This window comes from Bubalus kerabau, chromosome 6 (assembly GCF_029407905.1).
Source record: "Bubalus kerabau isolate K-KA32 ecotype Philippines breed swamp buffalo chromosome 6, PCC_UOA_SB_1v2, whole genome shotgun sequence".
Lineage (NCBI taxonomy): Eukaryota > Metazoa > Chordata > Mammalia > Artiodactyla > Bovidae > Bubalus > Bubalus kerabau.
The window spans coordinates 18,872,633-18,944,721 of NC_073629.1; the positions used below are offsets into that span (position 1 = coordinate 18,872,633).

Consider the following 72,089-nt stretch of genomic DNA (forward strand, 5'->3'; position numbering starts at 1 on the left):
GTTCCAAACTGCCACTTCCCTAGATCAGCCAGTCCAGGTCCCACCATGGGCCCTGAGGCCTCTAGGGTAAGAGGTACTCCTGCATTTGTCCATTAAGGACCCTCAATTTCCCCAAGACCTGTAAGCTCATCGACACCCAGGCCTGATATTGTATAAACAGAAGAGGAAAGAGATGATGTTTTATTAAGGCCAGGTGCTTCACATGGGATAACTCATCAAATTTAGTCCCTACAATAAGTGTCTCAAATAAGTAAACAAACTTGCTCAAGCTCCCATAGCTAGAAGTAGTAGATGTAGAACCCAGGTTTATATTTGAACCTGAGTTTATATTTCAATTTTTTTCCTACCACAACAAATTGTTCCTACCACAGCAAATGTTTCAAGTGTTAAAATCCAAAATGCTTTATAACCAGTCCTTTAAGCCACTCAACAGACACATTCATAAAGCCCACTATCTTGTACATAGGATGGGACAGCCCCACTCTACAAGGAAGAAAACACTCTAAAAGTACAACTATTTGAAGGCATTTTAGAGAGACATTTCCAGGTACAGGTTGAACTCAGCCCTGGTTCTGATTCTGCCACTGCCCTGCAGTGTGATTCCACTGTGCCCTCCATCTCTGGACCTTTCCTTCTTCCACTCTGAAATAAAGAGCTAGATGAGGTCCTTTCTGGATATGATATCCTGTGACTATAAGGGCTTGTTCTAGAAAGGAAATATATCCACATCCTAGTGGTCCATGGAGTAATTCCCACTGGACTATAATTTCCATTTGTTGGAAACTGTGGACATGTTCTCTGTATGTCACCTTCCTCTAGCACTGGACATGGAGAACTCTGACCAGATGAGTGAATGAATGAATGGGGATGCTTTGCATGGACAGTGCAGTTTCTATCACCTCCTCCCTCTGTGCAGTGAGAGCCCATCCTGCTGTTAACCAGTCTTTCCATCTCATGTCATCTGTGAGCTCTGATTGGCAAACATCCTGCTCTGTGGGGTCAGACTCTACTAATGGGCTTGACATGTTCAGGTAGCACTGACATCTCTGGCGAGAGATACTGCTTCCAGGTGCCACAGGTGGGTGGGTTGTGCCCCACATATTCTATAGGCTGGGAAGGCAAGGCAGAGTTGTCAGATGACTGATGTAAGTGCCAGGATGAGTCAGAGGGCTCTCCCTACAAGGCCCTGTTTATCTCTTTAGATACAAACTCGTAGAATCAGAGACTGTGGACTCATGCAATAATAGTCCAGTAAACTCACAGTGTAATAGGTAGAGAGAACTCTGAATTCACAGAATAACAGAATCACAGATTCAGAATCCTGGCATCTCTGAGGTGCAGAGGACTAACACAAGTCATGGGGCTGGTCTTCGCCATAAACTGGGTCAGTACCTGCGTCATCGTCATCTGGCTTAGCTGTTCTTCTTAGGAAGATCTTCTGGTCTTTAGCATTCTCTGCAGTCCCAGTGGTTAGCTCATTTCAGGATTTACCACCTGGAGAATCAGCTAATGTATGCTAGGTTATCTCTAGAGTTCTTTACAGCATTAGCTGTATGTGCTGTAAGGTGTTTGAAGTTGTGCCCCTGAGTGTGTGAACAAAACCAAGATTTCAACCCCAACCAGGAAATCAGAGGGGGAAGTACCCAAGTTGGTATGTTGTTCTCTGAGGACAGGGCCTGGATCGCCCCTCTTCCTGCGAGCTTTCTTTGATCAGAGTCTGTGGATGCTCTGAAGGTAAAAATCTGAGTCCTTCCTTTTCTGTGGCAAGAGGAAGTGAGAAGCCACCTCCCAGTATGTGGAGGGCACAGGAACCTTGATGTCCAGTGAAAAATGTCACTTCTGTGTCTGAGAAGACAGTATGCGGGTCCCCTCCATTAGATCCTGTGTCTGCATGAGTCTCTGTTCCAGACTCAGCTCTAAGATCCTCTCCATCATTATTCCAGTGACAACTGGGGGTTCCCCCTAGATGACTGGGGGATTATATTGTAGAATCATGGAATGGAGGGCTAGTGAGGACATTTAGAGGCATGGACTTAACCCCCTATATTGTAAGTGAGGCCTGCACAGAAGGAAAGAAACTTACTCAAGGCCACACAGCCAAGGTATGAGAAGATCCTAGACAGGAATTTCTGAATCCCACCTAGGGCACATTCCAGTATGTGGCCACTGAGCAGGCCTGTTAAGGAAGCATCGTCACCTGGCCTCTTTCTTGCCTCCCTCCCTGCCCTCAAAGCCACCAAGGCTATCACAAGAGAAATCAATACAAGTCCCCTAAGAAGCATCCTCTACAGAACCAAAAGTGTTTTCACATACATGGTGGAGGGTCACCCAGGATTCCCACTGTGTAAGCCTATGGGTTGTTGAAAGATGAAAACCCCAGACCACATGTCTCAGAGCCCCATGGGCCGTATCTTGGCCAAGGACACAGGGCAAGACAGCACCAGAGCCATTTGTTGCAAGGCCAGGAAACATTGGTGCCCAGTTTTTTCTCTTTCTCATGGAATGGCCCCCTGGGGATTGTTTCCTTGAACTTCTGCCAGTCCTTCTCTAATCCACTTATTCTTATATGAGACACACCAAGTAACTAGTCCCTCAGATTTACTACCACTTTGTAGAGCTGTTTTGTTGCACTTGGTCTTAAATATACCTTTATGTAATTTTAAATAAAAACTGCCTCACATTGGTATTTCAGGATGCAAAGAAATGCAGAGAAGCTCCATGTTCCCTCAGTATATCCCTGCAGTTAGACTCCAGGGGATTGTGTTCCCTCTTGAACCCCTCCCTCTCAACCATTTCATTGGTGCTTCCAGTGCAAATAACATGTTTATCCCAACACTTCCAAGACCTCCATACAAAAGGCCAACTGCAATCCTGTGAATGTATGCCTTTTCTTGTCAGAGAGTCCCCAGTTCTTGTCACAGCTCTGCCAATCCTTAGTTGAGTGATCTTAGGTAACTTGCTGAACTTTCTGAATCTCATTCTCTTCAATCTTCAAAATGGAGACATTAATGATAAGATCATGTAGTTCCTTCCAACGTCCTTATAATCGCTTTCTTTATCTTTTTTTTTTTTTTTGCACTTTTGGAAATTTTTATTTTTAAAAAATCAATTTATTTAATTGCAGGCTAATTACTTTACAATATTGTAGTGGTTTTTTGCCATACATTGACATGAATCAGCCATGGGTGTACATGTGTTCCCCATCCTAAATCCCCCTCTCACCTCCCTCCTCATCCCATCCCTCAGGGTCATCCCAGTGTACCAGCCCTGAGTACTCTGTCTCATGCATCAAACCTGGACTGGTGATCTACTTCACATATGGTAGTATATATGTTTCAATGCTATTCTCTCAAATCATCCCACCCTTGCCTTCTCCAACAGAGAAGATGTTCTTTACATCTGTGTTTCTTTTACTGTCTCACATATAGGGTCATCATTACCATCTTTCTAAATTCCATATATATATATATATATATATATATATATACACACACACTGTATTTGTGTTTTTCTTTCTGACTTACTTCACTCTGTATAATAGGCTCCAGTTTCATCCACCTCATTAGAACTGATTCAAATGCATTCTTTTTAATAGCTGAGTAATATTACATTGGTTATATGTACCACAGCTTTCTTATCCATTAGTCTGCTGATGGACATCTAGGTTACTTCCATGTCCTGGCTATTGTAAACAGTGCTGTGATGAACATTGGGGTACACGTGTCTCTTTCAATTCTGGTTTCCTCAGTGTGTATGCCCAGCAGTGGGATTGCTAGGTCATAAGGCAGTTCTATTTCCAGTTTTTTAAGGAATCTCCACACTGTTCTCTATATTGGCTGTACTAGTTTTCATTCCAACCAACAGTATAAGAGGGTTCCCTTTTCTCTGTGCCCTCTCCAGCATTTATTGTTTATAGACTTTTTTATAGCAGCCATTCTGACCAGCATGAAATCGTACCTCATTGTGGTTTTGATTTGCATTTCTCTGATAATGAGAAATGCTGGGCTGGAGGAAGCACAAGCTGGAATCAAGATTGCCAGGAGAAATATCAACAACCTCAGATTTGCAGATGACACCACCCTTATGGCAGAAAGTGAAGAAGAACTAAAGAGCCTCTTGATGAAAGTGAAAGAGGAGAGTGAAAAGGTTGGCTTAAAGCTCAACAGTCTGAAAACTAAGATCATGGCATCTGGTCCCATCACTTCATGGCAAATAGATGGGAAAACAGTGGAAACAGTGGCTGAGTTTATTTTTCTGGGCTCAAAATCACTACAGATGGTGATTGCAGCCATGAAATTAAAAGATGCTTACTCTTTGGAAGAAAAGCTATGAGCAACCTAGACAGCATATTAAAAAGCAGAGACATTACTTTGTCAACAAAGGTCTGTCTAGTCAAGACTATGGTTTTTCCAGTATTCATGTATGGATGTGAGAGTTGGACTATAACGAAAGCTGAGACCCAAAGAATTGATGCTTTGAACTGTGGTGTTGGAGAAGACTCTTGAGAGTCCCTTGGACTGCAAGGAGACCCAACCAGTCCATCCTGAAGGAGATCAGTCCTGGGTGTTCATTGGAAGGACTGATGTTGAAGCTGAAACTCCAGTATTTTGGCCACCTGATGCAAAGAGCTGACTCATTTGAAAAGACCCTGATGCTGGGAAAGATTGAGGGCAGGAGGAGAAGGGGACAAAGAGGATGAAATGACTGGATGGCATCACTGACTCAATGGACATGGGTTTGGGTGGACTCCAGGAGTTGGTGATGGACAGGGAGGCCTGGCGTGCTGCAGTTCATGGGGTCACAAAAAGTCAGACACGACTGAGCGACTGAACTGAATTGAACTGATAATGCGTGATGTTGAGCATATTTTCATGTGTTTGTTAGCCATCTGTATGTCTTTTTTGGAGAAATGTCTGTTTAGTTCTTTGGCCCATTTTTTAATTTTTTTTTTTTTTTTTTTGGAATTGAGGTGCAGGAGCTGCTTATATATTTTTTAGATTAATTCTTTGTCATTTGCTTCATTTGCTATTATTTTCTCCCATTCTGAGGTCTGTCTTTTCACCTTGCTTATAGTTTCCTTCATTGTGCAAAATCTTTTAAGTTTAATTAGGTCCCATTTGTTTATTTTGCTTTTATTTCCATTACTCTGGGAGGTGGGTCATAGAGGATCCTGCTGTGATTTATGTTGGAGAGTGTTTTGCCTATGTTCTCCTCTAGGAGTTTTCTAGTTTCTGGTCTTACATTTAGATTTTTAATCCATTTTGAGTTTATTTTTGTGTATGGTGTTAGACAGTGTTCTAGTTTCATTCTTTTACAAGTTGTTGACCAGTTTTCCCAGCACCATTTGTTAAAAGAGATTGTCTTTTCTCCATTGTATGTTCTTGCCTCTTTTGTCAAAGATAAAGTGTCCATAGGTGTGTGGATTTATCTCTGGGCTTTCTATTTTGTTCCATTGATCTATATTTCTGTCTTTGTGCCAGTACCATACTCTCTCGATGACTGTGGCTTTGTAGTATAGTCTGAAGTCAGGCAGGTTGATTCCTCCAGTTCCATTCTTCTTTCTCAAGATTGCTTTAGCTATTCGAGGTTTTTTTATTTCCATACTAATTGTGAAATTATTTGTTCTAGTTCCCTGAAAAATACCATTGGTAGCTTGACAGGGATTGCATTGATCTATAGATTGCTTTGGGTAGTATACTCATTTTCACTATATTGATTCTTCTGATCCAAGAACATGGTATATTTCTCCATCTATTTGTGCCATCTGTGATTTCTTTCATCAGTGTTTTCTAATTTTCTATGTATAGGTCTTTTGTTTCCTTAGGTAGATATATTCCTAAGTATTTTATTATTTTTGTTGCAATGGTGAATGGAATTGTTTCCTTAATTTCTCTTTCTGTTTTCTCACTGCTAGTGTAAAGGAATGCAAGGGATTTCTGTGTGTTAATTTTATATCCTGCCACTTTACTATATTCATTGATTAGCTCTAGTAATTTTCTGGTGATGTCTTTAGGGTTTTCTATGTAGAAGATCATGTCATCTGCAAACAGTAAGAGTTTACTTCTTCTTTTCCAATCTGGATTCCTTTTATTTCTTTTCTTCTCTGATTGCTGTGGCTAAAACTTTCAAAACTATGTTGAATAGTAGTAGTGAGAGTGGGCGCCCTTGTCTTGTTCCTGACTTTAGGGGAAATGCTTTCAATATTTCACCATTGAGGATAATGTTTGCTGTGGGTTTATCATATATGGCTTTTATTATGTTGAGGTATGTCCCTTCTATGCCTGCTTTCTTGAGGGTTTTTATCATAAATGGAAGTTGAATTTTGTCAAGGGCTTTTTCTGCATCTATTGAGATAATCATATGTTTTTTGTCTTTCAATTTGTTAATGTGGTGTATCACAATGATTGACTTGTGAATATTGAAGAATCCTTGCATCCCTGGGATAAAGCCCACTTGGTCATGATGTATGATCTTTTTAATATGTTGTTGGACTCTGTTTGCCAGAATTTTGTTACGGATTTTTGCATCTATGTTCATCAGTGATATTGGCCTGTACTTTACTTTTTTTGTGTGGCACCTTTGTCTGGTTTTGATATTAGGGTGATGGTGGCCTCATAGAATGAGTTTGGAAGTTTACCTTCCTCTGCTATTTTCTGCAAGAGTTTGAGTAGGATAGGTGTTAGCTCTTCTCTAAATTTTTGGTAGAATTCAGCTATGAAGCCATCTGGTCCCAGGCTTTTGTTTGTTGGAAGATTTCTGATTACAGTTTCAATTTCCATGCTTGTGAAGGGTATGTTAAGATTTTCTATTTTCTCCTGGTTCAGTTTGGTATAATCGCTTTTAAAGGGGTTCACAGACTTGGCCTCATGACTCCATCCCTTACTTCCCTGATCCCTCATATCTGGTCCCACTCACTCCCCCTCTCTCTCCCTCTGCGACATGGGTCTCTTTGCAGCTCATCTGACTCTCCAGGCACCCTGCTTTGGGGAACTTTGCTCTTACTTTTTTCTCTGCCCAAAATGTTCTAACATTTTGGAAGTGATTAATGTGTTTACTTCACATTCTTTAGCTCTTTATTCAAATATGATTTCAGTGAAGCCTTCACTGCTGATTCTGTTTAAAATGAAAACCCAGACCCACTGGCACTTCCTGACTCTCTTCCAAGCTTAATTTTTCTCTTCAGAATTTAGAGCCATCTAATGCATTATGCATTTTACATATATAGTGTTTCCATTTTCTCCCATCAAAATGTGAATGTATCACAAAAGAAATTTCATCTCCTTTGTTCACTGTTGTATCCATAATGTTTTACTCAGGTGCTTGACACATTTAAAACATATCTGCCGAATGAGCAAATAGTATATTTTTTTCTTATTTATCTTGTTTTTCATCTGTCTTCCCATATTAGAATAAGCTCAAGGAGGGAGAAATTTTTATCTGTTTTGTTCACATCTACATTAGAGTGACTGAGCACACATGCATATTGCATGCATTCATGTGTGCTCAGTCATGTCACTCTCTACCCATCCCCATGGACTGTAGCCCACCAGGCTCCTCTGTCCATGTAATTTTCCAGGCTAGAATACTGAAGTGCATTGACATTTCCTACTCCAAGGGATCTTCTCAACCAAAGGCTCAAACTTGCATCTCTTGTGTTTCCTGCATTGGCAAGCAGATTCTTTAACACTGAGTCACTTAGGAATCCCCACACATATTATTAAGTCTTAAAACTGCTCTTGTAACATAGGTACCTAATAAATATCTTTTCAATGTGCAAGCAAATATTACTGTGAAACAAAGCACATGCCTAACGTGAGCAAATACTAACTGAATGTTGATAAGTTTTGCTAGTACAGCTGTCTTTTATCCCTCATCAGGTATACACTGTAACCTCAGTTGCATTCAGCCCTGAGCAAAAACACTGAAGGCAGATGGGTAGGGTAAAAAATAAGGATTGTCTTTTAATGCAGATAAATTGTATCCCAGAAAAGCTTTAACCTCATCAAAGAGAACCTGGCCACATCAGCCGCTGTCTGACACACATTCTCAGTCCCAATACATCATTTCAAGAAGTGCAGGATCAGAATTTCAAATAGCATTCTGAGATCCACCACAACAGTGCTTTTTTGGATGAGTGAATTAAGATGTATGGTTTTGTTTCCTGTGCCCTACAGAGCAAGCACAGCTCTTCAGCATGTCCTAGGACTGCAGACAGGAGTTTGGGCTGTGCTGCCCTGTCCCTGACGCTTCCGTATCTTTGGCTAACACCGAAGCAGCCCTTCTACTTCTTCGGTCTCTCTAACGTTTTCTTTTTTTTTTTTTTCAGTTTAAGTATTTATTTATTTATTTTCAATTTTATTGAGAAGCAATTGACATACATCACTGCATACATTTAAGGCCCATAGCATGACAGTTTGATTTACATATATTGTAAAATGATTAGCACAATAGGTTCAGCTAACATCCATCTTCTCATATAGAAGCAATAAAAAGAAGAGAAAGAAGGAAAGATAAAGGGAAGAAGTTTCCTCGTGATGAAAACTTGTGGGGTTTGCTCTTTTAACAATTTTCTATGTATTGAAAAGCAGTGTTAGCTATAGTCATCATATTGCACTTTGCAGCCTTAGTACTTGTGTGTCTTATTCCAAGACTTTTATAACAAAGTCCCTGCATTAAACCCTTCTCTGTTTCAAATAGCCAGAATGGTCTCTGGTATATAAGTATAGAAGCTTTATGAAGCTTATATAGTATAAATTATAGAATACAGTCTTCTTCAGGGAGAAAGTGAGTGGCATTTGACAAATGAAAAGAAAGAAATATGTAATTTCAAGTGGTGGTAAGTGTAAGAACAATAACAACAAACTCGATTTATTTATAAACAGGTTTCTCGGAAGACCTGAGTGTGCAAGCTACGCCTACCTCAGCTCTACAGTGTTTCCTCTCAGTGAATTCTTTCAGTGCCTCCTCCCCCTTGCATGACCACAAGCCAAGATGGATCTGCAACACCTAATCTGCCATATCCAAGACTTCTGCTTCAGAGGGAGCCCCAATCCAGCAGAGCTCTGTAAAAAGGGGCTCCCCAGCTCTAGGACAGAGTGGGTCTCTGTGAATAGGTTTCTTATAAAAATAAAAGTCTGGGTTTCAATAGCGCTTTATTTAACCAGACTTTGGTACATGCATATCACAACTAGTGAGAATAGCCACAAAGATCAGTAAGTTTTCTCCATCAGTTCCCAGAAAAAGTTGTAACTATTCTGTTACCTTAATGAGAGAGAGATTGCCTTAAAGATGTATGTATGAAGCAATAGGTGCAGTTTTATTCAAGTAAATAGGATCTTCTGTGCAAACTACTTCAGTGACATGGCTATTTTTTTATCATTAATATTTTTCCAGTCTTATGGAGATATAATTGACACGTAACATTTATAAGTTCAAATTGTAAAGCCTGTTGATTTGATATAATTATGTATTGAAATGTGATTCCATCTTAGTGTTAGCTGACATCTCTATTATACCACATAATTACCATTTTTTTTAGTGCTGAAAACATTTTATTTTTTTATTTTTTATTTTTTTAATGCTTAGAACATTTTAGATTTATGCTCCAGCAGCTTTCAAGTATATAGTACAGTATTGTCTACAGCCACCAAGTTGTGAGTTCAGTTCAGTTCAGTCGCTCAGTTGTGTCCGACCCTGTGATCTCATGAACCGCAGCACGCCAGGCCTCCCTGTCCATCACCAATTGCCAGGGTCTACCCAAACCCATGTCCTTTGAGTTGGTGATGCCATCTAACCATTTCATCCTTTGTTGTCCCCTTCTCCTCCTGCCTTCAATCTTTCCCAGCATCAGGGTCTTTTCAAATGAGTCAGCTTTTTGCATGAGGTGGCCAAAGTATTGGAGTTTCAGCTTTAACATCAGTCCTTCCAATGAACACCCAGGACTGATCTCCTTTAGGATGGACTTTTTGGATCTCCTTGCAGTCCAAGGGACTCTCAAGAGTCTTCTCCAACACCACAGTTCAAAAGCATCAATTCTTCTGAATTAGATCCCAGAACTTATTCCTCTTCAGATTGAAAGTTTATATTATGAACAATATCTCCCCATTTCTCCTACCCCCTGCTAATATTTTTTTTTAAGTCAGACTCATCTTGGAATTCTAGGCAACCCTTCTTTATGGGCGTTACATGAAATGGCAACATTTTAAACTCTCTTGAAGATATGCATACATTAAACATGAATTCATGAATTAATTTGTTGTTTTTTCTTCAGTATATCTGACTTTCTATCTAGGGATAAAAGATTGGCATTTAGGTAAAAGAGAAGAAAAGTGGAATAAAAACTACAAATAGGGAAAGGAATGCTTAAAGTTGAAAAGCAAGGCTTTAGAGTTTTTCCAACAATCTGAGAAATACAGATACCTGCATGAGGCCAATAGAATACAAAATCCAAGGCATAACATGGATGGCTTTTGAGAGGCAAATTTTCCCTGTTTATTTAACTGATGAGGGCCCAGAAAGGAAAGATATGAGAGAAGAGGGTAAAACCAGGCAGCAGTAGGTCCTTTGTCCTTTCATTCTTCCAGTGCCCTTCCTCAGTGTTTCTTGTGGTCTGGTCAAGGTCAGCAGCAGCCCCCAGGGCCATCACAGCATCCGCAGCCCCCTGAGGACTCACATTCATAGCAGTAGGGGCTCTGGTGCCCGGGCTGGTGGAAGAGACAGGTTCTGTGTGGCTCAGGCAGCAGCCCCCATACGTGGGGCCACAGCAGGAAGAGACTGGAGATGGATAGGGAGTTGGACACTGGAGTGGGCACTTTGGGGGATGCTTAGGGGTGGGACAATTTAGGGGCACTTGGGAGGGGGTTGGCATGGCTGCTGGTTCCTCTGACAGGACATCTTGGTGGGATTTCAGTAAACCTAAATGACAAAATAGAAACAGATCCAGAAACTTAATATCCAGAGCCATTCAGTTCAGTTCAGTCACTCAGTCGTGTCTGACTCTTTGTGACTCCATGGACTGCAGCATGCCAGGCTTCCCTGTCCATCACCAACTCCCAGAGCTTAGTCAAACTCATGTTCATTGAGTCAGTTATGCAATCCAACCATCTCATCCTCTGTCATCCCCTTCTCCTCCCCCCTTCAATCTTTCCCAGCATCAGGGTCTTTTCAAATGAGTCAGTTCTTTGCATCAGGTGGCCAAAGTATTGGAGTTTCAGCTTAGGATGGACTGGTTTGATCTCCTTGCAGACCAAGGGACTGTCAAGAATCTTCTCCAATACCACAGTTCAAAAGCATCAAGAGCCATTACATTTTTGCTTATTTTAAAATCCATCCCCAAAGTTGGGGAGGGATATCTAGATTATGTGCAGAGATCTCTTTGAGACAATGAGTATGTCTTTTCCACCTTTGTACCTCTAGAGTCATTTGTAGTTTTTAAGTGGTTAATAAAAGACTGCTGAGCTAAGAAATCAAGCAATGTTTGAAATACTAGAATGGGTATCTCATAGCAATTCAAAGACATGTTAAATCCTTTGCAATTCTAAATACCTGAATCTACCTGGAAATATTTTCCAGGAATTTGTAGAAGAGCTGTCATATCCTGATATACATGTATATGAAAAGTAAAAGTCGCTCAGTCGCATCCGACTCTTTGTGAACCCATGGACTATACAGTCCATGGAATTCTCCAGGCCAGAATACTAGAGTGGGTAGCCTTTCCCTTCTCCAGGGTATCTTCCCAACCCAGGGATCAAACCCAGGTCTCCTGCATTGCAGGCAGATTCTTTACCAGCTGAGCCACTGTGTGTGTGTGTGTGTGTGTGTATGTGTATATAGTACATATATAATACATATGTGTGTGTGTGTGTGTGTGTGTGTGAGCTCAGCTGCTCAGCCATGTCTGACTCTTTGTGACTCCATGGACTGTAGCCTGCCAGGCTCCTCTGTCCATGGAATTTTCCAGGCAAAAATACTGGAGTGGGTTGCCATTTCCTCCTCCAGGGGATCTTCCTAATCCAGGGATCAAACCTGCATCTCTTGTGTCTCCTGCACTGGCAGACAGATTCTTTACCACAGAGCCACCTGAAAAGCCTTGGTATATGTACATATACATACATCTGTATAATAAATTTGGGATCTGCACAGTCAGGGAAAGTTTCCCTTAGAGCAATGGGCTCAGCACCAGCAGAGCAGTCGCTGCAGAACTGTAAGCTGTCCTAGGTCACTTATCACCCCATTGTTTGACCCCAGGGACAACTCTTCCCAGGTGGTTCCTTCTTGGTTTAGAGAAAACTTTAGTCATGACCCTCTGTCCTGTCCATTACTTTGTCTCCCTCCTCCACAGTCCACTGTGCCCCATCCCCAAATCACTCGTCAGTCTCACCTCCATCCTGATCAGCACCTCTCTCTCCCACCCCACCTACAGCTTCTAGAGAAGACTCATCATGGTCTCAGGCAGCCACAGACACGTCCCTGAGGAGGCCAACAGATGAGGTGCTGACTGCAGGGACACAGTTTATATGGGCTCCAGGACTAGGCTCAGGTGAGCCAGGCTTCCGAAAGGAGCAGAATGTGGCCACTGCACAAGTGAAGCACAAGCGGATTCTTCCTGGTATTCCCCGGCCGCCTTGTTCTTTCCACACTGAGCTGGGGGCTCCCTCTCCCAGCCTGGAGTCAGGGCTTTGGGAGCAGTTCTATGAGGCATTCTACAAAGCACACTCTTTCTAAGTTTTGGGGAACCCATGGTCTTTAGATATTCTAGTGCTACAGCTCCTGAAATTCTTTTTGAGGGGGAAAAAGAATTGCCCTTCTTTCCAATCTCTGTCTTGAATTTGATCTTGTCCATCCCTGAGAAAGAGTCTTTTGGCCACATTGGGTTTAGACCTACCTCTTCTTTGGGCTCCAGCCACTTTTAGAAAGGTCTACTAGGTGCCATGAGGTTCTTCTTCCCAAAGTGCAGTCATGTTTGGCCTGGTACCCCCAAATCCAGTGGTGAGCTGGACAGCCAATGTGTGCATCTCTTCTTAACTCTGAATTCAATGTCATCAATTTGGTAGCTTGAAATCTTCACATTGGGAATATTTACACCATTGATTTGTTGTTGTTCAGTCACTAAGTCATGTCCTACTCTTTATGACCCTATGAAATGTAGCATGTCAGGCTCTCCTGTCCTTTACCAACTCCCAGAGTTTGCTCAAACTCATGTCCATTGCACACAAATCCCTTGGACTACAAGGAGATCCAACTAGACCATCCTAAAGGAAATCAGTTCTGAATATTTATTGGAAGGACTGAGGCTGAAGCTAAAACTCCAATACTTTGGCCACCTGATGCAAAGAACTGACTCATTTGAAAAGACCCTGATGCTGGGAAAGATTGAAGGCAGGAGGAGAAAGGTATGACAGAGGATGAGATGGTTAGATGGCATCACCAACTCAATGGACATGAGTTTAAGTAAACTCCGGGAGCTGGAGATGGACAGGGAGGCCTGGCGTGCTGCAGTCCATGGGGTTGCAAAGAGTCAGACACTACTGAGGGACTGGACTGAACTGAACTGATGTCCATCAAGTCTGCGACCCCTTCTCCTCTTGCCTTCAATCTTTCCCAGCATCAGGGTCTTTTCCAATGAGTCAGCTCTTCCTAACAAGTGGCCAAAGTATTGGCGTTTCAGCTTCAGCATCAGTCCTTCCAATGAGTATTCAGGGTTGATTTCCTTTGGGATGGACTGGTTTGATCTCCCTTGCAGTCCAAGGGACTCTCAAGAGTCTTCTCCAGCACCACAATTTGAAAGCATTACACCATTGAAACTGACAATTCATGTCTCAGAAACCCCATTGTTAGACTTTACCAGTGTACCACTTTTTCAGATTTCAGTCCACTCCTTATGGGATAAATATTGCCCTTACTTTTAATTAAGTCAAATCCACGAGTCTATGCATGGGTATAACACCTCAATCAGTGCACCAACATCTTTTACAGAGCTGCTACTTTAAGAAGCCCTCAGAATGAATCTCAAAGGCTACCATCTTTGTCCTTGTACTTGGGTTAGACTATGGAGTTGGGGATATAAAATAGTTTTATGTATGGAGTATTGACTTTGGTTGTTACTGTGCTTTAACTCTGCCCTGTCTCCTGGAATGCACAATGAGAAGCTTTGTAAGCTGGTCTATACTTCTACTAACTTGCAACATTTCTTAGAAAGTTTCTCTCCTTTCCTCTCTCCTTTTTCTCACACACCATTTATCTTTCTCTTCCTCTTTCTCCTTCAATATGTTTTTCTCTTTCTGTGTGCACACACACACACACATTCACATACGGAGACATGGGCACATATAGACTGTGGGAACCAATAAGAAAACAAGTGAGTTTTCTTAACGTACAAGAAAATTAGTGTACATAAGGAATTCTTTCCATAATTAAAAAATAAAACAAAAAATACACTGACAAAAACAAAGCAAGAAACTCCACAGAAACAAAACCTGCCCTTCTGTCCCAGATCATAGACACCTAGGATATGAAAATTTATTGTTGGAAGTTGCCACTCACAGAAAGTTCCCTGTGGTATCTAACTCTTTTCATATGATATATTTATTTATGTGCTAAAGCTGAAACTCCAGTACTTTGGCCACCTCATGCAAAGAGTTGACTCATTGGAAAAGACTTGGATGCTGGGAGGGATTGGGGGCAGGAGGAGAAGGGGACGACAGAGGGTGAGATGGCTGGATGGCATCACTGACTCGATGGACGTGAGTCTGAGTGAACTCTGGGAGTTGGTGATGGACAGGGAGGCCTGGCATGCTGCAATTCATGGGGTCGCAAAGAGTCGGACACGACTGAACGACTGATCTGATCTGATCTGATCACAAGGCACTTCTGGCAATATCTGCTCTGGAAAATAGATCCCTAATGATGACAAAGTTGCTACTTGTGTGAATGATATTCTAACAAGGACAAGGAAGATGACTAAATTTCAAACTTGCGTTCCCTCCCTTCAAAGACCATGAACTAACTGACTTTGTGGTAACTTTGACTGCCAGCTCAGAATGCATGAGTTGAAATAGGGGTGGAAAAGAGTTTTCTGACAAGTGTCTTTCTAGAAATGTCCTCCTCCTGTCACTCCACTAATACAATGTCCCAATCTCGAGGCATTCAAAACTCACAGGAGAGTCTCACAGAAACAGGGATAAAGTCATAGGTTACAGGGAACAGGTATCATAACAAACTCACCCACATCTTAACCTTTAATCTGTGACCAACTCTGCCCTGTTACTGTGAAAAATACTGATGAACCAACCTAAGCCCCTGCACTCAGAGTTCACAACTGAATTGGAGAGAGAAACACAAACACCTAAGTTAGATAGTAACCCTGATACTCAACACAACACAAAGAGTAGACTGGGCATGGCAGCAGCCAAATTCAGGAGTCAGAATATTGGTGTGGAACCCTAGTCTCAAGTTAGAAACTTTCAAAATCTGATATGATCAATAAGAAGACGGTAAAACAAATTAATAAGTAAAACATTAAGTATTTAAAGATAAATGGGTATTATTAAAAAAGAAAATTGGAAAAACAGAGAATTCAAAGGAACAATAAATATTTGAGCAAAATGCTACTTTTACATCTTTCCTGACACCCAGACTAACAGGTCCCCAATTTTTTCACCCATAACATGAGTTACTGTTACTGCTTTCTTAATCATCTGCCTTTCTTAGTAAACTACTGTAATAATGATATTTTTTGCAATATTTATAATGGAAAACATATTTTTCCTTTATTTATCATGTTTTGACATCTTAGGGACCACTGATGGGGAGAGACTGTCCCTCCCAGAGCTAGCTAATTCCACCTTTCATATTCAAACCAACCAGTCCCAAGTCTATGCCCCATCTCCTTTCTAACTCTCATACACAAAGATGTATTTCTCTTGCTCTGAACCATCCCAGGGCCAGGCACCAGGCAACTGGAGACAGTCCCTGTTTCCCAAAGCCTGCTGGAATTATTCAAACTCGACAGTCTTAAACTGTTGCTCCTATCCTCTTTCCTTTCCCATGGAAAACACAGTAAGGGTTACGGTCTCTGTTTTCCTTTCCCTCCTGCTGTTGCCTCCAAAACCCAGGGCACCCCCATGTGGCCCTGCATGACAAGGTGTGCTGACTTCTCTTAGGAAATAAAAGTAATAAGTTTCCCAAGTGCAAGAGCCCCTGCATGTTGCCACCTTTATAAATTAAGACTCAGGCAAAGATCAACTAAAAGCTCCATGCTCACAACCAGGGTCTGTCTCATGTCAGGTTCTTGGTAAACAAATTGTTATTATTTGTGGTTTTTCGTCATAACTTCAATTGTTCCCTGAAAATTGTAATTCTATGCTGTGCTTGGTCGTTCAGTTGTGTCTGACCCTTTGTGACCCCATGGACTGTAACCTGCCAGGCTCCTCTGTCCAGGGATTCTCCAGGCAAGAGTACTGGAGTGGGTTGCCAAGCTCTCCTCCAGGGGATCTTCCCAACCCAGGGATCAAATCCATCAACCCGAATTGTAGGCAGATTCTTTATAATCTGAGCCCACCAGGGAAGCCTGAAAATTGCAACATTCATGTTCAAATGATAGATTATTCTTTTCATTTTTGCTGCAACATTTGTCTCCTGTGTGTTTTTTAAAGAATGAACTTCAGTGTACTTTTTCACACTATTTAATGCCTTATGGTTTCTGTGTTTATGGCTTTTTGTTACACAGTTCTGCAAAGTTGGATTTTCTTGGACCAACTTGTAGCAGGAAGTTTCTGTGGAAGCCCTGGAGGTGGGGATGGACCTGGTTTAGCCTTCCACGTTTCTTTGCTCAAGGGCTCCCCCTTCTGTTGTTACAATGAAAGACTAAACGACTAAGCACCGGTAGCCATCTCGCCTGGACCCTCAGGATCTGATTTAGTTCAGGGAAGGTCTACAGCCAGCCCTGAGACCCCCAAACACTGCTCAGCTCCATGTTGCCACTGGCCTCTGCTACCAGGGGATCTACCTCTGCATTCCACTCCCTTTGCTAGGTTGTTGCTTCCAGAGATCTGCCACTGGAAGATCGCATGGCAGAGACCTTCTGCCATGAGCAATTTAGTGATCCACAGACACCCACAACTTCATCTTAGTCCTATTCATGGCTGTTCCCACTCAGGGTGGAGCTCTGTCCTGGGAGTGAGTATTGGCAGATTATCCTGAGGCTTGCCATTGCTAAGCTGCTCTGACCTTGCTGTTCCCCATGGCTCCACCCACAGCTGCCCGTGCAGGCCACACCCTCACATCATTCAGAAGCTGTAGGTTTTCTCTGTATCCCAGATTCACGAACATGTAGGGCTATATATAGATATATGTCTCTGTGTGTATGTATCTACTCATATGCATCCTTTGCTCCTTTTTGCTTTGTATGACTTCCTGGAGGAAAACTGGTTAAGATGTGAAACTAAGCTTCTATCATGTTTTACAGGAATCAAAACTTCCTGTTGTATAAAATCAGTGAACAGAGCAAGATAAAGTATTGCTTTCATCTTAAAATCAAAGATATATAAAAGTGCAAATAGAGGAAGAATGCTAATGCCTAGAGTCAACAGTGGCCGTGCATTGCTAATTATTTGTATTTTCCAGTCCACATATGTTCCGGGTTTCCACAAAAAGCACATTTCCCTTTTTATAATAAAACAAAATTAACATTTATATTTAGACACACACGCACACACACGAGGTTTCTCTGATGAGGGAAGAGGATGATTTGGAGGGGAAATGCCTGCAGGAGAGAGGCCTGTCTGTTGGTCATTTCCCTCATCCAGGTGACAGAAGTGAGAGGACTCCTGGGCTGATGGTCACATGATTTCTCTGTCCTTACAGTTCTTTCTAATCTTCCTGACTCTAAATCCCAATCCTCTAGATAAAAGTTTCTGTTTTGCGTAGCTTTTCACTGACCCTGGCTTTATCAGTGTTAGGTAGTTAGAATAAGAAAAAGGAGTCCAGAATGGCGGTGGCTAAAAGACAAGGGAAAAGCCCACAAAAATAGAACAAGGAACGTCCAAGGACCGGAGTGAGGACCTCAGGTAGAACAAACGGCACTCCTGGCTGACCCAATCTACATAGGGCAGGCCTAGGGGGAGGAGAAAAACATATAAAAGAGGAGCCAAAGGGCCGGGGTGGGGTGTCTCTTTCCCGCGTGCGCACACTCGTTCTTTCTCTCGTTCTCTCTCTCTCTTCTCTTTACGTCTTTTAGGTTGGCATGCCCTCATGCCTCAAGGATGTATTTTCCTTTATTTTCTAAATAAAACTGATCTGTCCAAAAACTATAACATGGACTGTCCGAGAGCTGTGACACGCCGAGGGCTTCAACATCTCTCGCTTCAAATCTTTGTTGTGACGAGACAGAACCGAGGAGATTACACTCCCCTGACATCAGGAATGTACTATCCTCTGCCTTCAGCCTGGTTCTCCCTATTCCCCTGGTGCCTCTGTGCCTCTCTGGCTCCTTCCCCAGGCATCATGGGGGAGGGGGGCGGGGGTATTTCCTCTCTTCCCTCACCTCATCCTCACAGCTCCTGAGACTTCCTCCCACCTGCCTAGGCCAGCGCTTTAGTCTTGATCTCTGACCATGAGTTTTCTTCTCCATTACAAGATCCTGCTTCCTTTCTCTTTTCATATTTTTGGAACAATTATCTGTTGAATATTTTACAGCAATGACGGATTTCAATTAGTCCACATATGTATGTCTAAACCTTAAAAACAACCATGGAAGACATTAATATAGATTAAATCAAGCTAATTTTCAACTAGCAAGTCATATAAAACACAAATATGTTTTATGGACAACTCACCTTAAACTAATTTAATGAGCAAAAATTTGGCTTTTGGAAAACTGGCATTGGGTGACTTTATTTCCCTAAAAAAAATAATGTGAAGGCCCAGAGTGAGCTTGAGGGACTCAGCATATATTGAGTTCTCATTACCAAAGCTTTAATTTAGGTCTCTTAAATTCTCTCCAGAGCAGATAGTTTCCGTTCAAGGTGAACGAGAAAGGCCATAAAATATGCCAAAGGCTCCCTGACTCTTTAGGACGTGGTCTTTCTCACTTCCCCATCCCTCATTACCCAGAGAGCTGGTTAGAGATGGGATGAAGGAGGAGAAATTACCTACTCATTCTTCATGGTCCAACTGAGAAGTGAAGGAGCTCCACTGTGAGTGACAGGACAGGCCCAGAACATCTCTGTTCCTCTAGGCAGAGGCAGAGGGTGAGGAGGAACACAGCAGTGTGACTCTGTATCCACGGGGAGCCCAAGATGGAGCGTGATACCCAGAAGCAGCGTGCTGTGGTCCCACTGACAGTCACTCTGCCTGGAACAGGGGACTCCCCTCTGCCAGCAGCACATCACTACTGAGCTTCTGTCAACCCTCCATGGAGTCCAAACTTTTTCCAGATATATCTAGCTTATGCTGCTATCTCTCTATTAATGTTTTTCAATTAGTTCTCATGGAAATATTGAATAAAGTCTGAAAGCTAAAAGAATGTGAGAAACCATTTCTTCTGCTTTTGGAACTGGATATAAAAAGGTATGGTCTATCCCTTGTTGAGCTTTTGTGTTTAAGCCCTGACATGTGCACGCCAGGAATTCAGGGGAGAGAGGACGTGTGCTGTGCGTTCTCTCCAGACTTGTAAGGTGCTTGGTGTACAGACACAGAGGGAAAACTCTCAGGGTCTGGCAACCCTTCATCAGGAAGCAGGATGCAGACAGAAGTTACAGACCCCTTTACAGATATTGATTTTCCCTCACCCAAAAAAGTTGATAAGCACATACCAGACATTCCAAAGTGTTTGTAAATGGAAACAACTTTGCAGGGTACTATGTTACTATGGAATTTCTTTCTGGAATGGCTGGATTTAATTCTGGTAACAATTGGAACAAACCTAATTTGCAACAGCATTCTTTCCTTTATATGGCAAGCTTCTCCCTCTAGGCCCCCCAGCCTCTCTCCTCTGGTGCCTCTCCAGCTCCCACCTCTTTCTGCTTGCAGCCTCCTGCATGAGGCTCCTGCTCTCACATCACCTTCACCCTGGCTCACTCCTAACTTTAGACTCATCTTAGAGGAGTTGACACGAATGACAAGATTGTCCTGGGCTTGCCTTCAGGGGATGCAGGGATTCCAGGATGAGCCACTACGGCTCTGACAGGAGCAGATGGTCCTTGCACAACCTATGCATGCCAGGTCACTATTGGCATTCCCCGGCTCCTCGCTGTCTCCTCCAAGGAGGCCTTAAGAATGACTGGAATTCCTCTAGGACCAGCATTGTAGGTTGAGCTACAGAGCATTTGGAAGAGGAGATTCTTAGATCTTGGGATCAGGAGTTTTTGCTCAGGTCACTGTTATGCTAAGAAATCAAAGGCTCTGGGGAAATGTCTTTCTGCCCAGAGGCCCAGCCACATCTCTGCTTTGGGCCCCCACAATTCCCAGGCTATCCTCTCAGCTTCTTCCCTGTCTCTGCTCTGCTCAGCCCTGCAGCTGGGGCTCCAAGACCCTGAGTCCATCTTCTGCAGCCCCTGGGAAGCTGCAGGGCCAGGCAGCTCTGTACCTGAGGGCAGGGAGCAGTGATGGGTGGAGGAAGGAAAGGAGAAAACTTTGTAGTTTTTCTTATTCCAATACCAGACTCTTGGCTGTTTTTGATAATAGAGATGTTCTAAAATAAAGGAAGAAGAGGGACTGACTGTTGGGGGGCAGCTAGCAGTTTCAATCACAGTATGACTCTGTAGGAAACAGTAGTTGGACCTCTGGATATCTAGATGCAGCATGTCCTGGGTATGTGATATTACAATTGACAGGAGCACCCCTGTGACCTTCACCACAAAAAGTGAGGAAACTCATACCTATGGTGCCACCTCCCTGGATCCAGATGTGAGGAGGTGCCAATGACCCAGGTGAGGTAGAAACATCTATTTGGCAATCACCTTGGGAGTTCCCAACAGCTTCTCTTGTGGCTCAGCTGGCAAAGAATCTGCCTGCAATGCGGGAGACCTGGGTTTGATTCCTGGGTTGAGAAGATCCCCTGGAGAAGGGAAAGGCTACTCACTCCAGTATTCTGGCCTGGAGAATTCCATGGACTGTATAGTTCATGGGGTCGCAGAGTCAGAAATGACTGAGCAACTTTCACTTGGGAGTTCCCAAAGGTATGGCTTTGGTTGGAGTGTGCAGTATATTTGAGGGACGCTCTGGGGACTTCCTGAGGGGAAACTACTGATTTGGCTTTATCTATAATTGAGAAAAACTGAAAATGTCTAAAAATGGAGCTATAAGAAAGCTCAGTGACGGAGCTCACCAAGCTGGTGGCTGCCTTTTGCCACATATCTTCTGTTCTTTGTGCCTGAGACCCAAACATGGTGACTGAAGACCAGCAGCCTGTGTTCTGACAGTGTTGTAGATGGAAGCCAGAACTGGAGAAGGGGCAAGGGGAAAGGGGCCTAGGTCCTTGAGGACATCATGGAGCTACCAAGTCACCCTGAGCTAATCCCTCCAGATGTTCAAGATGTGAAACAATAAATTCAGTCCTCTATTTCACTTAAGCACTGTTATTTCAGCCAAACTGAACTCGAGTCACACAATTTCTAACACAGACACATACACAAACAAAAGCAGGGTATGATACAAATACATGCCAGAGCTTGTTACCGAGTCCAAGCTAGCTCTGCTTATAGCACGACAGGTCAATAAATTGGAGACAAGATGTTGAGGCAAGGAATATGACTTTATTCGGCAAGCCAGCTGACTGTGTCTCAAAATAACCGTCTTATGGGGTCTGGATGCCAGTATCCAGAATGGTGGGGGGAGGTGAGGAAGTAAAGTAAAAAGACCATTCATCCTGCAAATTTCTCCTGGAATGGCCAACCAAGAGTGGAGATGTATTCATTTCTTCTTTCTGTAGACATCCACAAGGTCCTGAACAAAGGCACTTTGGTTTAACATTCAGGCAGAGGCAGGATTCCCCGAGGCAAGCTGTTCTGTATCTACAATGTATACAGAAGAGGCAGAAAAATAAAGGAGCTTCTCATCACAAAAGGAGCCCAAGAAGTTCCAGGTAACCCTGGAAAAGAAAAGGCAGCTGCTGTCACTTAAAGAAAGAAGTTTCTGTACGTGAACCTGAGTATCCAACTCCTTTTAGACCTCCCCTGACCTCAGACTAATTGAGATTCCTTGTGAAGAGTATATTATACCCCATCCTTATTGAAACTAAATAATATTGCTTCATTTACTGATCTAAAAACTTCAATTCAGTCCACAATGAATCCTCATGTGAGGTCTCCAGGGCATTATAAATAAAGCATTAAAGAGATTTTTGTGGTGATTACAGGAAGAGCATATTTAGAAAGCAAGTTATGCCAATTAGATGTTAATAAGTTTGTTGATGCTGCAGCTACTGATGCTGCTACTGATGGTAATGTTGGGGAGAGTAGTGACCAAACGTGAATCAGTTCAGTTCAGTTCAGTTCAGTTGCTCAGTCGTGTCCAATTCTTTGCAACCCCATGAATCGCAGCACACCAGGCCTCCCTGTCCATCACCAACTCCCGGAGTTCACCCAGACTCACGTCCATCGAGTCAGCGATGCCATCCAGCCATCTCATCCTCTGTCGTCCCCTTCTTCTCCTGTCCCCAATCCCTCCCAGCATCAGAGTCTTTTCCAATGAGTCAACTCTTCGCATAAGGTGGCCAAAGTACTGGAGTTTCAGCTTCAGCATCAGTCCTTCCAAAGAAATCCCAGGGCTGATCTCCTTCAGAATGGACTGGTTGGATCTCTTTGCAGTCCAAGGGACTCTCAAGAGTCTTCTCCAACACCACAGTTCAAAAGCATCAATTCTTTGGCACTCAGCCTTCTTCACAGTCCAACTCTCACATCCATACATGACCACTGGAAAAATCATAGCCTTGACCTTTGTTGGCAAAGTAATGTCTCTGCTTTTGAATATGCTATCTAGGTTTGTCATAACTTTTCCTTCCAAGGAGTAAGCACCTTTTAATTTCATGGCTGAAGTCACCATCTGCAGTGATTTTGGAGCCCCAAAAAATAAAGTCTGACACTGTTTCCACTGTTTCCCCATCTATTTCCCATGAAGTGATGGGACCAGATGCCATGATCTTCGTTTTCTGAATGTTGAGCTTTAAGCCAACTTTTTCACTCTCCTCTTTCACTTTCATCAAGAGGCTTTTCAGTTCCTCTTCACTTTCTGCCATAAGGGTGGTGTCATCTGCATATCTGAGGTTATTGATATTTCTCCTGGCAATCTTGATTCCAGCTTGTGTTTCTTCCAGTCCAGTGTTTCTCATGATGTACTCTGCATATAAGTTAAATAAGCAGGGTGATAATATACAGCCTTGACATACTCCTTTTCCTATTTGGAACCAGTCTGTTGTTCCATGTCCAGTTCTAACTGTTGCTTCCTGATCTGCATACAGATTTCTCAAGAGTCAGGTCAGGTGGTCTGGTATTCCCATCTCTTTCAGAATTTCCCACAGTTTTTTGTGATCCACACAGTCAAAGGCTTTGGCATAGTCAATAAAGCAGAAATAGATGTTTTTCTGGAACTCTCTTGCTTTTTCCATGATCCAGCAGATGTTGGCAATTTGATCTCTGGTTCCTCTGCCTGTTCTAAAACCAGCTTGAACATCAGGAAGTTCATGGTTCACGTATTGCTGAAGCCTGGCTTGGAGAATTTTGAGCATTACTTTACCAGCATGTGAGATGAGTGCAATTGTGCGGTAGTTTGAGCATTCTTTGGCATTGCCTTTCTTTGGGATTGGAATGAAAACTGACCTTTTCCAGTCCTGTGGCCACTGCTGAGTTTTCCAAATTTGCTGGCATATTGAGTGCAGTGGTTTCACAGCATCATCTTTCAGGATTTGAAATAGTTCAACTGGAATTCCATCACCTTCACTAGTTTTGTTCGTAGTGATGCTAGACTTAATGGACTCTTAGCCTGCTCTTGCTTCCATGGGTATTACCATCACCTGGTGGTAAAGGGCATATTCACAGAATGTCAGAGCCTTGGCAGTTGTACCCTCTCCTCCTTTCCTCATACACCTTAAATAAGATGTCAGTGTTTGTCTATCTATCCTCTTAATGTTGGACATTTAGACAGTAACTGATTTTTCCTTTACAGTTGATTTCCAACTGTAAATGAGCTGCTGAACTGCTTTAAAGAGTGTGCTTGTGTGCGCATGTAAGTGTGCACTTACATGCGCACACACTTAACAAATTTTTAAATTGTTAAGACAGACAGTATGCCATTTTTTGTTGTAATAGTAATGGAAATTTTACCACAATGACTATATGACAATTGACACTCCACCATAGTCTATGTAGTCTATATAGTAATATCTCTTTATCAAACTCAGTATTTAATATTATAAAACTATTGCTTTTCATATTTGCCAAAATGATATTAAACTATTTATTTAAATTATAGTTCTCCAAATAACTATAAGGTTTGGCATCTCTTTTTATGCTTATTTACTGTGTGAATTTTTTCTGTTGTGAAGGGCCTGCCCATTCACCTATTCAGCTCCTTCTTTTTTTAAGGATAAATAATATTCCATCACATGTGTATACCACATTTCCTTTATCCTTTTATTTGTCAATGGACATTTAGATATTATTAGTTTCCATATCTTGTCTATTGGGAACAATGCTGCAGTGAACAGGAGGTATGGGTATCTCTTCAAGAACCTGATTTCAATTTTTTTTGGATATACACCCAGATTGTTGGATCATAAGGTAGTTCCTATCGCCATCAAAACCCTAATGGCATTTTTACAGAATTAGAAAAACAGCTATTAGGATGGCTACCACAAACATTTTTTTTTAAGATAAACTTTGGAGAGGGTATAATAAAACTTCAACTTGTATATTCTTGGTGGGAATATAAAATGGTGTACTCACTATGGAAAAACGGTTCCTCAACAGTCAAAAATAGAACCACTATGAGCATTCTTATACAAGTTTTCATGTGGATACATGTTTTCATGTCCCTTGGAGACAAATCCAGGAGTGGAATTGCAGGACAATATGGCAACTCCATGTTTCATATTTGGAGGAACTATCAAATTGTTTCCCAAACTGGTTGCCTCATTTTATATCCATGCCAGCAATGGGTTCCAATTTCTTCACAACTTTGTAAACTCTTGCTATTTTCTGTCTTTTTTTATTATAGTCATCCAAGTAGGTGTGAAGTAGAGTCCCACCCTGGTTTTGATTTGCATTACTCCACAGCTAATTTATGCTGAGTGTCTTCATGTGCCATTGTGAATTTATGTATCTTCTGGGAGACATGCCTATTCAGAGCCTTTGTCCATTTTTAATTGGGTTAAATGTCCTTTCCCTTGTTGAGTTGTTGACTTCTTTATATACTCTGCATGTGTGCATGCTGAGTTGTTTCAGTCGTGTCCAACTCTTTGTGACCCTATGGACTATAGCCCACCAGGCTCCTCTGTCCATGGGATTCTCCAGCAAGAATACTGGAGTGGGTTGCCATGCCCTCCTCCAGGGGATCTTCCTGACCCAGAGATCGAACAAGCATCTCTTAACATCTCCTGTTTTAGCAGGTAGGTTCTTTACCACTAGCACCACCTGGGAAGACTTTATTGTCTATGTACAATCTCTTAAATCAGATTTATGATTTACAAATACTTCTTCCTGCCGGGAGCCGGCATGAGGAGCTCCGCCTGTGGCAAAGGTCATGAGGAAGGAGGCTCGGCATACGCAAAGGCGGGATCGAGCCTCAGGAGTCCCCCTGGAAATTCTCGAGCATCTACCCCCAAAACCAGAGTCTGCCTACTTTCTGCTTTGTGCTCTCACCTACACCTCTGACTTTACGGGAGGCTGTCCCCCACTACCTCTCTCTGAAAAAAAGAGTTAACTTACAGCTCCAGTTAATAATTCCTGGGTGTGACAGTGTTTCAACCTACAAACTCCTTTGGAAGTCCTTTAGCCTGCCTGAATAGGTTTTTCTGGCCACATGTGACTGTTCAGAGCCTCCCAACTGTGAGAGGCATGAAATGTTCTAAACTGTCTAAATACAGATTTCTTTGAGCAGTTAAAAGATTGATTAGAAATTGTATTGGTGAAGGGTTTTTCACTTGTTGGGCCAATGTTTGCTGCTAAGTCTCCATATCCCTTACCTGCTGTGTCCCTGGCAGTGTATTGATTGATATAATTGGTGTAAGTAGTAGCTTTAATGTTTGTAACCTTGGACCCTTGAGTTAATTCTTTTTCTTGTTACAGCCCACCACACCTTTTCCCTGTAGGAATGCAACTTTATCTAATGCTTTTGGAGGGTGGCGCTTGACTAATCACCTTTAGAGAAAAATAAGTTTTCTGAAGAAAGGGTCTTAAAATGTTAACAGGCCTCCGGGCCAGAAGATGATGCAAATCACCTAAACTTTTGCATATGATAAGTTTGCAGGAAGAAAGCCTGGCTTACTGCATGACTCTACCCCTTCCCCCATTATCCTCTATGCATAACTTAAGGTGTAAAAACTACTTTGAAAAATAAAGTGCGGGCCTTGTTCACCGAAGCTTGGTCTCCCCATGTCGTTCTTTCTCTCACCTTCTGGCTGAATTTTTCAGCCTCTTTTCTCCACTAAATTTTCTCACTGAGCTATCCTTATTTAACCACTCTTTATATCCTTAATTAATGTTTAATTAAGCAGTTGTTTCCTGATCTTCGCCGACGCCGTCCCCACTTCGAATTCCCTGGATCCACCGGGGCTGGACCCCGGCATCTTCCCATTCTGCAGATTATATTTTCCCTTTCCTGACAGTGTCCTTTGAAGTATAAAAGTATTACATTTTGATGATTCAACTTGCCTGAAGCTCAGCTATGAGCCAGGTGGCAGAAATGAAAGTGGGCCTAGCCCAGATCCTAGTTTTATACCCTGTGACCCTCAGGCCATTCTATCTCTCTTAGCCAAGGACTGAGCCAGAGGGACTGGGCAGGCTCAGACTTCAGTACCCCTCAGCCTAGATTATTCAAATATTTATGTAAGATTTGCCTGAAGGAGAGGCTGAGACATAAATGAAGACCAGGATGAGGCAGACTCACCCTCCCCAGAAGGAGGTGAGGGACAACGAGTTATCATTTAGGCTTGTCCCTCCAGGGTTCCAAATCTCACACCAAGCATTTTATTTTACTTTTTTTAATTGCTAGAAAGTTATTTTACATTTTGTGTTGGTTTCTGCTGTACAACAAAATGAATCAGTCAATGGGGGTGGGGGAAGGCAGGCTCAGGCCCTTCCCTCCTGAGCCTACCTCCCCTCCCCGCATTCCATTCCTCTAGGCCATCTGTAGTGAGATGGGTGAACCTAGAGCCTCTTATATAGAGTGAAGTATAAGACCAGAAAGAGTAAAACAAGTATCATATATTAATGCATAAATGTGGAATCTAGAAAAATGGTACTGATGATCCTAGTAGAGAATGAACCTGTGGACAGAGCGGGGAAGGCGAAGGTGGGATAAACTGAGAAAGTGGCCTTGAAATATATACACTATCATGTGCAAAATAGATAGTGGGAAGTTGCTAAATAACACAGGGAGCCCACCCTGTCATTCTGTGACACCAAGCATTTTAAATCAAAGGGAAGGAGTTCTGTTAAATGTACCTGTCTCCATCTACTCAAATTTCAAATAATTTTCAAATGTGGTTGTCATGGTATGCAGAAAAATTAAAATAATTTACACATAGCATGATGGATTAAACTGACCAGTCTGCTGGTGGCCTAAAATGCTCAGCCCAGGGATCCCCAGGTTCTTCTGGTGACTTCTTGAGCTAAGAGGACCCAGGGCTCACAGTCCATGATTGCCCAGGGCAATCCCACTGAGAAGCTCTATTAAGCAATCAGTCTTCTATGATTACCTTTCCGGAAAATTCTGGGGCTTCCCTGGTGGCTGAGAGGTTAAAGTGTCTGCCTCAGTGCGGGAGACCTGGGTTCGATCCCTGGGTTGGGAAGATCCCCTGGAGAAGGAAATGGCAACCCACTCCAGTATTCTTGCCTGGAGAATCCCATGGATGGAGGAGCCTGGTGGGCTACAGTCCACGGGGTCGCAAAGAGTCAGACATAACTGAGCGACTTCACTTTCAAGCCTTTCTCAGACTCCATTCGTACCAAGGCATCCTATGTCTGTGTGTTGCAAGGACTCTGAGCTGTAAGGGATTTCAAGAGAATGGGATGGACAATGTCAAGGGCATCTTGTAAGTAGGCAACAGAGATTTCTTGTCATGAGAAGGGAAGTAGGAAGGGGTTAGGATCCAGTAAAAACCTTGGGTGATCAGAACAAACAGGACATGTCACAGGTCTTCAGAATCCCAAGAAGAGAAGAGGAAGAGGGAAAAGCTTCACTCTTGAGGTTCTTCTATGGATTTCTCTGTAATACCAAAGGTCTGGGTCAGCAACAGCCCCAGAGCCTCTGTAGCACCAGGAGCCCTGCAAGGACTGGCTGCAGCTGTCAGAGCTCTGGGGTCTGCAGTGGTGGGACCTGCGGTGCCTGTGGTGGCTCAGGCAGCAGCCCCCACACCCAGAGCTGCAGCAGCCCCCGGAGCTGACACCGCAGCAGGTGGAGACTGGGGGGCTCTTCTGGGGTCACTTTGGAGGGCACTTAGAGGTGCAGCACTTGGGGGGTGAACTTGGGAGGTGGCTGGCACTGCTGCTGGTTCTGCTGGCATCTTGGCAAGAGATCGATCAACCTGCAAGAGAATAATTAGAGGTTTTGACAGGTTAAATCAAGAGTCATGCTCTTTATCTCCTTTAATGAATTTAATGAGTTCATGATAAATACATTCTGAGACACGTGGAAAAGCATCCAGAAGGAAACAATATAAATTTTCCCCCGAGTTAAAAGTACATAGATTTAAATAAAATGTAGTGAACATTTTATTCTCCTTGGAAGCAGGGATTGCTCCATCTTCAAAGACCTGCATGCAGAATTCAAGTCTCTCAAGTGCCATCATCCTAATATAAATAGGCCCTTAATCTCAGTGAAGTCAATACACACCTTTTACCCCAGGACAGCTTCCAGAGTGGTAGAATGCTAATGACTTCTTAGTGCTGTGTTGTTAGTCGGTTGGTCGTGTCCAACTCTTTGTGATGCCATGGATGGTAGCCCTCCAGGCTCCTCTGTCCTTGGGATTCTCCAGGCAAGAATACTGAAGTGGGTAGCTGTTCCCTTCTGCAGGGGATCTTCCTGACCCAGGAATCAGACCCAGGTCTCCCACAGTGCAGGCAGATTCTTTAATGCCTGAGCCACCAGGGAAGCCCAAACACTTCTTAAGTCACAGTCTTTCCCGCTTCTTCTGAATGTTATTCCTGCTCAAGGTAGCAGGAATCAAAGACAGCTCCTTCTTTCCACAGCCTCCTTCCTTCCTCCCCACCTTCTGCTCTGTTCTTAATCTCCCAGCAGTCAATTCCTCCCCAGTCCTGCTCAGAGTCCCTCTGGCTCCATTTCCCACTCACCCTGGTCACAGGCAGGAGTCCCTGGGGAGTCAGAGTGGATGAGATGCTAGAGCCAGGATGTCTTTGCTTCCCGGATTGGCCCATGAGGGGCAGGAGGTGGTTCTTACACAAACAGGCACGTGCTGGGTCATTCCTGACATTCCCTTGCTTCCTTGTCCCTGCCTCCCAAGAGACCATGGGAGCTTCCAGAATCTCCTCTAGGGCCAGGGGCTAAGGGGCTTTACCAGCCACAGCCTCCCTCAGGCTGAGTACTGAGGAACTGACTGTGGATCCCTAAAGATCCAGGCCCTGGATGAAGACTCATGAGGTGACTTCTAAGGAAAACAGAGAAGTGTTTTAGCCCATCTTTCTCCAATTCCCAAGTAAGATTTTTGAGCCTGCTTCCATGGCCTGGCTGGTTTCTTGAGGACTGACTCAGGAACCATGTCCTTCCTTTCTAATACACTTGACACATTCTTCCCTCCCTGATCAGACCCTCATTCCTGATGCCCGTGTCCCTGGGTAACATGATCATTAGAGGACCAATGTGGTTCTTCAAGTTCCTTTGGTGGCAATGACGATTGTGACTAAATCCCTTCCCTCATACTATTTAACATAGCAGTTCTATTATACATAAATCCTCTCTCAAATTGAAGCCATGATATCAGGGATCACAGCATAGCTCTGCTGTTTATGAACTATGTGTGCGTGTGTGCTCAATCTTGTCCAACTCTTTGCCACCCCATGACTGTAGCCCGCCAGGCTCTTCTGTCCATGGAATTCTCCAGGCAAGAATACTGGAGTAGGTTGTCATTCCCTTCCCCAGGGGATCTTCCCAACCCAGTGATTGAACCCAGGTCTACATTGCAGGCAGATTCTTTACCATCTGAACCACCAGGGAAGCCCCATATAAAAACTTAACCATAGTTATTTGGTAGGTGAAATGCATACGGCCCCATCAATCTCATCATATCAACAAATTAACCAAAATCTTTATCAATTTTCAGTAAAATATATAAAATTAGTTGTGACCTCACGTATTCCACTGACAACCACATGACAGATGCCCTTTGTCTTCCATTTACTGTGATTTCTGTTAGCCCAGCAGATGCAGGTCATATTTTGACATTGTCCCACTCCTCCACCAAGTCCTACCTCAGCTTCACTTCCTTCTTAGCACGCCATGCTACAGATGCCATGAGGTTCTCTCAAGAGTTCAGTGTCACACGCCATGGTCCAAGCTTCATTTTTCCACTCCTTACCCATCCCATTTCCAAGATCCAGTAAGCTCAGCTGAATCCACATACATAAAACAGAAGGCAAAGACTTCATTCCATCATCAGGGAATCTACAGAGCAGTGTATGTACATGTGCCCCATCACTTAGCACATAGGATCTACTGAGTTGTTCAGTTGTCCATCTGTCTCTCTGAGCTAGTCAAAAGCGGTTCTATGTGTCTCTGCATTACCACTGCCCACAAAGGATAAATCCTGAGTGCAGGGTATGTGAGCTGAATGAGTAAATAAAAGTAGAATGGCAGCCAACAGGCCTGAGCTATGGGTAATTGGATTATCACTGAAATTTCCTGCTTCCTCTTTGTCCTTCCTCAAAATCTGTGCCTCAGAAAATGCCGACAGCCTGGTCCTGGGAGGATGTGGTCCTGTCACCTTGGGCTGAGCTTGAAGACACACACCTGGGCTGTGCAACAGAAAGCTCAGCCTAAAAGGGCTTGGGTCCTGGGATCCAAGGTCCACAGTCACCTCAACAAGAGCCTCTCCTGCTTGCACAGACTCAGGTGAGTGTCCAGCTGAGCTGAAGGGGCTGAGCAGATGAACCTGTGCTTCAGCCAGGAGAGGGCAGCAGGAAGACAGGATGGAGGTGGCAGAAATGGGCCCATGGTGAGCAGCAAGGGCGGGATTGTGAGGGAGTAGAGTCCACAAGCCATGTCAGGGGATCTGTGATGCAGCAGACCTCAGCATCTCTCCTTCCTAATTTTCCCAGACCTGCACCCCTTTCCTCCTCACACCCTCAGTGATCTCCTTGCTCCTCACTTGGTGTCTGGAATGTGCTTAGCCGCTCAGTCATGTCTGATTCTTTGTGACCCCATGGACTGGAGCCCACCAGGCTCCTCTGTCCATGGGGATTCTCCAGGTAAGAATACTGGAGTGGGTTGCCATGCCTTCCTCCAGGGAATCTTCCTGACCCTGGGATCAAACCCAGGGCTCCTCCCTTGCAGGCATATTCTTTACCATCTGAAGCACAAGGGAAGCCCAAGAATATTGGAGTGGGTAACATATCCCTTAGCCAGGGGATCTTCCCGACCCAGGAATTGAACCGGGATCTCCTGAACTGCAGGCGGATTGGGTATCTAGAGAGAGGAGAGATTTATGGGACAGTTGTGTGTCGTGTGCGCTGCCTGCCTGCAGGGGACGCCATTCACACTACATCTGTAGGGTGTTTGCAGTGTCTCTGGAGACTCATCTGGAAGTCTGTCAGCTTTCTTTCCTTCCAGGAGAGATAGGCGCATTTAACTCCAGATCAGTTCCCACCTCTCTTCTGATCCTGATTCCAGGAGCAATTGGTCTGAGGGGAAAAGGACCTACAAATAAACGAAACAGTCACCTGAAGCCTCTGCTTTGACGCATACTTGTTTCATTTCTGTTTCGCTCAGGTTTGCCGACCTCCCGCCGAGATGTCCTGCCAGCAGAACCAGCAGCAGTGCCAGCCGCTTCCCAAGTGCCCCTCCCCCAAGTGCCCCCAAAGAGCCCAGCACAGGGTCTGCCTCCAGCCTCCTCAGGCTGTGCTCCCAGCTCTGAGGGCGGCTGCTGCCTGGGCCCCCACAGGCACCGCAGGCCCCACCGCTGCCGGCGCCAGAGCCCGGAGTCCTGTGATGGTGCCGGTGCTCTGCAGTCAGGATGCTCTTCCTGTGGCCAGGGATCTGGAGGCTGCTGCTGACCTGGATCATGAGATTAAGTAAAAACATTTGGTTCTAACGTGACTGGAATCTACCCCTCCTGGTGCATTCGGTTCCTGTGCCCTTCTCTCCTGCAAAGATCTCCCTTGGAGATTTCCAAGTGTTTTCCCAGAAGGCTTCAGGAGCTCAGAGTTCCACCTCTCCTTCTTGATGTCCCTGTGAAAAAATAAAGCTTTTCTTTCACATTGCAACCTTTGTCTAACATGTCCATGTCTTGGCCCCACCCCAGGATGCCCAAAGTTGGGTGCAGAACCCTGTCTCAGAACACAAACATAGCAGCTCATACTCTGCTCAACTCACAGGTACCTTTGGGGGATCGTGTACTAGGGTGAAGGTAGGGTTAGAGGAGGGTATCAATGGGGACAAGGTAGTGAAAGTCTTGAGTTTTCCTGTAGGAAAGAGAGGAGATAGTACGGATGTTGAAATCCTCAGGGTCAACTCATGGAATTCCTGTAAGAACGTTTTTCTGGGCTCCCTAGCTGAATGGCAGGGCTGAGAGGGCAGAGAATCAGAAAAAGGCCAAAGAAGGACAAGATTAAAGAGGATGGAAGAGGAGACTATTAAGCTAGCCATCAATGAAGGATGAGAGAGGAGAGGTTGTAGGGTGTAGATGTGAAGAATTTGAAATTGGGGGATGGGAAGGAGTGGATTGGAGAAGCTCACCAATTGAAGGGGTTCTGAGAGTGTGAGCTGGGAGGAGATGAAGAATGAAGGGCCTGGGTGGATGGGGAAGGAGTAGCACTCAAGAGTAAAGTAAACCGCAAAGAGTCAAGGGGCTGCAAAGATGCCCAGTGAAAGCAGAATCTTGCTCTGCACAGGAGGTCTCTTTCCCTGACAGTTCCTGACTTTTCACCTGACTCACTCTCCGGAAAGCTCCATTTGGGTGGAGGAAGACCTCCTTCCTCCCCCTGCTCTGGTCCTATGGTCACTTTCACATGCAGTGCCGGACTGTTCTCTGGGAAACAAGGAGAAAGGAAAATCCCTGGGGTGCCTGGAAAGGGGAGGATGGGAGTAGAGTGGTGCAAACGCAACCTACAGTCAGACGGTGCTCAGCTGGAGAATCTTTATAATTCCACGAGGTCACAGACAGGGGGCGAGTTGGGAGTAGCACAAAGCTCTGGAAAGCCATGGAAATGAGCTGCATGGTCCAGCTGGGGCCCCTGAGTGGCACCCTGGGAGCCCAGCCATGGGCATGCCAGGGAGGGAACGAGAAGCACCAGACTGGGCAGCTCCTTGGCCCCTGGGCTGCCCCAACCCTGATGCTCTGTGGTCCTTGTGACCCAGAACAAGAAAGGTCACAGAGCTGTGACAGCAACAGGGGTCTCCAGAATGCTCTGGTGTAGTGTCAGTGGGACGTGTGGTCCTTGTGAGGGCTCAGGTAGCCTCTCCCCCACCTGAGCTGGAACCATAGCAGAATGAGACTGGAGACAAACAGTCTAAAGGATACGTGAGGGTTAGACATAGGGAGGGAGATGACATTGTTGGTTTTTCTTGGCAGGACATCTCTGCCCAATGACACTGCAGGAAATAAGTAAACCAGGTATAACATTGACGTGTGTGTGTATACACACACACACACACACACACACACACACACACACACATATCCTGTCCTTTTGCCCTTTCAATGACATTTTGCAGATCCTGACTCTGACTCTCAGCCCACAGTGTAAGGAACCAGAAGGCAGCAAGGAAACAGAAAGGCCTTTGGGCAGAGATGATCTGGATCAAGACTGTTGATCAACCCCGAGATTTTCTCTTTTCCTCCTTTGATTTATAGTCAAGGGGAAAAAGGGGGGACTTGACATGGAGAGTGGCGACAGTGAAGGGTTATCATCTGAGTGGCAGATCCTCAAACTCTCCAGCCCCAGGGCTTCAACATTCCCTCGGTAGATTCCCAGACATGTTTCTGATAGAAGGGAGCTGAGTAGTCCCTAAGCTGCTCAAATGTCTGCCCTTGACCCTCAGGACTTTTGAAGGCTGGGTGTTTATAATTCTTCATTCATTCAAACAATGTGCATTGAGTACACATTTCAGAAATGTGTTGAACACAGAGAACTCAGCACTGTATCAGACACAGTTTCCAGGCTTGAGAAGCTTATAGTGTAACAGACGCAGTGTAGACTGACATGAAATGAAATTATCATTAACTGGAATCGTACATGCTATACGTGTGTGGGAAGTCCTTGGAACTTAGGTCATAGACTTTGGACCTCAGTTCCCATTCGACAAGAGTGAGGCATCTAGCCATCGTCACTTGTAGACAGTGAGTGAGGTCTTCAGACTTCAAAATGGCTGTTGATATAGGGCAGGAGCTAAGATGTTGCTCTGTGGCAACCCAGTTAAGGTGTTCAAGAGGAACTCATGGGATTCAAGAGCCAGGAGTCCCTGGGCTGGAGATTTCCAGAAGGAAGGAGAAAATAGCTGCATTTTTCCATTGTATTTTATTTTAACTTTGTAGAATGAAGTAATGACTTAATATGACATATGTAAAAAATGGATGTCTTTGATAAGACATTACAGTTGCAATAATGATTCTGAACTTTCTAGATACACAAAGGTTGTGGGAACAGTCTTTCTCTTCAAAACTTGAATATTTTGTAATCATGGCCAGTATTTGAGCCTTTTCAAAACGTATACTAAGGCTTCAAGAATAGGTAATGTGAGCTGGAAAGAAGTGAGGTTAGTGGTCAGTATACCCACTGAGATAATTTTAAAACATAGCTAAAAATTCCTTGACTTTCTTCTCATTGAGAAATAAAGTCTGTGTTCCCACCCCTTAAATCTAGACAGGCTTATGACCGCTCTAACCCATAGACTATGGTAGAAGTGATGCTATGTAACTTCTGAGCCTGGACCATGAAAGGCCATGCAGATTTCTCCTGGTCCTCTTGGGATGCTGTCTGTGGGAGGTACCATGTGAAGAGTCTCAGGAACACTCTGAGATCATCATCATGCTAGAGAGGCCAGGAATAAAGCAAGCAGCTGAAGCCAGCATCAACTCCGGTTATCTGAGTGAATGAGTCTTTATTGCTATTGGATTTGAAAACTAGCATTCAATAGCCAAAAAGTAACGGAAATGAGTCCCATTCTACATCAAATCTCTTGAAAAAAATGTACAGGCATCCAGTTTGTAACCCTCTGAGATGCTTCTCATGTCCTCTTTTTTTCTCAGTTTTCTCAAAGCCCAGAGGCTCTCATTTGCTGGATGCCCCATGCATTCTTTCCAGGAAAGCCCTCACTTTGGGTTTCTTGAGAGTTCACTGCCTGTCCAGTTTACCTCTCTCTCCCAAGTTCATTATTTTCAGATGAACTTGCTCTTTCTCCACCAGGTCTTTCTTTCTGCCTCCAAGTTCTCCATCCTCTTTGGTCTCCTTTTCCTCAATGTCTGATCCATCACAATAGTCTCAACAGAGAAACGGATTCCGAGGACAGCTCGTCCCTCCTCTCCCATGTTATACATGGCCTTTTTCTGAGAGTGTTCTCAGCAACCAGACAGCTCCTCTTCTCCCACCTGCCACCCCCAAAACTCCCACTGGGCCACCCCCACAAACTCATGTGAGAAAAAGCAGACCTATTAATCAGCTAGGCCCCTGCCAGGATCATTCCCTGGTGCAAGCAAGCCGTACCTTCAGGAACCGAGGGAGGGGCCCACCGGGCAGCCTTGGGTGGAGCACTCAATGGACAGGTGAGAGGCATGTGGTGTGAGAAGAAGTTTTATTTCTGTATGTGGTCAAAGAGCGGTGAGAACACTGTGAGGCACAGAGCAGGGGAGCCCACAGGCTCTTGGGAAATACACCTTAGAGCCTTCTAGGCAGAGCGCACCAGCCAGCTGTGAACATTTCAGCTCGTCAGCCTGGGAAGCAAAGACCAGGGTGTCCAAGAAAGGATGCATCAAGCTGGGGCTTTTCCTTAGCTTTTGGCTTCTTGTTTCCTCTGAAATCATGTGTCTCAGCATCAGGAGGCCAGGTCAGCAGCAGCCCCCGGATCCCTGGCCACAGCCAGAGCGCCCGGACTGCAGACCACATTCACCATCGCAGGAGTCGGAGCTCTGGCGCCGGCAGCAGTGGGACCTGGGGCGCCTGTGGGGGCCTAGGCAGCAGTTGCCCTCGGACCTGGGAGCACAGCCTGAGGAGGTTGGAGGCAGACACCGTGCTGGGCTCTTTGGGGGGCACTTGGGGGAGGGGCACTTGGGAGGGCGCTGGCACTGCTGCTGGTTCTGCTGGCAGGACATCTCGGCGGAGGTCAGTGAGCCTGGACACATTCAAGGAGAAAAGATCAGTGCACAAGCTCCAGGCCAGTGTCTCCCCTGTGAGTGGTCTTACTAGGGCCTATGCTCCTAATCCCAGCTGCCTCCTGGGCTGTGATGTTCAGGAGAAAAGCGGAAATGGATCTCAAGTTCAACTGACCTGGCAAGACAGTTCCCTCACTCTCTACTCTTTCCCAGAACCATGCTGTCATCCTCTAAGTCGGCCCTGTAGAAACACAGAGGGAAATACACCCCACTGGGAAGTGACCCATGGAGGATATCTCTGGGTACATGTATATTTCAGGATGAAGTGTCAGGGTGGTGCTGAGAGCCATGTGTCCCAGACCCCAATGCCTCCCACACAGGTGCTTGCTCACTGTCCCCTGCCCTGTTCCCAGTTGCCCCCCAAAGTCTGATTCTTGCTGCCTCCATAGACACCTCTGCTTTCCTCTTCCCCACCAATCCGAGTTTGTCTCCCCCACACTCCTAGCTGAGGCTCTGTCCCCTTCCAGTCACTCACCGCTGCACTGGAGGCAGGAGAAGGATGCTCCTGAGCAGGCTGTGGATGCGCAGTTCAGAGCAGAAGCCCTTTTATCCTGTGCTGGGTGTGTGATGCACGGCCCGAGCATCCTGCTGCTTTCACAACAAGGGGGAGGGCAATGACAACACACACTTCCTACTTGATTGCCTTGTGTCTTCCTGGGCATGAATCTAAAATTCTACTAAGGTGGAACCAGGATGTCCCTGTGACTGCTGAGCCACTTGCTACTCAGATCTGCTCTGGACCTATTGCTATGTCTTTAGTCATTCATTCACTTCCGTTCCTAGACCAAGCTCTGTCCATTTTACTTCATTTGACAAGAATAATATAGAGAGATGTATGACAGGTTTCTTCTCTGATTATCTCACAGGTTAAATAGATCATGACACAGAGAACTAAATATATATTTTAAAATAATTTTTAAAAGTCTCTATTGAGTTTGTTACAATATTGCTTCTGTTTCATGTGTTTTTTTTGTTTTGTTTTGTTTTGTTTTTTTTTTTTTTGGCCACAAGGCATATGAAATCTTAGCTCCCTGACCAGGGATTAAACCCTCACCTCCTATATTGGAAAGTGAAGTCTTAACCTCTGGGTGGCCAGGAAAGTCCCTAGACAAGTAAGTATATTGATCTATTGAGAGATGTGCTATCACAGAAGTGTTTACAAAGACCTCAAGCCTAAGATTTTAGCTTGTGATGGTCCGTCCCCCTGGTCCCCACATTGCACTGTGAGTCCCAAAGGGTAGTGGAGACTTCCGTGTTCTCTGAAGTCTGGTGACAGCTGGTCAAGTTCATTGTCCTGAGGGAGATGGGAGATGTGTAGGGTAAGGGATGGAGGTGGGAGCCGGTTCTTGTCTAAGACAGACAGGTTCCTAAGAGGACCTCGCTGTCCCATGTGGCTTCATGGGCAGCAGTAAAGGAGTCTCACTAAGAAGGGGCCTACAGCTCTAGACGTGATGAGATTCACAATTGATATTATTAAGAAGAAGGAGGAGAAGGGGAGATGGGGTGAAGTCCACTCTTCACTGAGGCTCTGTTGTGTCCATATCTGCCAATGTGCACTATTGATTCTAACACTGTAGAAGCTAACAGAAGGAAGTGGTTCAGATGTTGGAAGAGCTAAGGCAAGGAAAATTGTGCAAATGATAATAATGAACCATTTTACAAAAATGGTTGGTAATTTTAAGATTGACCATGGTGGAATACTGGAGTGGGTAGCCATTCTCTTCTCCAGGCGATCTTCCTGACCCAGGGATCGAACCTGGGTCTCCTACATTGCAGGCAGATTCTTTCCCATCTGAGTGCTATTTTCCCATTGAATTTACTGGTGACATTACATATCTATTCCTCATCAAACTGTCTTCAATATGAAAAATATATTACAGTACACTTACCAAAAATAAATTTATCATTGACACTTCAGCATTCACATACTTAAATTTAATTAAATAGAATTACATAAAACTTTATTACAGCAAATGTATCACATTGCATTCCAATTTCTTATAAGCTTAAAGGACTAGCTACCTGTTTTTAGACACAAAATTAATAGTAAAGGCTATGGTGTCCTTTTTCTCGTCAATGTACAATTTACTTGTTTTGAATCAGTGATTCCAAAAGTTCTTTCAGGATACATGTGAGAACATAAATGGTCCTGGACAGGGGGGTTGATGTGTATTTTCACCCCAATATCCCAGTTAGAGTGAACACTAAATATATATTCCAGGAAGATCCCCTGGAGAAAAGAATGCCTACCCACTGCAGTATTCTTGCCTGGAGAATTCCATGGACAGAGGAACCTGGCAGGCTACTGTTCATGGGGTCACAAAGAGTCAGACACAACTGAGCAACTAACACTTTCACTTTAGCCACTATAAGGTCATTGATATCAAATGAGGCTCATATAAAACCTCCTAAGGCAAAATATGTCTCTTAGGTGTTCCCTGTAGCTCAAAGGGTTAAGAGTTCTCCTGCAGTGCAGGAGACCACGGTTTGATTCCTGGGTCAGGAAGATCCTCTGGAGAAGGGAATGGCAATCCACTCCAGTATTCTTGCCTGGAAAATCCCATAGACAGAAGAGACTGGCGGAGTCCATGGGGTTGCAAACAGTCAGACACGACTGAGCAACTACTACTACTAAGGCAAAATGTGTAGGTGGAAGGGAGGAGAACTGACTTAATCTTAGGGTTCAAATCTAGCTGCAGAAGAGAGCTAATTATTTTTCCATGTAGTATGCTTTTCTAGAAATAAGCACAGAGGCCGTGTTTTATCCCAGCGATGTGTGATTCTGCATTGCTGTGGGGCTACACTTTGGTGTAACACTTGTCGCCAGTCAGTGTGACTCAGATCATTTCAGAGCCTGCTAATAGAGCTGCTTTCTGGTCCTGGTGCATCACCAGCTGACGGGTAGCTGGCTTCCTCCAGCCCCACCCCTGAGTCCGTCTTAGTCCCTGTCTCCTGATGTGCCCATTCTCTTCCTCCTTGTGATGGAGCACCTTAATTTCACACCTCCCTCCTGGAACCTTGCCAGGTGGCTCAGTGGTAAAGAATTCGCCTGCCACTGCAGGAGGCATAGGAGACACAGGTTCGATCCCTGGGTGGTGAAGACCCCCTGGAGGAGGGATGGCAACCCACTCCAATATTCTTGCCTGGGAAATCTCATGGACAGAGGAGCCTGGTGGGCTACAGGTTGCAAAGAGTCACACAGGTCTGAGTGTACACATTCTCCTGGAACCTCCCCCACCTCACAGCCAGTGCTTTCTTTCTCAGAACCGAGTCCACAATGAGCCTGAGAAGACCAAGGAAGACATTTGAATTCACAGCTCAAAGCATGTATCGACTCCAAAGATGCTTTACTGTGAAGATGTCAGATTCCTCTGACATCCTGAGGAATCTGAGATAAAACATGGAGAAGAAACTGACCTGGTTGGCCTAAAATGAGGATCTTATGACCTAGTAATGTGTATGTGAGGTCTGGAGCAGGAAGTGCTTTATTTGAGGTCCAGCTCCAAGGCAAGCCTTCTGAGCCAAGCATATTAGTAACAAATAAACAAGCGAGGAGTAGTCCTTCTCATCGGCAATTTATGACTGATGTTGTGAAAAGGGGAAGATGAGAAAAGTAAGGCCCAAAGTGATATCCCGGGAAGATATTTCTCCTTGGAGTTTATGTCCTTTAGTTTTCTTATTATCAGATATTGGGTGTAGACTGAAACAATAATCCTTGGTTTTTAATGTATGCTGGTCATTGGTCCACATATGCCCCCTCTTAATTTATCTACCTATCAATCATTTAAATAAAAACACATGAAAATCTACCACTTAAGTGAAATAATAACTTTATAGGACCTACTGAGTTCTCTGTCATCCCATGTCCCAGCCAACTGACATAACCAAAATCCTGAATTTTATGCTTAATGTTCTTTCTTTCTTCCCTTTTAATATATTTTTGTCACATTTGTATATATTCCTAAAAAGTACTGTTTTAAATTTTTTCTATTATTAAGTCAGATTCCTTGAGGTATATTTTGTTGTTGTTTAGTCACTAAGTCGTATCTGACTCTTTGCAACCCCATAGGCTATAGACCACCAGCCACCTCCATCCACGCTTTCCAGGCAAGAATACTGAAGTGGGTCGCCATTTTCTTCCCCCAGGGATCCTCCCAACCAAGGGTTTGAACCTGCATCTCTGCATTGGCAGTAGGATTCTTCACCACTGAGTCACCAGGTAAGCCAAGGTGTATGTTACATACTCTAAAAAAATCACCCATTGGAGTATACAATTCCATGGGCTTTAACTAACAGATAACTGCTGTCATGTAAATGCTGCTACAATTAAGATATGGAACAAGTCCATCACCCCAATATATTCCCTCCCCCATCCCAACCCTGGGCAACCACCAATCTATTTTTTAGTCTTTATAGTTTTATCTTTTCCAGAATGTTATATAATTCAGTTCAGTTCAGTCACTCAGTCGTGTCTGACTCTTTGCAACCCCATGGTCTACAGCACGCCTATCTGTCCATCACCAACTCTCAGAGCTTACACAAACTCATGTCCATTGAGTTGGTGATGTCATCCAACCATCTCATCCTCTGTCATCCCCTTCTCCTCCCACCTTCAATCTTTCCCAGCATCAGGGTCTTTTCCAATGAGTCAGTTCTTTGCATCAGGTGGCCAAAGTATTGGAGTTTCAGCTTCAGCCTCAGTCCTTCCAATGAATATTCAGGACTGATTTCCTTTAGGATGGACTGGTTGGATCTCCTTACTGTCTAAGGATTCTTAAGAGTCTTCTCCAACACCACAGTTCAAAAGCATCAATTCTTTGGCGCTCAGCTTTCTTTATAGTCCAACTTTCATATCCATATGTGACTACTAGAAAAAACAAAGCTTTGACTAGATGGACCTTTGTTGGCATATAATTAGAACTATATAATATGTGACATTGATTTTTTTTAATGTATTTATTTATTTATTTTTTGGAGGCTAATTACTTTACAATATTGTATTGGTTTTGCCATACATTGACATGAATCCACCACGAGTGACATTGAAAGCCTGACTTCTTTCACGTAGAAAAATTTATTTAAAACTCATTCCTTTTTTTCATATAGTAGTAGCGCATTCCTTTTTTACTGCTAAGTAGAGAAGGCAATGGCACCCCACTCCAGTACTCTTGCCTGGAAAATCCCATGGACGGAGGAGCCTGGTAGGCTGCAGTCCATGGGGTCGCTAGGAGTCCGACACGACTGAGCAACTTCACTTTCACTTTTCACTTTGCTGCATTGGAGAAGGAAATGGCAACCCACTCCAGTGTTCTTGCTTAGAGAATCCCAGGGACAGGGGAGCCTGGTGGGCTGCCGTCTATGGGGTTGCACAGAGTCGGACATGACAGGGGAGCCTGGTGGGCTGCCGTCTATGGGGTTGCACAGAGTCGGACACGACTGAAGCAACTTAGCAGCAGCAGCATTCCACTGCATGGATGTATCAGATTTTTAATCCATTCACCAGTTGAAGCACACTTGGTTTATTTGCAATTCAGGGCAATTACAAAGCCACTATAAACATTGACTTACAGGTTTTTCTCTGAACATAAATTTTATTCCTTTTGGCCAGTTACCTAAGAATAGGGCTCTGGGGCAAATGGTGAGTATACGTTTCTATTTATGAGGTGCTGGCAAACTATTTTCCAAACTGGTTGTATAATTTTGCATTGTCACCAGCAATGTCTAAGAGCTCTAAATGCTCCACATCCTTCATAGAATGTGGTATTGCCAGTTGTTTTTTTTTTTTTAACCCTTCTAATGTGTGTAGAGTGGTATCTCATTTTGCTTTTAATCTGCATTTCCTTAATGACAAATGATGTTCAGTATCTTTTCTTGTGCTTATTTGCCATCCAGGCATTTTCTTTGTTGAGATGGCTGTCTGTTTTCTGTTTTCTTAGTTTTAGTTTTCAAGTATTTTTTATATATTCTAGACATAACTCTGTAAGATATATGTTCTGCAAATATTTTCCTCAAGTCTCTGAATTTTCTTTACATTTTCCTAACAATGTCTTTTGAAAAGTTAAAGTTTTTAATTTTGGTGAAGTTCAGTTTATCAAGGTTTTCTTTTTTGAATGACTCCTTTTTTGCCATATCTAAAAAATGTTTGTATAACCCGAAGTCATAAGAAATCATCTATTATGTTTTACTTTAGAAGTTTTATGTTTTACATTTTGGTTTAATATCCTTGTTGAGTTAATTTTTGTATATAGCATGAGGTAAATTTACTTCTTTTTTAACACAGAGATGGCCAAGTGTTTCAGCATCATTTGTTGAAATGACTGTCCTTCCTCCATTCAATCGCCTCTGTACCTTTGTTTAAAATAAATTAATCCTCTATACTGGGTCTAGTTTTGAACCCTATGTTCTTTTCCATAGACCTACCCTTGCCTTGCTTCTGATTTTAGGAGAAAAACATTCATTGTCTATATCAAGTATGAAAATATTATGAAGTTGAGGATGCTCTTTATAAAGTTGAGGACGTTCCCAAGGAATCCCTACAAGATTTGTTGTCTTTCTGAAAGCTTTTTTTTTTTTAATCATGAATTGACATTGGATTTTTTTCAAATGCTTTCTCTGCATTTATTGAGATGATAATATGTTTTTATTTTCCCTTTAGTCTGATGTGAATACAATAATGTCTCAACTATTTCAAGATTCTCCTTAGAATTGCTGGACTGTCTGTATTTTTTTTTTTTACATTTACCAAAAGACACATAATTTTACAAATTATGAGTATGTCATATAATGTATAATCTAAATATCAGCTGTTTTTTTCAGCCTGTGAGTACAAGATAAGACTATAATACATACATTTGGCCAAATAACAGTATATGGAAATGACCATCTATACAGTCACAAAGTGTCTCCACACTATTTCCTGGCATTTCCAGAGATGAGTGTCACATGGCCATGCCAGCCAGTCTGACAGCTCTCATCACCGCATATCCACCCAGCTCATCCTGTCCTGATCCAGCTCATATCCTTGATGTCCATCCTCCCTGATTGTCTGCTGGGAAAATCATCCTCTGTTCTGACATTCCTCATAACATTCCTGGCATTCTATTTTCATATGGCAGTGTTAATGGGAGAGATACTTCTACAGTTTCTTAATATACATAGAGGAAATCTGGGACGCTGCCAATGCGCTCTTTAGAAGTTAAGGATATTTAGATGCTATGGTTTTAGGGTTGGGGCTCGAATATTCTGTAATAACCTATATGAGAAAAGAATCTGAAAAAGAATAAATATATGTATAAATGAATCACTTTGCTGTACACCTGAAACCAACACAACATTGTAAATCAACTATACTCAATATAAAATGAAAGTTAAATTAAAAAATAAAACCAAAAAAATAAAAAATATATACAATACTAAGAAAAATCCCAAACCAATATCATGTTAAGGTCTTAATTCGTATGGAATATTTTCAATATTTCCATATGAGGACACATTTTGCACGCCCAACATGTTAGACACCATCTGGGGAGGAAATTTGATATGTGGAAGCTAGGAAGAAATATCCTCAATTAGAAGATTGGAAGGCATTTTCACACTCCTTTGCACCATTTTCCCTAAAAGAAACTGAGCCACTGGTCACAAAAGCTTCACGTAGTTCTGTCACCACCTGGTGCCATCCCTGAAAGAAGGAAGAAGTTTGTCTTTGTTTCATTTCTTATGTAAGATGACAGACTTGATTGATGAATTGAGATTTAATGCCTCCAAGTGCATTTTAAGGAAGATGCATCAGAAATAAAGTGCATTCTCTCTGGTAGCTCCACACTGCAGGATGCCCAGTTCCTGAAGATGAGCTACTCACACTGCTCCTCACAGAGCTGCCCTAATGGCCTCACAGCATCTTCTTCCATCATCAAGGACATCTGCTCCATCTGCAGGCCTGTTTGGGAGAAATGTAAGGGGCTGTGAAGAGGGGTTTCCTCCCTGAGATGGATATAAAATGGGAGAGCAGCAACTCCAGGACTAAACCAGGTGCCCATAAGACAAGGAACGAGGAATGGAGCCTGAGGAAACCAGAGAGAAGTCCACTTATTTTTTAAAAAATATTTATTGATTTATTTGGCTGTGCTGGGTCTTAGTTTCGGCATTCAGGATCTTTAGTTGCAGCATGTGGGATCTAGTTTCCTGACCAGGGATTGAACCCAGGCCCCTTGCATTGGGAATGTGAAGTCTTAGTCACTGGACCACCAGGGAAGCCCCCCATTTACATTTTAAGGAAGATGGAGAAATCTTTACACTGAGAGCCACCCAGAAGTTTTGGAACTTATTCCACCACTGAGATTGCTATTACCTTTCAGCTGTTGTTGGCTAATGACTCGAGATAGAGATTGTACTCATTTGGACCAAAAAAAGCCTTTGTACTTGCTTCTATTGAACAAGTCAAACAGGAAAACTATTCACATTTTGCAGCGGTCTGAACCCTGGACTGATTCAGGCCTTATCCTTACACCTGCCACGGCACTTGCAATCTCTCTTTAGTGTATGGACAGTTGTAATTCATCATGGTGTCCCTCCTCTCTGCTAGACTGGCAATCCTGTGAGGGCAGGCTATGTTTCCTTCATAGCTGGACTCCCAGCGCTGAGACCAGTCCCTGACCCACAGCTGACGCTCCATTAAAGTCTGTTGAATGTAGAAACTTGGGGATTAATGACTGGATGAGAAGAAATATTCAGGAAGAAGGAGGGCTAGCAATAGGAGAATCTGGTCTGCAGGGGAAGAAACAGTGGGTGACATCCCCCTTCCGGTCATTCCCCAAGGTCAGTTTGGACCTTCAGAGGAGCCCCAAGAGTGATGTTAGCACCACTTCCTTTAGGCTGACCACTTATCTCTGTATTATGCCACAAATTAGGACATGACTGAGTAATCACGTTGGGACACAAGTTGTAGAGTAAGACTTCCCCGGTGCACCAGGAGGGAGAGCAGCCATAGTTTGTGGCATTACTGAAGGCTTTCCCCACCAGAAAAGCTGATGAAAATAAATATGAGTTGCCTTCTATCCTCTCCTTCTGCATCTTCGCCATGGAGTCCAAGAGAAAAAACAATGTCTCTTTTCATAGCTCATATTTTCCCCTTTGCAACCCAGTATCCAGTTGTAGGGCTCTCAGTGAAGTGAGGCAAATAGTGGTCAAACTGAAAGGGAGGCTGGGACTGACAGCAAGCCCTCAGGGCTGTCAGGAACCTCAATCTGGAGACAGGAGAAGGTCAGTGAGGCCACAGTCCCTCCACACCGTCTCCACCACCTCCATCCTGAGCTAACACTCTGAAGGTCCACTCCATGCCAAGTCCTTCCTGCACAGGGTCTTGAAATACTGTACAGGTGCCCTATGCTTTAGTGTTGGGTGAGTGTTGAGTAGAGGGAGAAAACATTTTCTAAAGGCAGGAAGCCATTCCTAGAGGTTTTAATGGTCATAATAGAATAAGATACCTTCCCCTACAAAAAGACTTCATTCAAAATCTCACTTAATTGGGACTTCTCTGGCAGTCCAATGGTTAAGACTCCAACCTCCTAATCCAGGGGGCATGGGTTTGATCCCTAGTCAGGGAACTAAGATCCTGTATGCTGCCAGGCATGGCCAAAAAAAAAAAAAAAAATCACTTAACTATGTGCACTGCTTTATCACCTGCTCTTTACTAGTTAATAGGCCATGAACATTTTTCTCTGTAAGAAAATATGTGTGCTAAGTCACTTAAGTTGTGTCTGACTCTGCAACCCTATGGATGTAGCCTGCCAGGCGCCTCTGTCCATGAGATTCTCCAGGCAAGAATACTGGAGTGGGTTTCCATGCCCTCCTCCAGGGGATCTTCTGGACCCAGGGATCAAACCTGAGTCTCTTATGTCTCCTGCATCAACAGCCAAGCTCCTTACCAATAGCACCTCCTGGGAAGCCCTGTAAGAAAATATAGGACCATAATATAATATTATTATAATAGCAAAACTTGTTTAAATTAGCTATGGATTATTAAAGCTTTAATCTATTATATTTAGATTTAATATTTAGATTTAGATTTAATCTATATATATTTGAATGATAGATAGTATAATAGATTTAAGTGTGCAAATAGTAATTTTTTTAACCATACAGAGTTTTATTTCTCATTATTATATTAGTTTTAATGTATGCATGATTGACCTGTGCCCTTGCAGATGTTATATAAGATCTCTTTTTATTTTTTATGTCACCTCCCTCTTGAACCTCCCTCTCATCTCCCTCCTTAAGTGTGCAAATAGTTTTGAGTTCAGATGATGCACCAACAGCTTTTTTTCAGCTCAGGTCAATTTATTTATTTGTCCATCAACACCTAACTTGGCTCTGCTCCCATGCGTGAAGCTGCCTGCTGCTTGGGTGCCATGAGGTCATCAGAGGGGCTCACTTACCCTAGACAGGGTGCAGGTACACTCAGTCCCCTTCCCTTGCCTGTATCTCACTTTGAGGAGCTCAAGAGGCAGCAGTGCATTATTCTGAAGGTCCTGGTCACTGGGGCAGCCAGGAAACATGGTCCACTTGGAATTTTTTCTATGATCTATTAATTTGTCTGTCTGTGTGTCTGTCTTGGTAGACTCATGATCCAATAACAGAATTCTTCTGGGATTTCCCTGGCAGTCTAGTGGTTGAGACTCTGAGCTTCCAAAACAGGGACACAGGTTTAATCCCTAGTCAGGGAACTAGGATCCCACCAGCCACATGGTGGTGGAGGGAGGTGGCGGTGGCGGGGGTCGGAGGGGGGACAAAACAAAACAGAATTCTTCCATAGCTGTACCTATTCCCAGGAAAGACGGTGAGTCAGAATCTGAATGGAGGCAGATGGTCTGAAACAATGAAGGAAGGAAAGAAGGTTGCCAGGCTCCTAGCTGCCCCAGGGTAAGGTGTGTGGACAGTCATCGTGCTTCTTGATGGAAACTCCTTAGTTGGACATTATGTAAGTGCCCAGGAAAAGGGCTTGAAGTCTAGTCCTGGGAACATGCCAGACTGTCACCCTCCCCCTGATTGTGAAAGCAGTGGCGTGCTCAAATCATGTATCACACACCCAGCACAGGATAAAAGGGCTCTTGCCCTGAGCTCTCCATTCACAGCCTCCTCAGAAACAGACTTCTCCTCCCTCCTGGCACCTGGTGAGTATCCAGCAGGGAATGGAACTCTACCTGAGATGCTGGAAAGGAACCCTGAGATCATAGCAGAAAAGTGGAAACCAAAGGGGCCTGAAATGAAATCCCAGAAGTATGGTTGCAGAGAAGGTAGCCAGGGGGGTGATGTAAGGGTCAGGAAGGAGTTCCTTTGGGATGTGACAAGACTTCTGGGAACTGCAAAGGTCACAGGAGCTCGTGACAATTCCCATGCTCTTTCTATTCATGTCTACACACAGTTTCTGTGATAATCAGTTTTCAGAATACTTTCCTCAAATGGGTACATCCCTTATGTGTTTCCTTTGAGATACAAAAGTCTGGATGCTCAGTTAGATTGGCACCATGGGATCCTGGGCAGAGAGCAATGCAGGAGGCATCTTGCATGATCAAATTAACTCCGTATCAGTGTTCCTCTCCCTCCTGCGGCCCTGGCTTAAGAAGCAGCGGGCCTGACAAGAGAGGGATCAGGAAACCAAGAGTGGGGAAACACTGGACTGTGGATTCCAGGCTGACAAGGTGATTTCATTTCCCCAGGCTCACTGACCTCCGCCGAGATGTCCTGCCAGCAGAACCAGCAGCAATGCCAGCGCCCTCCCAAGTGCCCCTCCCCCAAGTGCCCCCCAAAGAGCCCAGCACGGTGTCTGCCTCCAACCTCCTCAGGCTGCGCCCCCAGCTCCGAGGGCGGCTGCTGCCTGGGCTCCCACAGGCGCCGCAGGTCCCACCGCTGCCGGCGCCAGAGCTCCGACTCCTGCGATGGTGATACTGGTCTGCAGTCCGGGCGCTCTGGCTGTGGCCAGGGATCTGGAGGCTGCTGCTGACCTGGCCTCCTGATATTGACACATGTGATTTCAGAGGATACAAGAACCCAAGGGCCAAGGAAAAGCCCCACCCTGAGGCATCCTAGCCCCACCCTGAGGCATCCTTTCCTGGACACCCCATTCTCATTTGCCCAGACTGAGCCAGGAGATGTTCCCATGCAGAATTTGGAGCTCTCTCTGGAGAGCTCTTTCTGCCTCATCTCCAGGATCTCACAGGTCCCCACCTCCTGCACCTGCTGATGATCAGCAGAGCCTGTGCCTGACCCTGTGAGAAAAATAAAGCTTTTCTTCCTCATTTCCAGGTGGCTCATGTGTCATTTCACTCTGTCCCTCCCCAGATCCCCCGGTGGCCAACACAGTCCACACAAGGTTCTGGAGGCAGAATCTGAGCTCTGGATCAGGAGAAGAGAGCAGTTCATTTCTGCCTCCATTCATGAAGGACCATGAGTTTTCATTTGGAATGGAGACCTATTGGTTTAGGTCCTGCACCTCTCAGTGAAAGGACTAATTTCCCTCGAAACCTGCAGTGGGTCCTGATACAACCTGGGAATTGCCAGGGCGTGATATGGGAGTTCTGTTATTTTAATGAGCTGTTTCTGAGTCCTAAATAGACAGTGACTCCAGAGGCCACGAAGGTGAACAGACTTTTGGACTCTGTGGGAGAAGGCAAGGGTGGGATGATGTGAGAGAATAGCATTGAAACATATATATTACCATATGTGAAACAGATCGCCAGTCCAGGTTTGATACATGAGACAGGGCGCTCAGGGCCAGTGTCCTGGGACAACCCTGAGGGATGGGATGGGGAGGGAGGTGGGAGGGGTTTCAGGATGCGGGACACATGTACACCCATGGCTGAGTCATATGAATGTATGGCAAAAACCACTACAATATTGTAAAGTAATTAGCCTCCAATTAAAATAAATGAATTAATTTACAAAAAAAAAGAGTAAGAACATACATCTCAGGAAGGAAAGTTAACTTCACTGACTCTATGAAAATGCAGGCGGAGATGAAAGGTAAGTGAAGGATTGAATGAGGTCTAGGGGGAATGGTGTGGCTGGGAGTTTAGTTAATGAGATGACTGGAGCATGTGAAATGAGAATTTTAGGAAAAAGAGAAAATGAGAAGTGTTGCTGGAATTCTATATAATTGATTAAATTTGAATTCAACACTATCATGAAGCTAAATAAAGTACCATGTTTTAGCCTAAATTGTGAAACTGAGACATTTCTGAGGCTGAGTTCCTAAGTGTGAGCCAAGAGTAACATCTCAGTTGGACACCTGAAAAGTCAGACAGTGTCAGAACTCAAGCTACAGTCAATTGTAGATACTATGTGAAATTGATGTTAGGAACTGAGCGGCGGGGGTGGGGTGTGGGCAGTCAAAACTGGATAACTTTGCAACCTTAAATTATGAAATGATTTTATCAAACCTGGAAGTTAACTCCTAAAATTTGGAAGTCAAAAAGCCTCAGAGGAGATTATTTCCAGATACACACCAACTCCATCTAACAAATGAGACATGATTCCCTGGAGTAGGAGTCCCAGCTCTGGCCATTAGTTTAAGTTGGGTTAGAAATCAGCAGAGTGCTCAGCCTTCGGCAGGGCAAGGTAGCTCCTGGAAGTGGCTAACCCACTGGCTTCCAGGGAAGAATTGTGCTTCACCTGATAGAGCCTGCAAACCTGGAATGCAAGGTGTGAGAGCTGGAGACCGCAGGCCCTGCAGCCCTGTGCAGGCTGGAAACCTTATTCCACAAGCGGAACAAAACTGGAGGATTAGAGCATGCCACCTGACAGAGGCTGTGGAAAAAGACGTGGAGATTCAGAAGCACCTCAAACTGCCACCCGAAGAGCTTACAGAGTTACAGCTATGGTTGAGTTAAAACTGTTTAAAAGAGAGAGGAGAGAGGAAAGGGAGCAGGGTCAACCAGGAAAGCTCCTAGCTAGCATTCCAAGGGGGGTCTTGGGAAGCTAGAAGTAACATGAGAACATCTTTAACATGGAGCCCAGCTATGGAGAAAATCAGATTCCCCAAAGCTCATCAAGGTCACTCCAGGTCCTTTCCTTGGACCAATTTATCTACTCAGTTCATTTTTATTGCGCATCTATTGTGTGCTCAGTTCTAGGCACCAGGGATATGATTGGGAATCAGAGACATTTCTTCTCTCAAGAACTTGCGTTCAAATTTGTTCAACAGGCAGCAGTTGATTGTTTTATACACAACGTCGCAATGTCGAGTGAAACAGAGTGACTCTCTTCTCAGTTGGCCTCATACTCAGGGTAAGCGGACACTGGTGCTGCCTTAATAAACCCAGAGAAAACATCTAGCCTGGAGAAAATATTGACGCTGTGAGATAGTGGCTTTGGTGGTAACAAAAAAAGGACATCGAACATATGCTAGCTTCCATATCCAAAGACAGCAGCCAAGAGTGGAGAGGGGGCAGATAGTTACAAACCACTGGAATAATGTTAGTGCACGAGCAGACCTCATCCTCATGCCTTTCTCCGGCCCCCTCCATTATTCCGCAGCCCCGGTGGGAAAACACCTTCTTAGAGGTGCTCTTTTCTTCCCATGAATATTCTTTTTTAATCATCTGAAAAGGGATGGCTGCACATCAGGCCTTTCTGTACAAGGATAACCAGACACATACTTTTCATAAATGTTCATAGAAAATAATAACATTTTGTCATCCTTGTAATTAATAATCATTGGGACTGAAAAGATGTGTCCTCTTCTTAAATGTGATGTTTCAGAGAGCAATGCATCGCCAATGTTATAAAAAGTGCAATGGCAAAAGAGCAAACAGCTTACATAACTGAAATTTCCAAAACATTTGGTTAATCACTGCTACTCACCATTATCACCTTGTCATCACCACACCCAGTCAGTGTGATTCACAGCTGAGCTAATCTCCCTTAACCACCCCAGCCGACTTGAATCCCTCCCTCCCCTATACTATTTCTGGAGCTAGAATAAAGAGCACAGTCACTAAGGCACTGACACTGTGGCCTTTAGATATGTCTTTTTTTTTTTTTTTTAAAGAACCAACCAGTTTATTATTTTTTTTTTTTTTGACCACACCACATGGCGTGTAGGATCTTCCCTGACCAGGAATAGAACCCATGCCCCCTACAGTGGAATCAGAGTCTTAACCAATTGACAAACTGGGTCACTACACCTTCTGCAGAGTTCTTGTCTCTGTCTCTTATTTTACTCCTCACATCTTTGATCTTTTGTGCCTCTATCACTTTATAGTTTTTGTCTTTTTTCCCCCTTTCCCAGATACTAGCTGTTAACTGGAGAAGCCAGAATGCAAACACAAACAGAGATGAATGCCCAACACCAATGCCTTCAGCACCAGCAGCACCTCAGCCCTCTAATGAGGACTCTTGGGTTCTGTGAGCTCCTCTTGGCATCACCATCTGGGCCGACTGCCCATGGACACACCAAAGATCTACCCCTCTGTTCTTGCCAGTTGTCCAAGTACTGTTCTCACGGGCCAGGGTCCTCATCCCATCCTTCAGCCCCAAGTGGTCCCAAGTGACAACATCTGGATGCAACTTCCCCTCAGAGTCACTGCAGACAAAAGGGGACTGATGCCCAAAGGCTCTGACCCAGGGCCCGAGGACCCCACCTACACACACACACACATACACCGTACAGCTGAGGCAAAAGGTATTTGAGGAGTCCTGTGACTTTCCTCACAAGAAAACTCTTGGCAACTGCCCGGGAAGGTATGGAGGACCTAGGAATGAAGATTGTTGATGGTCTGTGTGCTTAGCTGTGTCTGACTCTTTGCGACCCTTTGCCCTATAGCCCCCCAGGCTCCTCTGTCCATGGAATTTTTCAGGCAAGAATAGTGGAGGGGGTTGCGATGTCCTCCTCCAGGGGATCTTCCTGACCCAGGGATTGAATCTCCTGCATTGCAGGCAGATTCTATATCTGCTGAACCGTCAAAGAAGCCCAGGAATGAAGATTACAAGGACCCAAATCAGCTCAATATATGTTAGAGAAGGAGGGATGGAGGGAGGGAAAGAATATGGAGTAAAAGAAAAATAAGAAATGATAGGCTCACAGAAAATTTTAAAGGACAGGTATTTGGACAATTTGGGGGGCTTCCAAATCCCTTCCATCAGAAAAGCTCCTGTTCCCTTTCCCTCCAACTGCCATAGCACCGAACCCCGTGGTGAGTGACACTGAGATCTCTCAAGGTCCAGAAGGACCCTGAGGACCCAGGAGCAGTCATTAAGCTGTCCCTCCTACTCAAGGCACAGGTACAGATCATTCAGGTCCACTTTCCTCCCCACTGTCAGAATGTGCAAGAAGTTATGAGAAAATATGATCGGGGTGAAATTGGGGTCAAGAGATGAAGGAGGTAGCCAGTGAGAGTAGAGACCAGAAAGATTTCATGTTGTTTTATGAACGACAGGTGAGTGACACACAGGTGTTCACACCCTCCAATCCTTCAATTGCATCTCCTCCATCTCATGGGACTTGATCTTCTAAGAAGTCCATATCCATTGAAGCTACTAGGCTGTTCCAGGGATCTCATCCTCTCTGATCTTCAAAATCCATCCCCTCTCTTGGTAACTGCTTGGCTCCCCCTCCTAGGTGCTGGAAGGTAAAGGTGCACACCTTTGTGAATTAATGACTGTTCCTTCCAGCTCCACCCACCTGCCCTCTGCCAGTCCTTTGTACCTGAAGCCCCCCAGCCTCACCACTCAGTGGGTCCACCCATTCCTCAGCATTTCCATATCCCCACAGTGACCTGAAACAATGCCCAAGGACACAGAAGACGAGTTCCTAGTCACCCGCAGGTGACTCATACAAACTGAGGAGCTGGTTGGGGGTTGGGGCTTGGTAGAGATGAGGTTTGAGAACATATAGTTTCTCAGGGCTGATGTCTTATACAGCATTTCGTAGTTTCTTGACTATGAAATATTGATCTCTTGGAGTAACGGTTGTATGTTGTTGCTTGTCATTAAATCATGTCTGACCCTTTTGTGACACCATGGACAGAAGACCATCGGGCTCCTCTGTCCTGGGATTTCCCAGGCAAGAATACTGGAGTGGGTTGCCATTTCCTTCTCCGGGGATCTTCCCAATCCAGCGGTTGAACCAGCATCTCCTGCATTGGCAGGTGGATTCTTTACCACTGAGCCACCTGGGAAGCCACCAGTGAAAACATTAAGTAAGCAAGTGTTAGCTGCTCAGTCATGTCTGACTGTTTGCAATCCCGTGGACTGTAGCCCCCTACCCCCCACCAGGCTCCTCTATCCATGGGATTCTCCATGCAAGAACACTGGAATGGCTTGCCATTCTTGTCTCTAAGGGATCTTCCCGAGCCAGAGATTGAACCTGGGTCTCCTGCCATTGCAGGTGGATTCTTCACCATCTGAGTTACCTGGGAAGCTCAAGGTGAGTTCTTGGAGTAATGGTTAATAATATTAAAAAGGAAGTTTGTCCTAAATGCAACCTGTTGAACATGGCCCAGTCCTTGGGATTATGTTCCTGATTGGCTTATAGTGGAAAAGGAGAAAGAGCTCAGAGAAAGCATTAGAACGGAGATCTTCAGAGGGCCTTCTAACTGCTTTATTAAGCAAGCTGAACTCAGTGAGTTACAGAAAGAACTTTTATCTTCATCCAGTCACTATCTTCCGCACTGTGCCATATTTCTCTTAATACTATCTCAGGCAGATTCCATATCTAGGACAAAAAAGCCAGCGCAGCACAATGTAATTCAGCATACAACTTCAGTCTCTAGCACTCCCCTCCCCCAGCACAGTCCAGCCCTCCTGTAGGAGGTAGGGACATACTGCTCAGCCTCTCTCTGTATGGAAGATAATCCACTTGTCAGCTCTCTGCTGTACACCCTGGGCCAGTCTGGTGGGAGTGATTGTAGGGGCCAGAGCAGCTCTGCTTTTTCTGAACAAGTCCTGGGGGATGAGACTGGGCCTCTCTAGTTTGTTTAGAAGATGAACTTGCATGGGTATTTTCTTTTCAGCGTTGGTACTTTCAGCATAGCAACAAAAAACCCCTCTGATCCTGAAATCCTAGAACATTCTGGAACATTCTCCATGGTCATAGAGAGGTGTTGTATATCTCAAAATGTGAAAATATTATTCAAGGAGGGGTTAGGACTCAGAAGAGAATAGAAAGGAAACTGTCTTAAATTAGAAGATCAGGTGGCATCCTTTGTAAGAATGACCCAGCTGCTTGTCACAGCCTTGCTAATAGTTTTGGTGATGGAATGGTCCTGAACTGAGCAGGAGCTGTATTTTTCAGTAAACAGAGAAATATTTTTCACTGTTCAGTTTATCATTTATTTTTAAAGGAAGCTATGACAAATCTAGGCAATGTATTCAAAAGCAGAGACATTACTTTGGTGTCAAAGGGCTGTATAGTCAATAGTTATGGTTTTTCCAGTAGTCATGTGCAGATGTTAGAGCTAGACCATAAAGAAGGCTGAGCACCAAAGAACTGATGCTTTCAAAATATGGTGCTGGGAGAAGACTCTTCAGAGCCCCTTGGACAGCAAGGAGATCAAAACAGTCAATCCTAAAGTAAATCATCCCTGAATATTCATTGGAAGGACTGATGCTGAAGCTGAAGCCCTGATACTTTGGCCACCTGATGGGAAGAGCCAACTCATTGGAAAAGACCCTGATGCTGGGAAAGACTGAAGTCAGAAGAAGAAGGGGGCAGCAGAGGATGAGATGGTTAGATAGCATCACCAACTCAATGGACATGAATTTGAGCAAACTCCAGGACATAGTGGAGGACAGAGGAGCCTGACGTGCTCCTCCATGAGGTCACAAAGAGTTGGATGTTACTTAGTGACTGAACAACAACAAATAATTCACATGGCCTGATTACAGTGCTTTCTGAGGAGCCAAACCTGGGCATCTCCACCACTGTTGGCATCATCCCATTGGCACTACCAAGCCGTGGAATCCCCCAGGATTTATCCAGCCAGGCCAAATTCCACCCCAGGAAACCAGAGCTCCAAGGATGGCATCCCTCATAGAGGTGACCCTCAGAGAGTCCCTTTCATGTTTGGAGCAAGTGGCCAGGCTATGGTCTCCCAGCCACTGGTCTGTCATCACAGGACATATGCTCAAACTCGGGCCCATGGAGCTTCCACTCTGATGAGAAGTGGAGGACTGAGAAATGGGAGCTCCTTGAAAGTGAGATCAAATTGATGAGCAACATCACCCCCAAGCCATGCAGCCTAGGATGGGGCTGCAGAAAGGCCCACAGATGCCCACTGCACATCAGGAAGATGAAAGAAGGCTCCACACACAGTTCTGGAATCTTTAGAAATTTCAGAACTTCCTCCCCAATTTTGAATCCCTGTAACAAGAGATTTTATTCCTAAGAAGCAAATAGGCCACTCAACTACAGTTACTTTCAGCCCTACCATCCAGCTACCATGAGAAAGTGTCTCTTTCCAGTCTATAATCTACTGAGAGAACTCTCAACAGAATGAGTAAAAAGGCAACTCAATCATAGATCCTGAAACTAGCTCCCATGCTGGAGGCAGGAAAAGGCTGGTAAGGATGTAAATGCCCAAACTCTCCCCACCCCATCCACGTCTAGAACGAGCTTTCTCTCCCTGTGGCACAGTGTAGTTATGCTCCCAAAGGCAATTTGAAGTAAGTCATGGCACTGCTATATTTTCAAGTGCCAGGTGGAAAGGGAAGATGAAAATTGTACCCCTCCCTGTCGTGAACATAATTTAATTTCCATTGAAAAATATAATTTTAATTTAATTCAAATATGTGTAACATTTGGTAATAATCCTGACTATGAATTATCTTTAAAACACACAGCAAAATATATTTATTTTAATATTAGAGAGTAATTGGATGAGAAATTCATCTCTAAAATTAAAATGAAATTCACAGGGGAAATAACATTCAAATGGATCATACACAAAACATCAACCCTATGAGGTCAGCTCCAGTAGGTGAGATGCACCCAGCACTACCATAGACCTCATAACACATTCAACAAAACCATCTCCATCCAAGCCAACTTATCATTCATGTCTGCATACCTTCCTTAACTAGTTCAAGCAGAAGAATCAAATCACTCCTGACTCTGTATGGTTGGGAATCTTCCTTTCTTTACGGTCTTCAAATGAAGAACACACATTCCCTCAGATCTTGATTTTGTCATAGGTGAACTGTGATTCTTGTCACCCCAATTATTGCAGTTTCCTTCTCTAACTTGCCCTCCAGTCCAGCACTGATTTGTCTCCACTCCTTTTCTGCCCACGGGTTCCATGCTGCTTTCCAGGTGCCAGTAAGCTTCTCTCTGGGACCCCCACCTCCCCTTCTTCACTTTTCTATCCATTTTACACACACAGCCCACCTGAATGTCCAGTGTCCTCTGTTCAGTCACCACCCCACAAGGCAAGAGATGATCACATTTACACACCTGATTTCCTAAAGAACATGCAGGAAAATTAGGATACGCAAAGAACTAGGAATTGTAGCTAATCACTTATACTACAGCACTTACCAACATGGTAACAGACTGCTTATTAACTTGACTGTCTATCCAGTTAGTTAATTACTATAAGTCAGGTTATGTGTCATATTCAACTCTACAATCCACTGTAAAATATGCACATGGGACACAGCCTCTGATAAGTACCTGTGTAGGTTTCCTGGTTCCCTTTCATCTGACACATTGTCTTATGCCCGGAGCTGGGCTGGGAATATTTGTTGCTGTCACCCTTCCCCAACAACACATTCGAGCTGTGCAACACTATCCCAGGAGCTCCTGTCCTGGGCAACTCAGTCTACAATCTACTCAGAACCAGCTTTCTCTGGCTCCTATGAAATCAGCAGAATGTCCAACTAGGGTGGACCTGAACTAGCAAGGTTATGAAGACAAGCCCAGGACTCCATCAGAGGAGAGGGAAGCAGAGGGTCCAGAATAGAGGCAGCAGGAAGAGTGTGGGGTTAATGAGCATCTTTATGGGATGCTTCCACAGTTCTGTGACTTGCAGAGGCCACATGTATACCCTCGTCCTTTTCCTAGACTTATTCCAAGAGATGCACGTATCCCACCAGACATCCTCAAGAAAACTTTACCTAAAAGGATTTGTTCTCCTCCGTGATTACATGGAGACAAGACATTGTTTCCAGTTAGAAGAGAGTCAATGTGTTTTCCTAGCAAGAGAACAAAGAAAGAAGAGCACCTTTCCAGACTAACTCTAAATTGGGTTTCATTTCCTTCTCACATTTCTTAGCTCAAAAGTAGAACACATGATCTATGAAACTCATAGAGAAGAGACAATTAGAAGCTCTGCAATACAATGTGTATCTTATTCTCTCTAGGGTCATTTACCCGTGCTGAGATGCCCAGCTAGCAAAATCAGCAACAGTGCTAGCCTCCAAATGTCTCCCAAAGTGCTCACCTCAGCGGCCAGCCCCTTGTCAGTCTCCTGCTGGGACCCCAGTCTGGCAGCTGCTGCCTGATTCCTCACAGCTCTGTCTCTTCCACTGATATTAGAGCCCCAGAGCTCCAGCGGCTGGAAACATCTACTAGCGATCTCTAGAATCAGGCTAAAGGACTCAGTAGTGCCTGTTAAGTGCCACCAGAATTCCCGGTCTTAGTGAATCTACTTAGAGATGAAGAGAAATGAGACCAGAATTAATCAATAAAATTTATATTGAGGGACTTTCTGGTGATATAGTGGATAATAATCCGCCCGCCAATGCAGATGACACAGGTTCGATCCCTGGTCCGGGAAGTTTCCAAATGTAGCATTAGCAAATAAACCCATGGTCCACAACTACTTAGCCTGTGCTCTAGAGCCCAAGAACCACAACTACTGAAGCCTGCACATTCTAGGGCCCACGAGCCACAACTAATGAGCCCATGCACTGGAACTACAGAAGCTGGCATGCCCTAGAGCCAGCAAGTCACAACTACTGAAGCCTGTGTGTCTACAGCTCATGCTCTGCAACAAGAAAAGCCTCCACAATGAGAGGCCCACGCACTTCAACCAAAGAGTAGCCTCTGCTCTCTGAAACTAGAGGAAGTACTCTGTCAGCAATGAGAAGAAAAAGCACCCAATGCAGCCAAAAATAAATAAATAAGTAAGTTTATATCGAGACATAGGGTAGAAAAGGGTAGCCAGAATTCATGTCAGTTATGATTCTATCACTAAAAGTTGCCCCCTGGCAAGTGAGTACTCTGCAGTTACAGACAGACAGATTCTTCCATCTTCACCTGGGAACTTCCCTGGTCAAGCCCAACTCCATTTGCTCAGTCATTCATTTGTTCAACCAGTGTTTATGTGGTACTCATCTAGGTACTTGGTTCAGTGAGGAACAAAACAGACAAAATCACTGCTCTCAGGGAGCTTACATTCCAGTGGGTCATGGGAGGCCTCCTTTGATTTCCTTGCAAGGTAGCAGGTTTAGACAAAGGTGGTTCTATATTCAGTTGGATTCTCATTCTTGGGCTTTGGATAGATACTGCTAAATGGTTGCTAAACCCGGTGAAGACACGCATCAAAGGCAAATCTTTGAGAATGGGTATTGTTGGTTTGGAGGTAACAGAAAGGACATCTAATGTCTGCTTGCTTTCATACCAAAGGTGAGAGGTAAATAAGACAAGGGGATTGAATGCTGGTGCCAATGGTGACATGTTTGTTTTAAGGTTGGCCTGTCTTCCTCCCCTTCCAGTCTTCCTTAGTCAGTCCCTAAGGCTCAGCAAAAAAAATCACATTGGCACAAGTATCTTCTACTTGGTTTTCTACTCGGTTACAATATATGGAGCAACTAAAACAAGATGGCCATGCTATACAGCCTTTCTTGTGTCAGAATAATCAGATGCAATTAATATAATAATAATGTTTTATCAAAATCAATCATTTTAAGATATATTTGAAATATAAATAATTCATCCCATTCTTTGGGATTTTAAATGTATCATGATTCAGTGGGGAATATATGTCTATTATCACAGAAAGAAAACACTACATGGCTGAGGTAACTGCACTTTCCACATCTCTGGTCATCATCAACCATCCTGAGCGATAGCAGATGACCACATCTCAGTGACTTATTCACTCAGAGTCACTGCAGAGGAACAAGGGACTGATGCCCCAAAACTCTGACCTCCAGCCTGAGGACTCCCCAGATGTGTATTGCAACATCCTCTGTTGGTTTATTTCACTTGCCTCCTGGCCCTACTACACTGTGAATTCTAAAGGTAGGGTAGCATCTTCCTTGTTTTTTAATCACCTTTGCCCAGCACAGCATGTTCTGTCATCTCAATATTAGTGGTTTGAAAAAAGTAATGATTTTTATAAATAAATGAATAAAAGCAAGAATGGCAGAGCCATAGGAAGACTGAGGAGCATATTTGAACTGTGTTGGAAGTTCTTGGATTCCTTTTCTCCTCAAAACTCTTGACACCATGGAGACTTCCCTGGTGGTCCAGTGGTTAACAATCTGCCTTCCAGTGAAGGGGATGTGGATTTGATCCATGGTCAGGAAACCAAGATTCCACATGCCTCAGGGCAACTAAGCCCACATGCCAGAATTACTGAGCTCTTACCCTCTGGAGCCCACGTGCCACAGCTTGAGGGAAGCCCACGTGCTGCAGCTAGAGTATATGTGACCCACATGCCACAGCTAAGATTGGATTCAGCCAAATAAAGTAATAAATATTTTTTAAAAAAGAAAAAAAAACTCTCAACACCATGGAGATGCAAAGGGCCTGCAAAGGGATTAGAGATGTAAGAAGCTTTCCCTTAAATAAGACTTGCCACTCTTACCCTCTCCAACTCCCACCCATTTTTCTGCCTGCAAATTGAAATAAGAAAAGACCTCCAAGATTTGGTGCCTTCTCTCTGGAGTCAGGTTCCCTCCATTTAATTTAGTTTCTCTTTCCCTACTCCTCTTTGTTCAGAAATTTTCCCTAAATTGTGGTCTCAGAGCCATAAGCACTGAAATAAAGTCTTTTAAAAGTTGATGTAGTCACATACAATTATTTGCCTTTTTACTACCTCTAGAGGCAATAAAATCCCCCCAAGATGTCAAGGAACAGAACTAAGAGTATCAAGTCCCTGCCAAAGGTCCCAGAAGTTCCTGCTCAGGGCCCCAGGCCCGCCTGCTGTCCTTTCTGCTGAGCCTCTGCTCTGGGGGCTGCCACAGCTTCAAGAGGAAATTGGGATCATAAGAACTTTGGGAAAACACACCTTCAAACTGGCATTGAAGTTGTGAGGTAGTTTCTGGCTACCTATCCCAATTTTATCTGTTTGTAGGACATATATTAAGTTAACCTTAAAAAATGCATTCCAATATACATTATGTGCAGCAAATACTGTTTGATTCCACTTATATGAGATATCTAGAATGGTCAAATTCGTAGAGTCAGAAAGTACATTGGTAAGTGACAAGGGCCAGGGGTGGGGTTGGGGAGAGGGAATGGGGACTTACTGTTTAATGGGGACAGAGTTTCACTTTAGCAAGGTAAAAAGATTCAGGAGATGGGTGATGGTGAGAGTTTCACAACAAAGTGAAGGTACTTAGTGCCACTGAACTGTACAGTTTAATATGGTCAAAGTAGTATGTTTTACATTTTGTGACTTTTACCCCAGTAAAAAAAAAATTTTTTTTTTCTTTTTAAAGAGGGCTTCCCTGGTGGTCCAGTGGTTAAGAATTTGCCCTGCAATGCAAGGGACACAGGTTTGATCCGTGGTCTGGGAAGATCCAACATGCCATGAGGCAACTAAGCCCTTATGCCACAACTACTGAGCTCATGAGCTACAACTACTGAAGCCCATGTGCCTAGACCATGTTCTCCGAAATGAGAGAAGCCAAAGAGAAGCTCACACACTACAACTAGAGTGTACCACCTACTCACAACTAGAGAAGGTTGAGGTGTAGCAATGAAGACCCAGTGCAACCAAAAATAAACAAGTAAAATTATTAAAGAAAGAAAAAGAAAGACTCAGCTGCTTGCCATGGAAGGAATTGTGGGGGTGGGAGGAGCCAGAACTGAGCAGCAACTGTGAGTTGTAAGCAAAGGATTTTTTGTTTGTTGATTCATCCTTGACTGCCGATATGAAACGTCCAAAATACACTCCAAGGAGTTAAACTTGAGATCCTGCATCTCCTGTTCCTATAATTACCAATTGTAATGACTAAGTCATGAAATTGTCCCAAGATTCATCCAGTCACACCTGTCTCTTTATTTCCTTGATGTTTCTGGGCCATAGGAAGCCAAGGCTCCTCGGGATGGGTCTCCTGAGATTGCCAACTCTCGGGGAGTTGCCCAGGTACTCTGGGGGAAGTGACCAGGCCATGATCTTATGACTGTTCTCTGTCATCACAGGATGTCAGCTCTGCTTGTGAGGCTTGCAGAGCACCTGATCTCATGAGAAAAAGAAGGGGTGAGAGACAGGAGCCACTCCTCAGGGTGGAGGTGAGATTAATGAGCTCTGTCTCCAGGTCTTCTGTGGAATCATCCAAGACAGGCAGACGGGGATGGGGCTAGGGCAAAGCCTGGGTGAGAGTCCTCCACTGATGTTTCATGAAGGACATGGAAAACTGCCCATTGACAGTCATTGACAAGGATAGTTTGACCCTTTGAAACTATCCCAAAATGTGTGACTTGTGTTACTTTTTCACAAATTGCTCCCTCCTTACTCCTCCACTATTGCACCCACTCGCCTACATTCCATGCCCAAGCCCTACCCCCACCAATGACTCAGGGTTGCCATCCATGGTGGAGAAATGGCTTCCATGCTTACTTCTTTCAGAACAAGCCTTGCATCTGATCACCACAACATACAGAGATATAAACATTCATTCATTTTTGCAGCAAAGTCTAAACCCCAAAAGCTTATTTTTGATGTGCCCCATGGCACTTGAATTCTGTACAGGGACCATTATAGCTGGCATGGGCTCCCCTGATAGCTCAGTTGGTAAAGAATCTGCCTGCAATGCAGGAGGCCCCAGTTCAATTCCTGGGTCAGGAAGATCTGCTGGAGAATGGATAGGCTACCCACTCCAGTATTCTTGGGCTTCCCTTGTAGCTCAACTGGTAAAGAATCCATCTACAGTGCAGGAGACCTGGGTTCAATCCCTGGTTTGGGAAGATCACTTGGAGAAGGGAAAGGCTACCCACTCCGATATTCTGGCCTAGAGAATTCCATGGACTGTATAGTCCAAGGGGTCACAAAGAGTTGGACACAATTGAGCAACTTTCACTTTCATAGCTGATATAAATAATTCTTCAATGTTTGCTCAGTCTGCTAGAGTCTCCCTTAAGGAAGATATCATGCCCTCTTTCTCACTGCTCTACTCCCATGCTAATCATGGGGTTCAGTTCAGTCACTCAGTCATGTCTGACTATTTGCGACCCCATGAACCACAGCACGCCAGGCCTCCCTGTCCATCCCCAACTCCTAGAATCCACTCAAACCCATGTCCGTTGAGGCTGTGATGCCATCCAACCATCTCATCCTCCGTCGTCCCCTTCTCCTCTTGCCCTCAACATTTCCCAGCATCAGGTTATTTTCAAATGAGTCAGCCCTTTGCATCAGGAGGCCAAAGTATTGGAGTTTCAGCTTTAACATCAGTCCTGCCAATGAACATCTAGGACTGATCTCCTTCAGGATGGACTGGTTGGATCTCTTTGCAGTCCAAGGGACTCTCAAGAGTCTTCTCCAACACCACAGTTCAAAAACATCAATTCTTCGGCGCTCAACTTTCTTTATAGTCCAACTCTCACATCCATACATGACCACTGGAAAAACCATAGCCCTGATTAGATGGACCTTTGTTGACAAAGTAATTTCTCTGCTTTTTAATATGCTGTCTAGGTTGGCCATAACTTTCCTTCCAAGGAATAAGTGTCTTTTAATTTCATGGCTGCAATCACCATCTGCAGTGATTTTGGAGACCAGAAAAATAAAATCAGCCACTGTTTCCACTGTTTCCCCATCTACTTGCCATGAAGTGATGGGATCATGGTTATTGGCCTATAATTGTTACTGAGAAAAGAGCAGACCCAGATTGCTGTCAATAAGCTGCCCTAGATCTAACAGTTAAGCTATATATTCTCCAGTCCAATAAAAACAAGTTCAGAAAACATCAGACAGTCAACTCTGTGACCATGAGGGTGTAAGATAAAAATAAGAACCCTCTGAGAATGAAGAAAACAAGATGATGGCTAAACTACAAAAATGACCAGCATCCCCTTTTCTCAGCCAACATAAACAAATGCTCCTTCTCTATGAATTAGATCTTTCAGTTTACTTCACTCACTCAGTCAGTCATGTCCCACTCTTTGTGACCCCATGGACTGCAACATGCCAGGCTTCCCTGTCCTTCACTATCTCCCAGAGCTTGCTCAAACTCATGTCCATTGAGTCTATGATGCCATCCAACCATCTCATCCTCCCGTTATCCCGTTCCCCTCCTGCCTTCAATCTTTCCCAGAATCAGGGTCTTTTCCAATGAGTCGGCCCCTCCCATCAGGTGGCGAAAATACTGGAGCTTCAGCTTCATCATCAGTCTTTCAAATGAATATTCAGGGTTGATTTACTTTAGGATTGACTGGTTTGATCTCCTTGTAGTCCAAGGGACTCTCAAGAGTCTTCTCCAACACCACAGTTTGAAGGCATTAATTCATCGGCAGTCAGCTTTCTTTATAGTCCAACTCTCACATCCAGACATGACTTCTGGAAAAACCATAGTTTTGACTATACTTTGTCAAAAAGATCTTTGTCAGCGAAGTAATGTCTCTGCTTTTTAATATGCTGTCTAGGTTGGTTGTAGCTTTTCTTCCAAGGAGCAAGTGTCTTTTTAATTTCATGGCTGCAATAGCCATCTGCAGTGATTTTGGAAGCCAAGAAAATAAAGTCTGTCACTGTTTCCATTGTTTCCCCATCTATTTGCCATGAACTGATAGGACTGGATGCCAGGATCTTAGTTCTTTGAATGTTGAGTTTTAAGGCAATTTTTCACTCTCCTTTTTCATCTTCATCAAGAGGCTCTTTAGTTCCTCTTCACTTTCTGCCATAAGGGTGGTGTCATCTGCATATCTGAGGTTATTGATATTTCTCTCAGCAATCTTGATTCCAACTTGTGCTTCATCCAGCCTGGCATTTCACAGGATGTACTCTGCATATAAGTTAAATAAACAAGGTGGCAGTATACAGCCTTGACATACTCCTTTCCTAATTTGGAACCAGTCTGTTTTTCCATGTCTGATTCTTACTGTTGCTTCTTGATCTGCACACAGATTTCTCAAGAGGCAGGTAAGGTGGTCTGGCATTCCCATATCTTTAAGAATTTCCCACAGATTATTGTGATCTATACAGTCAAAGTCTTTAGTGTAGTCAATAAAGCAGAAGTAGATGTTTTTCTGGAATCCTCTTGCTTTTTATGTGATCCAACAGATACTGGCAATTTGATCTCTGGTTCCTCTGCCTTTTCTAAATATAGAATGAACAACTAAAAGTTCTTGATTCACATAATGTAAAAGCCTACCGCTGGGAGAATTTTGAGCCTTACTTTGCTATCCTGTGAGATGAGTGCAATTGTGTGATAGTTTGAACATTCTTTGGCATTGTCTTTCTTTGGGATTGGAATGAAAACTGACCTTTTCCAGTCCAGTGGCCACTGCTGAACTTTCCAAATTTACTGGCATATTGAGTGCAGCACTTTAATGGCATCATCTTTTAGGATTTGAAATAGCTCAACTGGAATTCCATCACCTCCACTAGCTTTGCTCATAGTGATGCTTCCCAAGGCCCACTTGACTTCACGCTCCAGGATGTCTGGCTCTAGATGAGTGGTCACACCATCGTGGTTATCTGGGTCATTAAGAACTTTTTTCATACAGTTCTTCTTCATATCTTTTGCTTCTGCTAGGTCCATATCATTTCTGTTCTTTATTGTGACCAGCTTTGCATGAAAAGTTCCCTTGGTATCTCTAATTTTCTTTAAGAGATCTCTAGTAGTTCCCATTCTATTGTTTTCCTCTGTTTCTTTGCATTGATCACTTAGGAAGGCTTTCTTATCTCTCCTTGCTATTCTTTGGAACTCTGCATCCAGATGGATATATTTTTCCTTTTCTCCTTTATCTTTCACTTCTCTTCTTTTCTCAGCTATTTATGAGGTCTCCTCAGGCAACCATTTTGTCTTTTTGCATATCTTTTACTTGGGGATGGTTTTGATCACCACCTGTTCAGTGTTACAAACCTCAGCCCATAGTTCTTGAGGCACTCTGTCAATCAACTCTAATCCTTTGAATCTACTTGTCATTTCCACTGTGTAATTGTAAAGGATTTGATTTAGGTCATACCTGAATGGATAGTGGTTTTCCCTATTTCCTTAAATTTAAGTCTGAATTTTGCAATAAGAAGTTCATGATCTGAGCCACATTCAGCTTCCAGTCTTGTTTTTGCTGACTCTTATAGAGCTTCTCCATCTTCTGCTACAAAGAATATAATCAATCTGATTTCAGTATTGACCATCTGGTGATGTCCATGTGTAAAGTTGTCTCTTATGTTGTTGGAAGTGGGTGTTTGCTTCCAGTGTGTTCTATTGGCAAATCTCTACTAGCCTTTGCCCTGCTTCATTTTGTACTCAAGGCCAAACTTGTCTGTTACTCCAGATATCTTTTGACTTCCTACTTTTGCATTTCAGTACCCTATGATGAAAAGGCTTCCCTGCTAGCTCAGAGGTTAAAGCATCTGCCTGCAATGCGCAAGAGCTGGGTTCGATCCCTGGGTTGGGAAGATCCCCTGGAGAAGGAAATGGCAACCCACTCCAGTATTCTTGCCTGGAAAATCCCATGGACAGAGGAGCCTGGTGGGCTACACTCCATGGGGTAGCAAAGAGTTGGACACAACCGAGTGACTTCACTTTCACATGATGAAAAGGACATCTTTGTGGGGGGTGGGGCATTAGTTCTAGAAAGTCTTGTAGGTCATCATTGAACTATTCAACTTCAGCTTCTTTGGCATTAGTGGTTGGGGCATATACTTGGATTACCATGATATTGAATGGTTTGCCTTGGAAATGAACAGAGATCGGTCTTTTCTGAGACTGTACCCAAGTACTACACTTTGGACTCTTTTGTTGACTAAGGGGACTACTCCATTTCTTCTAAGGGATTCTTGCTCGCAATAGTAGATAGAGTGATCATCTGAATTAAATTCGCCTATTCCAGTCCATTTTAGTTCACTGATTCCTAAAATGTCAATGTTCACTCTTGCCATCTCCTGTTTGACCACTTCCAGTTTATCTTGATTCATGGAGCTAACATTCCAGGTTCCTATGCAATATTGTTCTTTACAGCATCAGAATTTACCTCCATCACCAGTTTCATCCACAACTGTGCATTGTTTTTGCTTTGGCTCAGCTTCTTCATTCTTTCTGGAGTTCTTTCTCTTCTCTTCTCCAGGAGCATATTGGGCACCTACCAACCTGGGGTATTCATCTTTCAGTGTCATATCTTTTCGTCTTTTCATACTATTCAACTCAATTCCATAATGTCTAACTCAATTAGCCTTTAGCCTTGTCCCATTGCTCTTGTTTTCTCACTAAAAATTATTAAGGTACCCTATCACAGAAGTCAGAGAAGGCGATGGCACCCCACTCCAGTACTCTTGCCTGGAAAGTCCCATGGATGGAGGAGCCTGGAGGGCTGCAGTCCATGGGGTCGCAAAGAGTCAGACACGACTGAGCGACTTCCCTTTCACTCTTCACTTTCATGCATTGGAAAAGGAAATGGCAACCCACTCCAGTGTTCTTGCCTGGAGAATCCCAGGGATGGGGGAGCCTGGTGGGCTGCCGTCTATGGGGTCACACAGAGTTGGACATGACTGAAGTGACTTAGCACCATCACAGAAGTACCTCTGTTTTCTTATAGCACCCAATCCAAAAGAAAGCTTCATTTCCTTGAACCCTTGGACTTCCCTTGTGGCTCAGCAGGTAAAGAATCCACCTGCAATGCGGGAGACCTGGGTTCAATCCCTGGGTTGGGAAGATTCCCTGGAGAAGGGAAAGGTTACTCACTCCAGTATTCTGGCCTGGAGAATTCCATGGACTGTACAGTCCATGGGGTTGCAAAGAGTCGGACATGACTCAGCAACTTTCACTTCACTTGAGCCCTACACCAAAATTACCTAACACAAGCCCAAATTCTTTAGCGAGCACATCTTAATATTTCCCCATCATGTACTATATCATTGCAGCAAGCCAATCAACACAACTTTGTTCTACTCTATGTGTACTCCTGGTGGTCTTTGCATGGGGAATATAGATGATGCTCAACAGAAGTTTATTAAGTAAAGGAAATGACTTAAAGGAGAAGTAATTACATAGGAGAGTTGGTGGGACAGTTAGTAAGGGGAAGGGACTCAAGGCAAATATCAACCTGTAAGAAGAAAGACAAAAGGTGGTGTCTCCATCCAAAGTCACAGACCAGGAGCTATGATGGACACTTTAGAAGATCTGAGCTCCCTAGGAGCATGCCATCATTAGAATGGCCATTTTCCTATCTTGCATTCTGTTAGCCTCCATCACCAGCAAAACCAGGAAAGCTGGCTAGGAGGTTTCCCATACTGTATGTCCCACTTCTGTATTATCACTAGTCTCATATGAGAAAGGACCAATATCACCATTCACTAGTAATTCCTTCCAATGCACCATCAATTGGTGGGTCCTCAACAACGTGAGGGAAATGGATACTCCAGCACAGTCCTAGAGCTAAGCCTACTTATCCCCTCAGCAAGAGATGCCTTCTTAAGGCAGGAGAATATCAGCACAGAAGGTCAGTGCCAGCTCTGACCCTTCCCCATTCCCTCGTCCCCAAGTTACTATTCCTTATGTACCACTGCAATTCATTCTGCCATACACAACTCAAAATAAAATAGGGAACCCCCAGGCTTTAAAGTAGGTAAGCTGTAAAGTTCAAATCTGTATAGGGACTTATGTACCTAAAAGCAATAAAATACAGAAAATAATCACACATATTTACCATAAAATATTTCATTTAAAAATGTGTTTAATTTACATATAAATAATTAAATTTCTGTTGTACTTCTGACTGTATTCTTTTAGAAACAAACAGCAAAATGCAGCTATTGTGATAGTAGAGATGAAATCAATGGCAAATTCATCTCTAGTACTCGAAAAAAAAAAATCCAGTGGGGGGACTTCCGTGGTAAAGAATCCTCTGCCAATGTGGGAAACATGAGTTTGATCCCTGATCCAGGAAGATCCCACATGCCATGGAGCAAATAAGCTCTTACATGTGTACTCAGTTGCTCAGTCATGTCTGACTCTTTGGGACCTCATGGACTATAGCCTTCCAGGCTCCTCTCTCCATGGAATGTTTTAGGCAAGAATACTGGAGCAGGTTGCCATTCCTTCCTCTAGGGGATCTTCCTGACCCAGGGATCAAACCCGCATCTCCTGCATCATCTGCATTGACAGTGGATTCTTTACCACTGAGCCACCTGGAAAGCCCAACTATGCCTGAGCACCACAACTACTGAACCTGGGCTCTGGCGTGCATGGGCTGCAACTGCTGAAGCCCACGCACCCTGGAGCCTGTGCTCTGCAACAAGAGAAGCCACTGCAATGAGAAGTCAGCACACAGCAACTAGAGAGCAGCCCCTGCTCGCCACAACTAGAGAAAAAGCTACATAGCAACAAAGACCCAGCAGAGCCAAAAAAAGAAATAGATAAATAAAATCATTTTTTAAATGCAATGGGAAAATGGGATTCAGATTTTTATACAAAATCATCATATACAAACCTGAGAAACTCTCGGATCTTTTCCACTAAATGTGATGTATATAATATCACCATCATCATCAGCCTCATCAACAGCATCATATTGGACAAATCATCTGCATGACTCTCTCAATCATCTGAAGCATGTCACACTAGGAGATCATTTTATTTCTTATAATCAATATTATTGTATCTTACAGGAAACTAACTATGGACAAACTGGATTTTTCTCACAAGTATGAGTCTTGTGATCTCAACTATTGTGTGTCCTTTTGATACTTAAACTGCTCATTTATATAATTCTCTCTTAGTTCTCGTAAGGGGTCTCTCTGCACCCCACCCTACATCTGTTGCCCAACACATCTCATCCCCAGGGTCCAGTGGTCTCAGGCCACTCAATATCTCCAGATGTCAGGAGCCAATTACATCTGAAAACATCATTATCCTTGGAAATATGCAGAAATAAGACAGTGGCATTTGGAGACAACTGTATCACAGGACAAATCACACGGTATCAGACATATGTTTTATTTCTGTGAAGTCTGTCCACTTAAACTTGAAATGTTCAAGGTCAGGAAATATGTCACATATATGTCTACATCCTCACATTTCTTCATTCAGCAAAGATGCAAGAGGCAGAGCTGAAATTAAAGCATCTGAGCTGCATGAATGAAAGGAGAAACGGCAGGTCCCCAACACACCTAAGGAGTCGTCATCCACATTTCCTGATTCCCTCTCACCTGACATCTTGGCAAGGATGCAAGAAGAAGCTGGAAAGCCAGGATGGAAGTGTGTGTCACCCTTCCCCTGGTTGTGAAAGCAGCAGGATGCTCGGGCGGTGCATCACACACCCAGCACAGGATAAAAGGGCCCATGCCCTGGGCTCCACATCCACAGCTTCCTCAGGAGCATCCTTCTGCCTCCACTGCAGCGGTGAGTGACTGGAGGGGACAGAGCCTCAGCAGGGAGTGTGGCGGAGACAAACTCGGGGTTGGTGGGGAAGAGAGAAGCAGAGGTGTCTGTGGAGACAGCAAGAAGGGGACTTTGGAGAGCAGTTGGGGGCAGCACAGGGGACAGTGAGCAACAACTTGTGTGGGAGGAATCAGGGTCTGGGACACACCAGAGCCCTGGCTCTCAGCATCCCCCCACTCATCATTCTGAAACACATACACACACAGACATCCTCCACGGGTCACTTCCCAATGGGGTGTATTTCCCTCCATGTTTCTATGGGGCCCATTTAGAGGATGACAGCATGGTTCTGGGAAGGAGTAGAGAGTGAGGGAACTGTCTTGCCAGGTCAGTTGAACTGGAGATCCATTTCCGCTTTCCTCCTGAACATCACAGCTCAGGAGGCAGCTGGGATTAGAAGCATAGGCCCTAGTAAGACCGCTCACAGGGGAGACACTGGCCTGGAGCTTGTGCACTGATCTTTTCTCCTTGAATGTGTCCAGGCTCACTGACCTCCCGCCGAGATGTCCTGCCAGCAGAACCAGCAGCAATGCCAGCGCCCTCCCAAGTGCCCCTCCCCCAAGTGCCCCCCAAAGAGCCCAGCACAGTGTCTGCCTCCAACCTCCTCAGGCTGCGCCCCGAGCTCTGAGGGCGGCTGCTGCCTGGGCTCCCACAGGCGCCGCAGGTCCCACCGCTGCCGGCGCCAGAGCTCCGACTCCTGCGATGGTGATGGTGGTCTGCAGTCCGGGCGCTCTGGCTGTGGCCAGGGATCTGGAGGCTGCTGCTGACCTGGCCTCCTGATGCTGAGACACGTGATTTCAGAGGAAACAAGAATCCAAAGCCTTTGTCAGCCTAGTGTTTTCCTTCCCAACACCCCAGGCTCCAAGCCCTTGGCCAGTGCTGAGATGCTCCTGGAGAGCAGCTGAGCCCTCCACAGTGGCTCTTGCTATCCACTCTTCAGGAGCCCACTGGATACCCACCTCATCTCTGCTGGAAATTATAGTATCTGCCCCCTTGATTGTCATCACCCCTGTCTGATCCTATGAAAGAATAAAGTTTTTGTTTCCTCTGCATCCTAGACTGTCTGTGACTTTGCTGCAGCACAGGCTGTTCTGTGGGAGAAGAAAATGGCAAACCACTCCAGTATTCTTGTCTAGGAAATCCCATGGACAGAGGAGTCTGGCAGGCAATAATCCATGGGATCACAAAAGATTTATTTGGGCTTCCCTGGTGGCTCAATAGTAAAGAATCCATCTGCCAATGCAGGAGATGCCAGTTCAATCGCTGGGCCCAGGAAGATCTCCTGGAGAAGGAAATGGCAACCCACTCCAGTATTCTTGCCTGGGAAATCCCACAGACAGAGGAGCCTGGTGGGCTACAGTCCTTGGGGTCGAAAAAGAGTTGGACATGACTCAGCAGCTAAGCAACAATAGCAGGCTGCTCTGTGAGTCTCTCTCCCCTCTGCTCCTCCAGCCACCACCACTTTGCATAAGGAATAATACACTGATTCTAGACCAGAAAAATTAATAGCTCCAACTCCTCCAAAAGGGCTTGTAGGAAAACTTTATGTTGGTTCAGGAAGGGGAGAGGGGTTACT

The 72,089-nt window shown here is 44.2% G+C and overlaps 3 protein-coding genes and 1 pseudogene across 3 annotated transcripts; 3 read left to right on the top strand and 1 right to left on the bottom strand.

Annotated features, from left to right (window-relative positions):
• Positions 1 to 32,175: 32,175 nt before the first annotated feature.
• LOC129656039 (late cornified envelope protein 3B-like) lies at positions 32,176 to 32,486 on the top strand (annotated as a pseudogene).
• Positions 32,487 to 36,427: 3,941 nt separating this feature from the next.
• LOC129656040 (late cornified envelope protein 3B-like) lies at positions 36,428 to 36,691 on the bottom strand. Its single transcript, XM_055586835.1, has one exon. It carries the CDS (start codon positions 36,689 to 36,691, stop codon positions 36,428 to 36,430), a length of 264 nt encoding a protein of 87 aa, XP_055442810.1.
• Positions 36,692 to 48,485: 11,794 nt separating this feature from the next.
• LOC129656041 (late cornified envelope protein 3B-like) lies at positions 48,486 to 48,749 on the top strand. The gene has a single exon (XM_055586836.1). It carries the CDS (start codon positions 48,486 to 48,488, stop codon positions 48,747 to 48,749), a length of 264 nt encoding a protein of 87 aa, XP_055442811.1.
• Positions 48,750 to 71,016: 22,267 nt separating this feature from the next.
• On the top strand, positions 71,017 to 71,280 carry LOC129656042 (late cornified envelope protein 3B-like). Its single transcript, XM_055586837.1, has one exon. The coding sequence runs from the start codon at positions 71,017 to 71,019 to the stop codon at positions 71,278 to 71,280; it is 264 nt and encodes an 87-aa protein (XP_055442812.1).
• Positions 71,281 to 72,089: the final 809 nt, after the last annotated feature.

Bases quoted from the DNA above. Each gene is read 5' to 3' on its own strand.
- LOC129656040 (XM_055586835.1), bottom strand. From the start codon at position 36,691: ATGTCCTGCCAGCAGAACCAGCAGCAGTGCCAGCGCCCTCCCAAGTGC.
- LOC129656041 (XM_055586836.1), top strand. From the start codon at position 48,486: ATGTCCTGCCAGCAGAACCAGCAGCAATGCCAGCGCCCTCCCAAGTGC.
- LOC129656042 (XM_055586837.1), top strand. From the start codon at position 71,017: ATGTCCTGCCAGCAGAACCAGCAGCAATGCCAGCGCCCTCCCAAGTGC.